Source organism: Lolium perenne, chromosome 4 (assembly GCF_019359855.2).
Source record: "Lolium perenne isolate Kyuss_39 chromosome 4, Kyuss_2.0, whole genome shotgun sequence".
NCBI lineage: Eukaryota > Viridiplantae > Streptophyta > Magnoliopsida > Poales > Poaceae > Lolium > Lolium perenne.
In genome coordinates this window covers 80,215,726-80,287,814 of record NC_067247.2, presented here as the reverse complement: position 1 = coordinate 80,287,814, position 72,089 = coordinate 80,215,726, and the positions used below count along the sequence as shown (strand labels likewise).

Genomic DNA, 72,089 nt, shown 5'->3' with positions numbered 1-72,089 from the left:
GCCTATACTGGTATGCTTGTAACTCCTCAGGTGTCGCCATTACAGTCATTGGCTCTGTACCATTAATGGCTCTAGCGACTCGATCCCACACTTCTTGTGGAAATCACACCATCTCTCGTGTCCCTGGTCCAATATATTTTGATCCTAGACCTCTCGTGAGATCTGCGGGATCGACATACGGATTTCCTGCCTCGTCGAAGTTCTCTGACGTCTCCTCTTGTGGGCGACTCGAATCTCCGATTGCATAGATCTGATGATATTTTGGATACTGAACCATGTTGGGTTTGGTGACACCATCATAGAGATTGGTGAAGACCTTGCCAATGGTAGTGGATTGGTCGATGAAGTTAAAGCTGTCGAAGCTATTCGAGTCATCGCTTATATCTGAGTCCGCGGACGACTCGAAGGACATGTCGCTGAAGATCTTGGCGAGCTTTTCGCTTGCCCTGGTGCTGATGAAGCATGGCGATGAAGTCTCCTCTTCGCCTGACTCGATTGACGATGTTGAGTTTGAAGAATCGGAATCGACCGCCGACAATCCCGACGAGATCGGAATTTCGAGATGATACGCTCCCTCCTTCTCGACGCGAAAGTGGAACCTTCCGAACGTCATCTCCATAGGCTCCTCCAGATACGCATATGCATCTAAACGGGAGGGCGGGTGAGGAACAAAATCGACAGGTCCAGTTGCGATCTGTTTACCTCGATCCATCGCATTGCTTGCTGTTGATGAAGTCGACGATCTTGAACGTGCCATCGAGATCAGATCCTTGACGCCTCTAATTCCCACAGATGGCGCCAATTGACAAGGTATTAACTTGTCAATGCCTACGGGTTGTAGACTAGGGTTTAGTTAGAAGTAGAGGGCAAGTAGATCTTGAAGGTTTCAGCCGAAAAGTACTCGACGATATGAAAACTAAGGTTTGTGAGACAATGAATCCATACTTTCTTTGTCCCTCGACTCCCCCTTATATAGGAGGTGGAGCCGAGGGATTCTTGATGTACAAGTTACAGAGTTCGGGAAGGTTTCCAACTCCTCCCGTAATATTTACAAGTGTTCTCTCCTAATACAACTCTAGCTTTCCTTAATACTAGTTTGGGCTTCCGATTCTTCATATTCATCGAGTTGTGGGCCTTCAGTAAACCCCGGGTACCATCTTCGGTAGGCCCATTGGGGATGCCTATGTCAGCGGGGGCGATTGGATCATGGATACCGGCGCCTCCTCCCACATGGCCTCTTACACGGGTAACTATCTTGTTCCTATCCGACTTCCACCACTTCCCGCATCATCGTCGGTAATGGCGCCAGTCTCCCCATTACTCACATTGGTTCCACTAATTTTCCCTCCACGTCTAAACCTCTTTCTCTTAACAATGTCATTGTCTCTCCTGAACTTCATCATAATCTAGTTTATGTCAAAACTCTTTCTCGTGATAATTTTGTAACTGTGGAATTTGACGCTTTTGGTTTCACTGTTAAGGATGCCCGCACCCGTATGGTAATCCACCGATGTGAGAGCCCTGGAGATCTCTACCCGGTCCATTCATCTTCATCACGCTCTGGACCTAGTGCTCTCTCCGCCGGCGTCGACCTTTGGCACGCTCGTCTTGGTCATCCTAGCTCCACCGCACTTCGTCAAATACTGCAGGGTTTTTCCTTTTCATGTAATAAAACGGCTGCTCATACTTGTGAAGCATGTCGTCTGGGCAAACATGTTCGTCTACCATTTAGTTCGTCTTCCACAGTTGCGTCTTTCCCATTTCAGTTAATTCATAGTGATGTATGGACCTCCCCGATTTCTAGTAATTCTGGTTTTCTTTATTATCTCGTTATTCTCGATGACTATTCTCACTTTGTTTGGACTTTTCCTCTTCGCCACAAGTCCGACGTTGCCACCACCCTTTCCGCCTTTTACACATATGTGTCCACCCAGTTTGGTCGTCCTATATATGCCCTCCAGACAGATAATGGTAAAGAGTTCGATAACACCCTCATTCGCCACCTTCTCTCTTCTCACGTCACCATCTTCCGTCTTACATGTCCCTACACCTCGTAGCAGAATGGTCGTGCCGAGCGCGTTCTCCACACCCTTAATGACTGCGTCCGCACCCTTCTTTTTCATGCCCATGTCCCTCCCACTTTTTGGCTCGACGCCTTAGCCACCGCCACCCTCCTCATTAACCTTTGTCCATGTCGTACCCGATGGAACTATGCGCCTCACCATCTCCTTTATGGTTCCCCTCCATCCTACGATGGTCTTCGGATTTTCGGATGCCGTTGTTACCCCAGCACCATCGCCACCGCACCTCATAAACTCGCTCCGCGCTCCATTCCATGCATTTTCCTCGGTTACCCGGCTAACACTAAAGGCTGTCGGTGCTATGATCCCGTGTCCCAACGGGTACTCACATCCCGGCACGTTTACTTTGATGAGCATTGTTTTGCCTTTTCCCAGGAACATGTGGTGCCTCCGTCCTCGTCTCCGAGCGACCCCACGTGGCGGCCTCCGCCCTCCGCCATGCTTGGCCCAGCCACCGCGGTGCCCTTGAGCTCTAGCTCGGTCACCGCCTTGACGCCCTCGAGCTCTACCTCAGGCGTCCCCTCCACGCCGGCCCGGCCGAGTCCCATCTCGGGTGCTGCTGCTACGCCGCCCTTGAGCCCCGCCTCGTCGTCCTCGAGCGCTGCCTCGGACGTCCGACCAGACTGGGCTGCTCTCCCGCCCGGTGTCCCGGCCGGCTCGACCGGCCTCCTGCCCGGCCAGTCCCCCGCCGGAGTGACCGGCCTCCTGTCCGGCCAGACCGGCGCCCCCGCCGGCCAGATCGGCCTCCCGCCTGGCCAGACCGACGCCCCCGCTAGCATGCCCGGACCCCTGCTCGGCTAGGCTGGTGCCACGGCTGGCCCCGTGACGCGTGCCCGCGCCGGCATTTGTCGCCCGGCGACGCGGTACCCTGCAGATGAGTATGCCTGCGCCGCCTCGACGTCGACCTCTGGGCAGCCGGCTCCACTGCCCGTCTCCGCCCGGGCGGCTCTTTGCGATCCCCTGTGGCTCGCCGCCATGCAGGAAGAGTTCGACGCGTTGCAGCGCAACAAGACGTGGCAGCTTGGTCCCCGCCCACCTCAGGCCAATGTCATCACTGGGAAGTGGGTCTTCAAGCACAAGTTTCATCTGGATGGTACACTCGATCGTCACAAGGCTCGTTGGGTGGTCCGTGGTTTCCGGCAGCGCGAAGGAGTCGACTTCCATGTCACCTTTGCACCCGTTGTTAAACCCAGCACCATCCGCACAGTTCTTCAGCTCGCGGTCTCTCGCGGGTGGTTGGTGCACCAGATGGACATCTCTAATGCTTTCCTTCATGGTCATCTTGAGCAGCAGGTGTTCTGTCAGCAGCCTATTGGGTTCGTCGACTCCGATCATCCAGATCACGTTTGCCTGCTCTCTCGGTCCTTGTATGGGCTAAGGGTCTGTTTGTTTGGGCTGCAGCTTTTGAGAAGCAGCTGTAGCTGGTGAGCTATGAAAAAGCAGCTGTTGGAAGCAGAGATTTGATGTTTGGCAGGAGCGTTTTCTATAGCTGCTGCTGTTGATTTTAGAAATGAAATGTCTGGAATACCCCTAGGTACTGAAGATGTTGTATAAATGCTTATTTGAAAGAAATTAACCATTTCCAACAGTTTTATTACATAATTACCATTACTAACCAAATTTCCTTAATTAACTTTTTTGCTAGAATAATTTTAAATACGATTTTATTGAAATAATTTTTCAGTGTTTGATTAGAATTTAGTTTAGCTTTTGGCATTTGGGTTACTAATGTTTAGAATTTTATTCCCATTGAATACACTATCATACACCCAGATCTATACACGCATATCTCAAAATTTGGAATCATCCTTGTACAGAAAATCAAAAAAATCAAAAAAGGGGAGATAGTGGGACTTGGCTAGCAGCGAGGACTCGCGTCAGACGTGAATCTGGAGCAAATCGTCGGCGAGGTCAACGCGTCCTTGCGGAGCGGAGAGGACAGCGGCCGAAGGAGACAAGATCCACTCATCATCGACGCGGCCGGGAACAGAGATTGGGGAAGAGGACGGTGGCGGGTCACGGGAGGAGGAGGGCGGCGGGTCGGGGGAGGAGGACGGTGGCGGGTCGCGGGAGGAGGAGGGTGGCGGCGGGTCGCGGAAGGAGGCGGGAGGAGGAGGACGGCGGCGGGTCGCGGGAGGAGGAGGGCTGCGGGTCGGGGGAGAGGGATGGCGGCTGGTCGAGAACGAGAAGAGGAAACAGGGGAGGTCGGGAGTGGTAGTTTCTTTGCAAATATTTTGAAGTATCAAGGGTAGTTCCGTCCGTTGCAAATCGGGAAGCAGCAGAAGCGGGGGAAAGCACCCCTGGGCTAGCTTTTCGTTCGGCTCGCTCGTTCAGTTCATTTGGCGCGAGCGCTTCTTCACAGCGCTTTTCCATTTTCCGCTATTTGTTTGAGCTTCCACTTTTAGGCCTCTAAAAGCACCAAAAGCAGAAGCAGAAGCCCAAACAAACAGGGCCTAAAGCAGGCGTCTCGCGCTTGGTACCAGCGCATCGCAGCGTTTCTTCATCAGCTCGGCTTCCGCTCCACTCGCTCCGATGCTTCGCTGTTTGTATACCGTCAGGGCGATGCCACAGCTTATTTGCTCCTTTATGTCAATGATATTATCTTGACAGCCAGCTCGCTCTCCTCAGCTGATATGCCAGTTTAATGATCGTCTTCGAGCTGAGTTTGCTCTCAAGGACTTGGGCCCTCTCCACTACTTCCTTGGCATTGAGGTGGTTCGGTGTCTGGATGGTTTCTTTCTTCATCGGCGGAAGTATGCTCATGAGCTTCTAGATTGCGCTGGGATGCTTAATTGCCACCCCGTGACTACGCCTATCGACACGAAGGCCAAGCTCTCCGCCACAGATGCTTCGTTCTATCGGTCTATTGTTAGAGCTCTGCGGTATCTCACTCTCACCTAGTCGGAGTTGCAGTATGTTGTTCAGCAGGTGTGCCTACATATGCATGCTCCTCGAGATTCTCACTGGACCGCGGTGAAGCGGATTCTACGCTACATCCGCGGCACCCTCGACCTTGGCTTGACTCTTCATGCCTCGTCTACTACGAACATCATCGCCTACTCTGATGTTGATTGGGCTGGCTGCGCTGACACCCGCCGCTCGACCTCTGGGTATTGTGTTTACCTTGGGCCGTCCCTCATCTCTTGGTCATCCAAGAGGCAGCCCACCGTCTCTCGCTCCAGTAGGGAGGCTGAGTATCGGGCTGTGGCGAATGCTCTCGCGGAATGCACATGGCTACGTCAGTTGCTTCTTGAGCTCTCCTGTCTTGTGGATAAGGCCACTGTTGTCTTTTGTGATAACGTTTCAGCTGTGTATCTCTCCGCCAACCCCGTACATCATCGCTGGACCAATCACATCGAGCTCGACATTCACTTTGTGCCAACCAGTTGACGCCGACGGACAACGACGCTGCAATTGCGCGCAGGTCACTGTGCAACACCTAGAGGGCGAGAGCGAGCCCCGGCCTGTCGGCGGTGCCTTCGGGTGTCCTCCTGCCATCACTCCTCACCTTGGCCGGCCTTCTTCGTCGGGAGCCCCATCTCCTTCTTCGGACGGTAGAAACTGACCGTGCTTGTGGCTGCAACGACTGTCATGCCGGTTCGCGTAGGATAATGCCACGGTCGCATGGAGGCACATGTTTCCTTGGTAAGGAGAGCGGATCCTCCTTCACCTCATGCTTCGGGACATGAAAAGATGGTTGCATGGCGTAGACAATGAGGAGCGTGCTGCTGAGGATGACAAGAGCAATGTCGTCCTCCTCGGAGCCTAGAATCTCGTCATCCTCTTCGGAGCCTAGCGTGCCAATGCATGCAAGGTGGCGAGGAGGTATGAATCGCGATGCAATCAAACAGAGTAGAAATAGACTAAACACTAACCGATAGCTTGAGATTTATCAATCGATAGCCATGCACCTTTCCCGAATTGTGTGGCTATGATTTAATGTTGATATATTAGTGAGGAGTATATAGTGGAAAACCATGTTTCTAACTGCAGAATGTAGATTAACTTGAAACTAAAATCTATCCGAGGATGATGCTTATAAAAAAGATTATTTAAGTAGTATTTTTTTATCACAAAACATAGTCTAAACTTAGCAGACCAAAAGCTTACTTGAAAGTATAAATTATAATGATATAACAAATAACACTTCAAATGACAGTTTAGGTCATTGTTATATGGCTAATAATGTTGAATTACTAATAGAAAATTATACCTGCACTAGTGGAAAACGGGGCTATAGGCCCGGTTCATTTGGGCCTTCAGTCCCGGTTTCCAAACCGGGACCAATTAGGCGGGACTAAAGGGTCCCCCCTTTAGTCCCGGTTCAAAGTTGCACCGGGCCTAAAGGCGGCGCCACGTGGTGCGGCCAGGGCGCTCGCGGTGGATGGCCTTTGGTCCCGGTTCGTGGTACGAACCGGGCCTGGAGGTTCTCTGCCGCGGCAGAGAATTGCTATTTCTCTGTCGCGGCACAGGTTTAGGCTGGAGCTCTGCCGCGGCAGAGAAACAGGGCGTTTCTCTGCCGCAGCAGAGTTTCAGCAATGCATATATATCATTCAAGAAACCACAAAATATCGTCGTGAATATATATAGACATCGTCAACAGTACACGTAATGCATGCATATTTACAATATAAAGTCGGATCTCTTTACTAAATCTATTAGCTTCTACGAAGTTGCTCAACATATAGCTACGACCTTCGCATAGTGCTCTCCACCTGGGGCAATGACCTCGGTAAGAAAGAATCCCGCGATTTCCTTTTGAATTGCTCGTATTTGATCCTCCGTTATGAGAGTGTCCCGCAGGCGTATCATCTATATTTAAAAAAGGAGATCAATATATATATATATATATATATATATATATATATATATATATATATATGAATGGAACTCAATACAATTGATGGTACTAAGATTAATTGTGAAAATTTGTTATCGTACACGAGTGTGATGTATACGGGCATCCCCACCCTTGGGACAGGACATGTCACGAATGAAGGTGCAGACGTAGTATCCACATAAGTTATTCCCGGGTTCCTGCCTCATACACTTTACGAAAAAATAGTTCAATCAAACTAATAATCAAGCATCGTATTGAAAATAAATATCATATATAGAGTTTCATGGACATAGCTATATATATAGTACTATTTACAGGGTAATCTTGAAATGTAAGCTCCGGTTTCCATTTACCCGGAACAGTATTGATGAACCGTTTCCAAGCCCTGCCCGGCAAAAAATAATGAGTAAATGAGTTATTGATTAGTTGATGATATCGTCGAATTAGAACAGATGAAGATGCCAATACGAAATTGATTGAAATTACCTCTGGAGGATGGCAGCCATGTCCGCCCATTCCGCATGTTCTTTATGTTTCGAGTCCATGACATTTACGACTCCTTTGTGAAGATCAATGATTAGGAGAATAAAGTGGAATCTGCACAAGCATAGCTCAATGATTACGAGAATAAAGTGGAAGCTCACAAGCATAATGTATGTTATATATAACACTCACTTGGAGTTGTAGGGAAAGAATATATCCTCTTTGTTTGCTTGCTTCACTAAAAACATTACCATGTTGTCCTCTGTGTCCTTGGGGTACTGTTGAATCGTAACTTCATAAACTGTGTCTGGGTCAATGAACCCAGCTCGAGGAGCTTGCCTCTTTTGCATTCGAGCTTCTTCATTCTGCATAATTAAATGTATAGCGTACACAAAGAATATAGTGAGGATAATTGTTAGTGCAAATGAATGAGCTGAGCTACAGACTTAATTACATAAATAAATCTCTTACATGCAGTAGCAATTGATGACAGCTTTGTCGAGGGCGTCTTGATTGAATAACTGAAACAGTTCTTCTAACTCAAGGTTTATCTCCTCGTCCCCCCGGAAGTAATGCTCATCTCTAAGATACACCGTGAGGTAGCGATCACCTCTTCGACAGGCTTTCAGGTACCATTCATGCAACCTTCGCATCTGAGTCCCTAGACGCGCGAGCTCGCCAGGTTTGACGAGATCAGATCCGTATCTATACTTGTTTATGACTTGAGCCGTTGGATAGTAATCTTCGTACTCAACTGAGGCTCCCTGAGCTCTAGCCTCCCGTTCGATCATCGTTGCCGTCTCTGGATCATCATAGGGCTGCACGACGAAGTGGGGTATGGCCTGAATGTCCTGCTGTCCAAGCTGGGCGAATTTTTTTGCTTTGCTCGCTCTAGAGGACTATCCAAGAGAGCGGTCATAATCAGCTCTCAGCTTAGGTCTCTTCATTCTCGTCTCGGCAAAGTGCTTCACTGTATGCGGTGGAATAAACATCTTCTTCGGCGCAAGAAACGCCTTTTGCTCTTCAGTCTGCTCATGTGGTAACAACTCTGGAGTTTGTGCCCTCATCGGAGTTGATGATCTCTTCGGAGCTGTAGGAGCTGCCGCGGTTAGCTTCCTCTTTTGCTTAGGTGGAGGCGGCGGAGTCTCCTGACGAGGAGGAGGAGGAGGCGTCGGAGTATTTTCACGCGGAGGAGACTGCTCATGCACAGGGGAATCATCATCGCGCAGAGGAGAATCATCACACGGAGGAGACTGTGCAGGTGGCGGAGGAGGCGGACGAGGTGGCCTGCTTGGTGCCTTCTCACCTGGAAACACAATGTTCTCCTTCCGCCATTACACGGTGGTTCTACGGGCTTCTCCCAGTTCTTTGATTTCCCCATCTTCACCTGCAGGGTGCTCAAGCACCAACCCCTCATAATCTCTCAACACTTCATCCACCATCACAACAGCAAAGTCGTCTTGGACCGGACGGCAATGGTAAGACCTTGTAGGTAAGAGGATGCCGACCGCCGCCTTGAAGGATAGGTTGAAAACTTTAACATGCAGCTCACAAGGACGGCTCTCAGTGAGATCATCCACGGGGGGGTAGCGAGGAGGCTCGACCACCTGGTCATCATCATCATTATCCACCTGCTGAGTGGAAGCCACGCTGCTTTTCCGGTGTTGTTGAGATTGCAGCGGGACGATAGCATTGAGCAATGCAGGATCTACAGCCTGCCCCTGAGCCATCTGGGATGTAAGTACTTGGGTTACCTTGGTTAATTGTGCTTTCATGGTGCTAAAACCCTCCTCTAAGGACGCTATGCGGTCTGTTTCCCTTGCCTTTCTCCTCTCATGGCTTTTATCAGGAAATCTCTTCCTTTCCGCAGGAAAGCCATACTTCCACGAAACGGAGCCTTCTGTGCCTCGTTTTCGTCCGCCGTGTTCTTTGTTCCCAAGGGCGCGTGTCAGCTCATCATTCCCTCTTTCGGGCTGGAACCTCCCCTCCTCCACGTTCTTATGTGCTTGTTCCAGGGCTTCGATGGGAAACTTCATATGAGCTTTCTTATAGATGCACTTCCCCGTTTCTGGATGCAACGTTCCCCCAATCCCGTAGAACCACTCCTTCGACCATTCGATCCAACCGTATGTCCCTAATCTGATCCCTTTCCTGGTCAGTTCCGCCTCAGCTGTCTGCCACTTAGGACGGTTAGCCCTGTATCCACCTGGACCCAGAATTTGGTGATATAGCTTCAACGCAGCATTTTCCTTATTTGTTTCCGACCTTTTCTTGAATTCTTCTGACACTGTGCTGTACTTCATGAATTCGTCCCAGTGATTTTTTACCTTCTCACTGTCCGGAGTCTTGTCTTTCTTGATAAAGCCGCGCAATCTTTTCTTGTGGTTCTTGAATAGTCCGGCCATCTTCTTCTTGGCAAAGTCGCGGAGGGCCTGCTCCATCTTTGCCTTTTCAGCGGCATCCCCCTCTGGAGGTATTATGTTGAAATGTGCCATGAGCTTGGTCAGAATGCTGTCTTTGGCTACATCATCGATATAAAGACCTTGAGCTTCTTCCTCTGCAGACAGCACTAGTCCCTTCGGCTTGTTCCATTCTCGAACGGTGATCGGGACGTGGTCCCTAACAAGCACTCCGCATTGAGCTATAAATGACTTTGCACTTTTCTCTGGAGCAATCGGTTTACCATCTTTAGCGATATGGGTGATCTCGTGCCTAACACCGTCGTCCAACTTTTTGGCCGGGCCTCGCTTCTTCGACTTTACAGAAGAAGTGCTCGATCCGGAGGGCTAAAAAAGAAATAATTCATAGTCAGTACAATTTAATTAGTTAATGCATCTAGTCGATCAACAGCGGCTTAATTAATTTATATACCTGGGTGATAACTACGGTTCTGGAGCCATTATGATGATCTTCTTCCTCACCGGAGCCATTAGGATCTTCTTCCTCAATATTCTCCGCTCCCTCACCGGAGTCATTCAAAAAAGTTGTGGTGACATCTGGAATAACGTCGTCGTCGTCGTCGCGATTATCCAGAGTATCGTTGGCTATGAGGTCAGCCATGAAATTTTCTTGAGTTTCATCTCTCTGTCCCACCATGCTTTCTACAATGAGTTGCAAGCTATATATAGGAACCATAATATGATCAAATTAAGGATGATGCAGAAAACTGAAAATGGAGTTACATATGTAGTTCTTAACTAAGGATCGATAATATAGTGCTGAAAGCAGATAGTGCAGTTACATGCATACATAGATCGGGTTCATCTTTATTTAACCCTAATACATCAATCACTACTACAACCTCTCAACCGCGCCGACCGGGTCCTATAACGCGCCGACCGGGTCCTGAGCCGCGCCGGGTGAATCCCCAAAGCCACGGAACAGTCACGGGAGCATAGCTAACATGAGATCCCTGCATAACGCTCCATCCGGTCCTATACATGTTGTCTAACGCATACATGTAACGGTGAACGTGCTCATCCTCCGCCGCCACCGCCGTGCGACATGTAGATGCCGCTTCCACGTGCCATGCCCCGCCGCTTCCCCGCGCCACCTGTCGCCGCCGCTTCCACGTGCCTCGCCCCGCCACCGGCGTGCGACATGTAGATGCCGCTTCCACGTGTCACGCCCCGCCGCTTCCCCGCGCCACCTGTCGCCAAACTTGCCGCGTCGCTGTGCTATAAAGCGCCGCGTGCGCGCGGAACCACACGTCGCCGTCGCCTCCGTTCATTCGTCGCCGGGATGCCGCCGGGCCGTCGCGGCTCGTCCGGCTTCCGTGGCGTCCGAGCGCGTCCGAACGGTAGGTTCTACGCCGAGATGCACGCCGGTGGCTTCCGGCTCACCCTCGGCACGTACAACACCTCGGAGCTGGCGGCGCGCGCTTACGACGCGGCCGCATGGCGATTTCGGCGGCCACGGCGCGACATGAACTTCCCAGACGTCGAATCGCTAGAGGAGGCGGAGTTCCTCGCGCCGACGCCGTGCCTTGTCGATGACGAGGACCGTCGCCGCCACCGCCAGGTGCAGCGCCGGATCGCCATCGCCGAGCACGACGAGGAGTTGATGCGCCAGTGGAGGGCGCAGTTCCCCAACGACGTTGACAACACCGACGCGTTCTTCGCTGACCTCCGGGCACATCGCAGGTCCAACAGGCGCCACCGTCGGGCCGTCGCCGTGTTCGAGCTCGACAACCCGAATACAACTTGGGCCGACAACGACCCTCGGTGGGACGACATTTGGACCGAGACAACCTCCGACGACGAGTAGATCGACTAGACTAGTTGTTTATCTATTTTAATTGTATTTTCAATAAAATTGTTGTGGCAGACGTTGATGATGAGAAAAGTTTCCCACCAGATACATGGAATTAAAGTACAGAGCTCAACTGAAAATTAATTACGATACATGGCCAGATTCGACTGTTCGAGTCATTCAGTCATACTCGTGCCTAGCCCTATAGTACTCGCCACTGTAGTCGTCGTATTCGCCGTCATCATCGTCGCTGGCATCGGGGTCGCGGTAGTCGAACCTCGGCGGGAGAGCACGCGTGGGCTGGGACTGAGGGTAGCGCAGGCGGGGGCCACGGTAGGCCATGATGCCCTGGAGAGTCCGGCCGCGCCACCACAGCCGACGGCCGGCCTCGTTGAAGTTCGAAGGAGGCGGGCCTCCCTCCTCGTGCCTGGCAAGCGCCATCTCACGCCGATTGATGAAGAAGCTTTCCCAAGTTGGGCTGTAGTCGGAATGCCACTGGGGATTCCTCCGCTGCTCTGGCGTGAGCTCGAAGTAGTAGTGGTTCGTGATGGCTATCTCGCGCGCCACACCTAGAGGGACAGGAGGGACCGGTACGCCTCCGACGCTCAGCAACCAGCCGGTCGGGACGCGGTAGCCCGGAGGGCAGGGGTAGTTCGACGCGCAAAGCGCCTCCGCCTCCCGGAGGGTTAGAGATACGATGGAAGCCATGGGACAGAGTGATGAGGTTTGCAGATATGAGTCTAGATGTGATATGTAAATGGAGGCCAAGCCTACATATATATAGTGAAAAAATGGCGGGAGGACGGAGGCAGGAAGCAGTGGAAAGCGCGGGAAGAAAAATAGGCGGGAACGCAGTGGCGCCGAAAACATTAGTCCCGGCTGGTGGGTACAACCGGGACTAATGATCATTTTTTGTGTCATCTAACAAAACTGTCGGTGGGATAAGGACGTGTGGGTAACCTTTAGTCCCGGTTGGTGGGTACAACCGGGACGAAAGATCCTTTTTTTGTCATCTAACAAAACTGTCGGTGGGATAAGGACGTGTGGGTAACCTTTAATCCCGGCTGGTGGGTACAACCAGGACCAAAGATGTCGGCAGGATAAGAACGCATGGGTGGATGCACTGCTCGATGAGATAAAGCATGTAGCGCACGACGCCCTGTCGAAGGAACAAGACAAAGTAGAAGAGGTGCCGTGCCTATAAAAGGAGAATCGATACGCCTTGCCAAGCAGATCAACAAGCCAAGCAGAGTTTCATTCACATGGATGAAGGAAAGGGTTGGGAAATCTCCCGTGGCGCAGCTTCTCGAAGATGTCGTTGGTGCACACGCCCTACGGCATCTTCGGAAGCTGCTCGTCGGAATTTTTCCCTGCAAGCCCCTGAACGACTACATCTCCTCTAACAGTGTTGGAGAAAGGGTTGGTAAATCTCCCGTGGCGCAGTTTCTCGAAGATGTCGTTGGTGCACATGCCCTACGGCATCTTCAGAAACTGCGCCTTGGAATTTTTTCCTGCAAGCCCCTGAACGACTACATCTCCTCTAACAGTGTTGGGGAAAGGGTTGGGGAATCTCCACTTTTAATATCTTACATACAGTTAAATGATTACACAAAAATAAATGGGAAATTGATTGCCATGTTGAGATACTCATTTGTGCCATGAACATTCTTCAATTAACTTGATGATGGAGCATCTTCATCATTTAATCTTCTTCGGCCGTAACCATGGAGCATCTTCATCATTTAACTTGATGCTTGGATAAATGTTCACTCTGAAGGGTGGAATTTCATCAAACTTATTATAATCTTCTGACATGTCTGTCTTGTCCTCCACTCCCACGATGTTTCTTTTTCCAGAAAGAACTATGTGGCGCTTTGGCTCATCGTTTGATGTATTTGTTTCCTTATGTTTCCTTTTTCTTGGTTTGGTAGACATATCCTTCACATAGAAAACCTGGGCCACATCCTTGGCTAGGACGAATGGTTCGTCTCTATACCCAAGATTGTTGAGATACACTGTTGTCATTCCATACAACTTGTCTACCTGAACCCCGCCTCCTGTTTTGTTGACCCATTTGCACCTAAACAAAGGGACCTTAAAAGAAGGTCCATAGTCAAGTTCTCATATATCCTCTATGTAACCATAATATGTGTCATTTGGGCCTTCATTCATTATTGCATCAAATTGGACACCACTGTTTTGGTTGGTGCTCTTTTTATCTTGGGCGATCGTGTAAAATGTATTCCCATTTATCTTGTACCCTTGGAAAGTCACTACAGTTGAAGATGGTGTCTGGGCCAGCAAGTACAGCTGATCTTCAATATCTTTGTTATTCAGGAGATGTTTTTGCAACCAACCGCCAAAAGTCGACATGTGTTCACGTCTAATCCAATCGTTTGACTGCCCCGGGTTCTGGGAGCGTAGAAAGTTTTTGTGGTCACCGATATACGGAGCCACCAAGGTGGAACTTTGTAGAACTGTGTAGTGTGCTTGAGTCAAAGAAATCCCGTCCCTACATATCATTGATTTCCTTCCTAGCGTGCCTTTTCCACTTAGTCTCCCTTCATGCCGCGATTCAGGAACACCAATCGGCTTAAGGTCAGGAATAAAGTCAACATAGAATTCAATGACCTCCTCTGTTCCATAGCCCTTGGAGATGCTTCCTTCTGGCCTAGCACGGTTATGAACATATTTTTTTAAGACTCCCATGAACCTCTCGAAGGGGAACATATTGTGTAGAAACACAGGACCGAGAATGGAAATCTCATCGACCAGGTGAACAAGGAGATGTGTCATAATATTGAAGAAGGATGGTGGGAACACCAGCTCAAAACTAACGAGACATTGTACCACATCATTCTGCAACCTCGGTAGAATTTCTGGATTTATTACCTTCTGAGAAATTGCATTGAGGAATGCACATAGCTTCACAATGGGCAGTCGAACATTTTCCCAGAGAAGCCCCTCAATGCAATCGGAAGCAACTGTGTCATTATCACGTGACAGTCATGAGACTTCAGGTTCTGGAATGTTTTCTTCTCCATATTTATTATTCCCTTTATATTGGAGGAGAAGCCAGACGGGACCTTGATACTTCTCAGACATTCAACAAAATATTTCCTTCTCTGCTCTTGTAAGAGCGTAGCTGGAGTAATGACGTCCTTTATCTCTCTCATGCGGTTTTTTGGGGTCTTTCCTACGTTGCTGGTCCTCCCGTGCTTCTGGTGTATCTTTTGTCTTCCCGTACACGCCCAGAAAGCCTAGCAGGTTCACGCAAAGATTCTTCGTCACGTGCATCACATCGATTGAAGAGCGGACCTCTAAGACTTCCCAATAGGGTAGATCCCGAAATATAGATTTCTTCTTCCACATGGGCGTGTGTCCGGCATCGTCATTCGGAACAGACCGTCCGCCAGGACCCTTTCCAAATATTACATCTAGATCCTTGACCATACCAAATATATCAACACCATCACGATGGGGAGGCTTTCTCCGGTGATCAGCCTCACCGTTGTAATGCTTGCCTTTCTTTCTTACGGGATGGGTAGTCCTAAGAAATCGACGATGCCCCAGGTACACGACCTTCTTACATTTTTTCAAATAATCACCTTCGAGCTCGTGTAAATAGTGCGTGCATGCATTATATCCCTTGTTTGACTGTCCTGAAATGTTACCAAGAGCAGGCCAGTCATTGATGGTTACGAAAAGCAGCGCTCGTAGGTCAAATTCCTCCTGCTTGTGCTCGTCCCACACAGGTACACCTGCTATGGACCACAGCTGTAGAAGTTCTTCGACTAATGGCTTCAGGTACACATCAATGTCGTTCCCGGGTTGCTTCGGGCCTTGTATGAGCACTGGCATCATAATGAACTTCCGCTTCATGCACAACCAAGGAGGAAGGTTATATATACAAAGAGTCACAGGCCAGGTGCTATGGCTGCAGCTCTGCTCTCCAAAAGGATTCATGCCATCTGTACTTAGACCAAACCTTAAGTTCCTTGCATCCTGTGCAAAGTTTGGGAACTCTCTATTGATTTTTCTCCATTGGGATCCATCAGCAGGGTGCCTCAACATCACGTCTTTCTTACGGTATTCTTTGTGCCATCGCAACAACCTAGCATGCTCTTTATTTCTGAACAAGCGTTTCAGCCGTGGTATTATAGGAGCATACCACATAACCTTGGCAGGAACCCTCTTCCTGGGGCGCTCGCCCTCAACATCACCAGGGTCATCTCGTCTGATCTTATACCGCAATGCAGTGCACACCGGACATGCATCCAAATTCTCGTACTCACCGCGGTAGAGGATGCAGTCATTAATGCATGCATGTATCTTTTGCACATCTAATCCTAGAGGGTAGACAATCTTCTTCGCTTCGTACGAACTGGCGGGCAATTCTTTAAGCTTCCTCTTAATTATTGTCAGCAACTTTCCAAATCCTGAGTCAGTGACACCGTTCTCTGCCTTCCATTGCAACAATTCCAGTGTGCTGCCTAGCTTTTTATGGCCATCTTCGCAAGTTGGGTATAACAATTTGTTGTGATCTTCTATCATCTTGTCGAAGGCCAACCTTTCTTTTTCAGTTTCACATTCTCTCCTTGCATCAGCAATGGCCCGACCAAGATCATCATCAGCAGGCTCATCTGGTGCCTCTTGATCTTCTACTTCATTGTCTTCATTGCCTTCTGCAGTATCATCGTATTCAGGGAAATTGGGATAACCGTCATCATCCTCTTCCTCTTCTTCATTGTCTTCCATCATAACCCCACTTTCTCCGTGCTTGGTCCAACAATAGTAACTGGGCATGAAACCGAATCGCAGAAGGTGACCGTGAATGGTACCCGAGTGAGCGTAATTTACGGTATTCTTGCAGTCAACACATGGACAATACATGAAGCCACCATGTTTGTTTGCCTCCGCCACGGCCATAAAATTACTCAGGCCCGAAGTGAACTCGTCAAAGCGTCGGTCAATGTACATCCATTGCCGATTCATCTGCATGATATAATTAAGCTGATCAAAACCATTACAGAACATCACGATGTATATATACACATGCATTTTATCAATTACAGATGAAAAAGATAAAGTTGTTAACCTCGATGGAGAAGAAAAAAAAGCAAGTTAAGTGTGGCTTGATTTGTGCAAACTCAAGTGGCAAATCCTCTTAAGCATTTCATCGAACACCTCTTGTGCATGGGAAGAAGAGAGGAAAGCAATACACCCCTCTTGTGAAGAAAGTGAAAAAATGGCTAAGTGTGGCTCACACTTGGGCAGGGGAAGGTTATATAGCCAGATTGGGGACTTTGTCCCGGTTTGTAATACAAACCGGGTCCAGAGGGGGGGCCTTTGGACCCGGCTTGTATTACAAACCGGGACTAAAGGTTTACCACGCCTGACACGGCCTGCGGCGCCCCGCCGCCGACCCTTTAGTCCCGGTTTTTAGTACAAACCGGGACCAAAGGCCACTACCGGACAGGCTCCAGCTAGTGGGGTCGCTCTGGGCCAAACGAACCGGGACCAATGCCCCCCATTGGTCCCGGTTTGGTTCTGCACTGGGACATTTGCTTGGGACCAAAGGCCTCTTCTCCACTAGTGCTGGTAATAATGTAGCGTGGAATGTATTAATTTCTAGTAAGTGTAAAAGTTCATTACAAATTATTATTATGTTAGTTCCTCTCGAGGTCAAATTGTAATAATTAGTTCTGAGCCCTTAGACAGTCGAGCACTCAGATGTCGCAGTCAGCGCTTATATCGAGCTTCTGGAGAGTGCAGATGCTCGGTCTCACCGCCACGGGCAACGCTGACACTAAGGTTAAGAGCGCTCAACGATGACAACGTCTTTTTGGTTATACATGCATAAAATAGTGATATTTAAATACCTTATTATTCAACAGTATGGCAATTGAGTTATAAGCATTAATTTAAATCTTATTTATTTGAAAGTTCAAGAGTCTAAACTCTTATTTTTGTATGTATTTTTAAAATGTGAGATTCTATATTCCTTTCTAATACTATATCATATAATCACATGTCATGCTAATTAAAGTAATGTACTGTATGTGCTAAAATACTCTGTGATGTATGCTAAATCATGGTTAATGTTTGACTCGAAAGACAAGGAAGATTTATACACCGAAATGAAAGGAGTAACTGAATTGTTCATGCTTATACAACTCTCTGAAGAAGAAATAGATAGATACATAAATGAGTAGAGCTATTGTTTAGATAAAAAAGTTTGAGTGCATAGTGTCTCACTTGTATTTTTCCACCACCATGTATTAGTTTTTTTTACCAAGACCATGTATTTGTTTTTCATACCCAAATAAGTGATTTCACGAAAAAAAATAGAATCTGAATTTTATATGCTCAGTTGACTACTATGTAGTTACCCTTTCCAGAAGCTCTAGGGTAGTACTTCATAAAAGGGCAGGTGGGACAAAAGAGGAGGAGGAGATGGGGAGCCGGTCGGCCAGCCGTAGGGCTGCTGCCGCGAGCATCGTCCCCCCCCCCCCCCCCCCCAATCAGCCCAAGTGGGCCAGCCCAAGTGGGCCAGCCCATGTTGCCCGGACGGCCACCTCCTTATCCTCACCATGGGCCCCTAGCATACGGACGGCCATACTGTCAAACATTTTTAAATAAATTATTATTATGTTAGTTCCTCTCGAGGTCAAATTGTAATAATTAGTTCTGAGCCCTTAGACAGTCGAGCACTCAGATGTCGCAGTCAGCGCTTATATCGAGCTTCTGGAGAGTGCAGATGCTCGGTCTCACCGCCACGGGCAACGCTGACACTAAGGTTAAGAGCGCTCAACGATGATAACGTCTTTTTGGTTATACATGCATAAAATAGTGATATTTAAATACCTTATTATTCAACAGTATGGCAATTGAGTTATACGCACTAATTTAAATCTTATTTATTTGAAAGTTCAAGAGTCTAAACTCTTATTTTTGTATGTATTTTTAAACTGTGAGATTCTATATTCCTTTCTAATAATATATCATATAATCACATGTCATGCTAATTAAAGTAATGTACTGTATGTGCTAAAATACTCTGTGATGTATGCTAAATCATGGTTAATGTTTGACTCGAAAGACAAGGAAGATTTATACACCGAAATGAAAGGAGTAACTGAATTGTTCATGCTTATACAACTCTCTGAAGAAGAAAAAGATAGCTACATAAATGAGTAGAGCTATTGTTTAGATAAAAAAAAATTGAGTGCATAGTGTCTCACTTGTATTTTTCCACCACCATGTATTAGTTTTTTTACCAAGACCATGTATTTGTTTTTCATACCCAAATAAGTGATTTCACGAAAAAAAATAGTATCTGAATTTTATATGCTCAGTTGACTACTATGTAGTTACCCTTTCCAGAAGCTCTAGGGTAGTACTTCATAAAAGGGCAGGTGGGACAAAAGAGGAGGAGGAGATGGGGAGCCGGTCGGCCAGCCGTAGGGCTGCCGCCGCGAGCGTCGTCCCCCCCCCCAATCAGCCCAAGTGGCCCGGACGGCCACCTCCTTATCCTCACCATGGGCCCCTAGCATATGGGGCCCATTTAGGGCGGGATGCATTTTTAAATAAAAAACATGTTTTTGTGCAATATTTTCGCTGAAGCTGACCTGAGTTGGATTGTGATTGTCCTCGAGGCTGCCCCGTCATTGAAAAATGCTCAAAATTTTCTCTTCTAAGCCTTGTAAAAATGTCATTCAGCAATTCTCTGAAAGGTTTTTTGGGGGAGGGGGCGGTGGGTCACTCACTTGTGCATAGCTCTACCTATGGTCAAACTCAATATCAGACATCATCAACAAGCCGAGTAAAGATCCAAAATTTGAACACAACGTTCTCTAGTGAACATCATGGCACCTAGAGGGGTGGCTGACCGGATGACGCGGACCATTGTCAGCGCTGACGTGCCTGCGATGCACGTGAAAAATGTGTCAAGCTTTTGCAAAGCAAATATTGTGAGGGGGGACAGAAAATATCCATGTCTGGTGGCAAATGCTAAAAAGTTTGCTTCCAAGCCTTGTAAAAAAAATCATTCAGTAATTCTATAAGCTTGCCCAACACTACAAAACTCTTGTAGCTACAACAACTATATTGTATTATTTAAATACATTCGGCGAAGAATCTAATGAAACTATGGCCTTCATCGACCTCAATAAAGTTTTAATTGGGATAAATTTGGAACTTTAATTAATTTATAGTTAATTAAATGCCTGCGCTCCAAAATACCACCATATATAATTAAATTTATTGATCAAAACTTTGAAAGATTACCTAGATTCTCTCTTTTTTTTCTATGCTGATGGACAATCGAGGTTCTCTCATATTCCTATTCCTAAGGATAATTACGAGAAAAAATTAATTGTCCCGTTGGTACTTTTTCTTATCAAAGAATGTTTTAGTTTATGCATTGCACCTTCTACATTTCGAAGATGTATGAATGTTGTAATCTAATATTTACGAAAATATATGGAGGTTGTTTGTTGATCAGTTTTCCATATATGGAACTTCATTCGATAATTGACTATACAATATTAACAAAGTATTGCTAAGACTTGAAGAACATCATGTTGTCATGAATTTAGAGAAGTGTCACTTCATGGTAAATGAAGGTATTTTTCTTGAACATTATATATATATATATATATATATATATATATATATATATATATATATATATATATATATATATATATATATATATATATATATATATATATATATATATATATATATATATATCGACGCGGATTTTCTACCTAGGGTGATAGCTGTGCATAGCCTACCAACCGTTGGATAGTGTGGCTCCAATTCTTCCCAGGTGCAGATGAAAAGTATTCAGCCATCATATCATGTAACGGTCGTTATAGTGTTTCATGGGTGTTTGAATTTTTTTCCCAAGGTAAACAATAGCCGTGTGGTGCCTTACCGATGTTTGCTTGTCGTTTTGGGATTGAAACGACATTTTTTCACCTTGACGGTAGGTGTGTGTAGCTGTCCTTCCAGAATTTTTTCTTACCGACGTTTAGTTGTCGTTTTGGAAATGAAACAACATATTTTCGTTGGACGGTGCAGATGGGTGTACGTTTCAATATGAAATTTAGTTTCCTTTTATTTTCTACCAAAACGATAGCCTACATTCGTTATGGCTGCACCAAGCAACCTAAAAACCCTTAATTTTAGGAAACAAATGCATGCGGTATAGAAGTAATCAACTAATGTTTTTTGCTAGTGTAAACATTAGCTGTATAAAAAACAGTCATGCAGGGGTGTAAAGTGCTGGTATTTACTGCCTATCTCAGATTCAAGCATAATACTTACAACATTTGTTCTTTATACTTCGACAAATTATGTTATTTGATTTCCTTTAACCAAAAAAATGAAGAGTATATTTGATTGTCGGGTGCAGATGAAAAGGAATCGGCCGTCATATCATGTAACGGCTGTCCATAGTGTTCCATGCCTGTTTTATAATTTTTTCCAGCGTAAAACATACCGTTGAATCTAAAACTAGCCAAAAAAAATAGCCTAGTGGTGCCTAACCGATGTTTGATTGTCGTTTTGGGATTGAAACGACGTTTTCTCACCTTGACGGTAGGCATTTGTAGATGTACTTTCAGAATCTTTCTTTCCAATGTTTGGTTGTCATTTTTGTACCAAAAAGACAATCTACATGCAGTATGGCCGCCCCCACTAAGTAAACTTTTTCCTGTTTTCCCCAAACATTGCATATGGTATGGAAATTTTTACTACATTAAAATACGTCTGATCATATGGCGCGTGATGCCAAATTTGTTTTTGTCCGCCTTGGAAAAAAAGCCATCAGCTACGGAATTGACAATTATTCATGAGAGAGGCACCGTGCCGTCACTAGTTGTTTTGGTAGAAAACGACAATTTTTTGTCTTCACGGTCATCCATACCGAGAGTTGTTTGTTGTTTTGGTTGTGTTTTGACAAGTATTCGCTGGTACGGCTAGCTTTTCAAACGTGGTGAGCAGTCAAATGTGCTGGACCGGTGCCGGGTGTTAATATCTGAATAAATCCATAAGACCAGCGAGATGGAAAGAAGTGTCTTGTTTTGTCATCAATGCTATGAACATTAATGAACTGAAAAATGAGAAATGGAATCTCCTAACAAAACATTGCTGTGTGTGTTGGGTACCTAGATGGGAGAAACTAAGTTATTTTCAAAACTTATATGAGATAGCGCGGGTGATTCTTGCTAATAGGAAGGACTGTATATTTTTTAAGGCATAACTGTCGTGAGAGAGAATACTTTTGGAATTGTAACCAGGCAGGTAGCATAATGTTTTTAATCCGAACATAACCGCTCAATATCTTAAGGGGTGCAGAACTTGGGAAAAAATAACAAGTAGAAATAACAACCACATTTCACACGGACACATTATAGATATTGGGCCAGGAAAAAAAGGAATGAAATAAAAATCATGGTGCCGGGCCGTTAAGGTTCTTCTATTCGTCGATGAATTGGATGAATTGAGCTGGTAAATTGTCGGAGTTGTTTTTTAGATGCAACAAGTCAAAAAGCAGCTCCGCTGGTGTGGCACGATCCTCCTGCGGGCTGTTTAAAAAAACAAGGTTATCAGTTAGATTGTGCACCCCAAACAAAGCTCTACTTCATATTTGAAATTGACATAGGAAGAAATGAAAATTATTAGGTGGACTCGAATTGTGATTCCTTGCAGTAGGTCGGAGATAATACCGATGTACCTGTAGAAACCTCTAGAAACCTCTTGCACCTGTAGTATGTAGTGTATGGTTAGACAAAAATATGTGCTCATTGGTGGGGAGGAGATGAAGAAACTATCATTGACTTACACCATGGTAGCGGAAAGAAAACCTGCCGGAGAGCTCGCGGAAGCTGCTACGGCCCCAAAAACAGAAGATACAATATCATCCGGCATGTTGTCGAAGCTAGCGTTTGCATCCGCGCAGATGCTCATTGAGCTCATGCTATAAAATGAAAAGAGAAGCAAAAATGGGTATACCGACTTTGCTTGTTCACCAGTGAGTAAATAGACAACCGTACCGTGTCAAGATTGTTGTTTTGGTTCGGACCGTGACCGTGACTAGTTTGTCGTTTTAGCACGGACCGTGACCGTGGCTAAGTTGTCGTTTTGTTTCGGACCGTGACCGTGCCTAGGTTGTTGTTTTAGCACGGACCGTGACCGTAAGCAGTTGCCATTTTGGTTCATAATTTTCATGGGGTTATTCTCAAATAAAAAATGAAAAATGGATTGATACCCGTTGAGTTATTGTCTCTGAGCTATTATCGTATATGACCGTTGTCCAGCTTGTAAATAACAACCAAAACAAACAATTGGTCACGATTATGGGTCTCCTTCCACAGGCTGTTTTGATTCAAAAATTGAAAAGATTATATGTTAGTTGGCTGCCTTTACGAACGTTGACCAGTAGTACAACCCGTGACCATGTATAGTTGTTGTTTTGGTATCAAAATGCTGAAGGAAATGGCGCCGGTTGAGCATGCAAGTGGTGCCTAACGGAAGTGCATGTCATGGATGGAAAAATGGGCTAACACCGTGTGCTCCCTTTGTGCTCCCTATAGACGATCTATATATATATATATATATATATATATATATATATATATATATATATATATATATATATATATATATATATATATATATATATATATATATATATATATATATATATATATCGACGTGGATTTTCTACCTAGGGTGATAGCTGTGCATAGCCTACCAACCGTTGGATAGTGTGGCTCCAATTCTTCCCAGGTGCAGATGAAAAGTATTCAGCCGTCATATCATGTAACGGCCGTTATAGTGTTTCATGGGTGTTTGAATTTTTTTCCCAACGTAAAAAATAGCCGTGTGGTGCCTTACCGATGTTTGCTTGTCGTTTTGGGATTGAAACGACATTTTTTCACCTTGACGGTAGGTGTGTGTAGCTGTCCTTCCAGAATTTTTTCTTACCGACGTTTGGTTGTCGTTTTTCTACCAAAACGACAACCTACATAACGTATGGATGTCGCACTAGGTAAAGTTTGCATTTTTTGTGTTTTTCCCAAACATTGCATACGGTATGGACACTTTTTTTTGCATCTCGTGTGAAATAATGTCAAATTTGTTTCGGTCCACCTTGGGAAAAAAAAGTCCTCCACTACAAAATTAACAATTCTTCACGAGAGATGCACCGTGCAGTCATTAAGTTGCTGTTTTGGTAGGCATTTGACAAGTTTTTGTCTTTACAGTCATCCATACCGAGAGTTGGTTGTTGTTTTGGTAGGCATTTGACAAGTTTTAGTCTTTACGGTCATCCATACCGAGAGTTGGTTGTTGTTTTGGTTGGATTTTGCAAGGTTATAAAACGGCCACGGCTGCTCCTCCGATGTTTGCTTGTCGTTTTGGCACGGCAACGACATTTTTTGTTTGCACGGAACCTATAGGTAGCTCCTTTTGTGAACAACGCAAGTGTTGATAGTTTTTTTTTTCCAAATTGACAAATCTCTACGGCATGGAGGCCATGCTGAAGTGGTGTTTTTATGACAGAATGACGTGGGTATGGTACACAAGATCTGCCAGTATTTCCCCGTGCAAAAAAATTGCAGCTAGGCCCAACTTCCAACGGGCAGAATCCAAACCGATGCTCACTTGTCGTTTTAGAACGGTATTGATATTTTATTTGTATGCAGGGTACATGTAGCTAGGTTCCTTTGAACCCGCGTAACTGGTGTTATTTTTTTCAAATGGATGAAGAACACGAAAATTATGATCAACCATCAGATGTTGTTCAAATGGATGAAGAACATAAAAATATAAACACACTAGGTGTATAAACACACTAGGTGTTTATATGGTCACAAAAAGAAGGGGATCAATTATAGACTACAGTCTATACAATTTGATTTTTGTTTCTCTTGTTTGTAGTTGTTATAGCACATTAGCAAAATTATGCATGCTACGCAGAAATCTGTGATTAATGTATTTGTGAAAACATGAAAATTGCCTTGTCCTTTAGGGTTTGTTCTCCGCCAGTGAATAGCGTGATGCCATTAACGAATGTGGTTTGTGAGTTTGAACTTTTTTCGACAAAACAAATCAGTGAATCACAAAAAATGCATGCGGTATTACCACATATTGTTCCTTACTAGCATACTATCACATGTGTAAAAATATTTCATGCTAGGGTGGAAAGTGCTGGTATTTTTCCCCCTTTTTTGAATCATTTTGGAGCGTGTATTATCGAGCTAAGTGGAAGCACGACCACATCGACCCGTGAAAAAATTCATAGCTTGTGGAGTGCTAGGTTGGGAGATAAAACGGATGGCAAATATTGTGTTCTGCTAGTGTAGGTAATCGACTAGGCAGAATCAATAGAAAAACACAAACAATCGGAAACAATCAAAGATCCCAAGAGAACAATAGGAAATAGAACAAGGGATGCGAAAATACAGTCAACTAAAAATGATGAACGAGATCAAAACGGACGGGCGCATGCTCGCAGCGGAGCCAGAGCCGCTTGCTGGAGCGCGTCTGGTGATCGCGGCCGCTCCAGACGGTCGCCCCGTGTGGTGCGTGAACAAAGAGCAATGTGAAGATTGCTGAACTCTGCGAAGGTGGACGGCAGGATGCGGCGAGCGACCGTGCCGCATGGTGGTTGGACGGGCCGAAGTAGACGAGCCACGCGCCACCCCATCCAACTGCCGGCGCTGAACTATCTCGGCAGCCGCATCAATCCCACAACGGAACCGAGGGCGGTGGTCGGACTTGTAGTTGAGGATGACGTTGGAGGATTTGAGGTCCCGGAACATGACATCACGGGAGTGTAGGAAAGCGAGCCCACGCACCACGTCGGCGGCGACGGCCACTCGCATGGCCCACGATAGTGGCGGCTGGTTGTTGTGCCCCGGCGGAAGAGGTGGTTCTCGAGGCTGCCGCCGAGACCAGCAGTTTGTTGATGTCGGGGTTGTTGGAGTAGTAGCCGAAGAGCTTGACGAGGTTGTCGTGGTGCCTTGGAATCTCTCCTTCTCAGCTTATTGATGTCAATCATCTTAACGTTGCCGGCGCCGAGCTTGGCCTGGAGAAGATTTGATGAGCGAACTACAACTACCTGGAGAGGATTTGAGTCCGCTCAGCCCTGCAAGAATCAGTTAGCCAAAACTGATCAACCTCTTGCACGGACGGTGAAGCACGGCTATGAAGCCTTCTTGAGAACAAAACTCTTCTGTCCTACCTTCCAAAATTTCTTGCACCTGCAGTAGCATAAAAAAAGAGACGATAATCTATTGTTCTTGCGTTCTTAAAAGAAAGAGTCTTGTACGAGGATCTTACCGCATGGTAGCCCCTGCTAGGTCGGCCAGCGACCTGACGGATGCAGCCACATCAACAATTATGGAGACCACCATATCATCCAACAGATCGTCCAAACTGAGATGTTGCTCCTCCTTCTCGTCAGCCGGCGGCATGAAAAATTCATAAGGCGCCGCCCGTGTCGAGCCGCAGCAGCTGCTCTACGATACGGGCGTAGGCCGTCTCGTGGCGCTTCTCGTCGGTGCTAATAACGCACGCCGGGACATCATCGCCGTGATATTTTGGAAAGGTTGGTCCACTACCATGACTAGGTTGTCGTTTTAGCACGGACCGTGACCGTACCTAGGTTGTCGTTTTAGCACGGACCGTGACTGTGAGAAGTTGTCGTTTTGGTTCATAATTGGAGTGGAGAATTTTCATGGGTTAGACCGTTGCGGACCGTGAACATAAAAAAACCAAAACGACAATTGCTCTCGGCTATGGTTGTTTCCATCCAGCACATAATTTAGAAAATGGGTAAATGGCTATTGAATTGCACAAATCATGTGTGTGTTTTGGGGGCCGACTCCTTTTTTCTTCTTACCATTCAAAACCTCGGCCTAATGGGCAACCATGGATTTTCTCACTTTGCTAGCTTGACGCTGAATAATAAAAACCGACCATACCATGGCAAGCTTGTTGTTTTGTAACGGACCGTACCGTTCCTCCGTTGTCAAATTGGTTGGGAATGTGTGTCTCATTTTGGTTGTCATTTTGGTACAAAATGTGGTAGAAACATTCCATGGTCAGGTGCGTACGTGTTTTCCTTCCAGCGCATATGGCTTGTTGTTTTGGTATCAAAATGTGGTAGAAACGTTCCATGGATGTACTTGTTTTATTAGGTTTCTTTACAAATGGCTTGTTGTTTTGGTATCAAAAGGGAAGTGAAATTGCCGTTGGTAGCCTATGCCAGCTATGGGATGGTCTCAATAAAAAATAATATTGCAATCATTAATCAAATGGATGGAAGTGATTTGAATATAACGGAGGAGCATGCCATGCGTGTGTAATGGACTAACACCGTGTGCTCTCTTTGTGCTCCCTATAGATGATCTAACGGTTGGATTGGTGTGCATAGCTATGCACCATGGTAGCCCACTATTTCCCATATATATATATATATATATATATATATATATATATATATAAATATATATATATATATATATATATAAATATAAGTAATTCTGCACCCGGGTCAATTCGACCGAACCGGCCACGTCTGACGCCCCGTTGCACCCGGTGCGGCCAGCATAATTTACCCCCCACCTCTATCCATGTATTTTTATTAGGGAGTACATCGACGGTTTCTTCGCGTACCAGCTAGCCCACTTTCTAATCGAGAGAATCAATTGCGCCGGCGGTTCTGGCAACGACTGCACTGGCGATTCTGGCGGGCGGCCAGCGACTGCAGCGGGGGGTTGCTGCTTGCCGCTGCAGCTAGGATCGTGGCGGGCGGCGGGTGGCGAGCGGCTGCAGCCGGGGATTGCGGCGTGCGGCGAGCGGCTGCAGCCGGGGACTGCGGCGAGCGGTAGGAGACAACGCGTGCGTACGGCCTCCGCTCCTCCATGGCCATCGGAGGAATGACCTCAAAGCCCGCTGCTGTCTGGGGCGGATCCAGCGCGCCTCGCCACCAGTACTGCACCTGGAGGAACGACCTGCTCCTCAAGGACGGCATCTACGATCTGGGAGAGATCGGAGACCAGCAGCTCAGGTACGTTAGCAAATAAATTCATCGTCCTCCTGCTGCTAACGTACTGCAGCTGTCTACTTGCTTAATTGCTTACTATTTTTATCCCAATTTCTTGTTGCGCCCAGCAATGACTTCGATCTGTTTAAGATTCCAGTCTGTGCGAGCGGCTCTTGGTGATTATTATGCTCTTGCTGATTATTATGCTCGTCGATGCCTTAGATCTTTGAATTGACCTGCTCTTTGGAATTGGGCGCGGCATCGGCGATGGGGTGAGCGGCCGGCGGCCGGCGGCGAGCGGATAAGCTGCGGGTGTGCTAAACACTCTGGCTGTCCTCTGCTCTGTCGTGGTCGGCCGGCGGAATCGGTGGCGCCGTGGTCAGCCGGCTGAATCGGCGAAGTGGTGCTCCAGCGAGATCTATTTGCTGTTATGCTCGGAGCTGCCATTTCCGTCGTCCTCTGATCCGGTTGTCTCCTGGTTTGATTCGCTCTCAAATAACCTCATATGTTCTGTTGATTTGGGTCTATTGCCGTGCGTGTTTACCTCGTCCATAAAAATTGGTGCAGCACCTGGATTTTCACCTGTTTTGGATAGATGCGTTAGAGGTGGTTCAGTTATGGCATGAAATTTGATGGGCGGTTGACTCGCTGAGGGAAAACTAGTTATCCATCGCATTCATAGATTTATTATTGCAGGTTCTGGGCTTACCTTGCTCAGCATGTATGTCAAGGCGTCTCTCCTAGCACGAAAATTATTAGTTCATGTAGAGTGAGCAGAAGAGAAGACACACCTAATAATCTATGTTCAACACCAGGGCGTAGGAACTCTCCTCTGTCCATAGATCCAGGCTGTGTAGACACCATAGCTCACCAATCTCGACATTTTGTAGCTCACATGAGTACGACCACGAGAGATCTAAAACCATCGGCGCTGAGAACAACACATTGAAATGGCCATACATGTCAGCTCGCAACGTGATCTGCTTAAGCATGGGGCCACGATATCAAGGTCACCAAGACACCGGTAGACACTCAAGATAAGCTACTCAATCGTCGGTGAGTGGACTTTGACTGCACGCGCAAGTGAGGGCACCACCTAATCAGCTTAACCAAGTTGCTGAAGCTGCAGCGAGAGACATACAGCTTCTCCAGCATAGGGAACTCAACGCCCCCCTGCCGGTAGTATTATATAGAGTTGGCTGCGCTTAGCTTGGTAGCCCGATGTTAGTTTTAGTCATCTACTTTTCCAGCGACTCCTGTGTTTTTGCTCAAAAATTTCATTGCCGGAGCTCATTGATTCTTCAGGCCTTCGTGGGAGGTGGTTCACATATATCAGTGGTGACGTATTTTCTTATCAACTACATGTTTGGTTGCTCCTACTTCATCAAATCTATGTTTTTGGCTGCTGAGGCAATGGATCCATCAATCTTCTTTTATTGATACCAACTAATTTATGACTAGCTATGCAGTCTTTAATAATGTAAAATGTTAAAGAAAAGATTGGCTCACTTTTCTGCATGTCACCAATGCGTAATTTCTGATCCATCATGGAACTTGTGATAGATTGATCAGTTTTTCCCATATCGTAGCTTGGCTTATGTGTAGAGCCTGTAAATTTACATCAGTGTATCTACAATCAGGTTACTGTTGTAGCCATAGCCATTGTCTAGGAGATTTTTTGAGCATATGCTCTTTTGTCGCCGCCGATGGTTGACCGTAGATTTACGTCAAGCGACATGCTTTCTCAATTTCCACTAATTAGTTCCAGATTGATATTTCAAGTTTCAGTTCATCTTTTGCTTATTGGTTTTGTAAACGATTTGACTCTGTGGTGACATGTATTGAATTGCTAGGCTAACAGCGGGAAGCATGGAGGCAACGCCATCGGTTCACCGTACAACATGTCCTAGTCAGAGGACCAGCAGGCTAATGAGCTCTTTAGAAAGAAGCTAGAGATGTTTTGCAGTGGTCCATACCGGAGCTCTCGTTCCCATTGATGGCTCCTCCGCTCGCAGAGGTGTCAGTGCCCTTATTACGGTGACTCCGACAGCAGAGCTTTCGTTCTGGACAGCAGCTCCCCGGACAATTCTCCCCGGTACTGCTTCCGAACAGACCAACTGGTTATCACAAAGCGTGGTATGTCACAATGCACGTTGGTTTGCTGGTTCGACCATAATATTCCAATCAAGTTACGTTGGTGCGGAGGCTCAAAAAAAAAAAAGTTACGTTGGTGCTACTTTCTAAGTCGCATGCAACTTCATCACGTCACATTGTGCGGTTGCAGGCTGCTCAGACATCGATCGAGTATTTTTATGTCGCCTGCCCCGTTATTTTACATCGCCTCGCGCGCGGTTGGTGGAGCGCACCGTGCAGGCCGGATGGCGCGCCTAGCGAACAGGTCGGGTGGGGTGCAGAATAATATTCTGCACCCAGGGAGTCAAATAGCGCGTCTCTATATATATATATATATATATATATATATATATATATTCATAGTTCTAAATATAAAAAACTTCATTCGTTCCTAGATATAAGCCATATAGTTTTTGGCATGAAAATTAAAAACGCACGTTGAGGGATAATTACACAAAGTTTAGGCGGGATTAACTCTTGGAAATTGATGTGAGGTAATAGAGGACTTTCCATAAGATATGGAGAGGTAATAAAATCCCTAAAAATATTATCCATACAAGTGGTGCAATGCAATACACCTTATATTGTAGATTTTTTCTCAAAAAACTATATGGCTTATATCTAGGAACGGAGGGAGTATATACAAAGTATATGGTAGAGGAATTGAAATTTTCCTTAGTCAGGGTGTTTTTTGTAGGACATTGTTTACAGACATATCTAAAATTTCTAGACCCCTAATAGACCTTTTCTAGAAAGATATTCTTTTATGATACGATAAATATATTTTTAGAACCATTATAAATTTTAAACAAACATCTCATTTTTATCTTATTATTAAAATTATGTATAATGCTAAAACATTATGATGCGGGAACAATTGCTAGTGAGAGAGTTGCCAATATATTATTCAATTTTAGCATGCCATGAAGAGGGCTCGGGTACTAGAGTTAAATAAATTTTAGTTGTCAAGCAAGTTGAGAATAATTACCAAGCTTTCAAAGAGGACTAGTTAAATAAGTTTTAGGAAAATAATTTTTATTACAAAATATAGTTTTTAACTTAGAAGAAATTAATTTTAACAAAATCACTGCAACTTATAGTTATTGGTACTATATTTCGTTAAATATGAAAAATAAGTAATAAAAATATTCTCTTTCACATTGTAGCATGGAAAAACTAATTTCTACAAAATATAAAAGATCAGTACAAAATTATATACATATACACAATATAGTTTATGCAATTGTCAAAAGAAAAAAAAAGTTGTAACAAAACACAGTTATTACTTTGAAAAAATGCGGGAGCGCCTAGTAGGACATCTCCATGTCAAAAGTATCGGGCTCGTCCCCTGAGATCAACAGTGGATGTATCGTGGTGAAACGGTTAAGAATAAACCAAGGCGAGGTGGAGGTGGTGGGGGTGTCTGGGGCTAGCTTGCTCCTTTTTTCCCTACGAATCTTGATTTTGTTTTCGAAATTTCTTCACCTGCATGTGGGGTTGCACGGTACTACAATGAACAACGATGCTCATCTCTCACCGTGTGTCAATGACAATGCCAAACGAGACCTAGGAATATGTGCATAGTTTGGACTGGACTGGTCATTGGAACGTGACCAAGCCAAGACAGTGATGATCTCTACCGTCCGATCATTGTTCAGCGACCAGGAAGAAACGTGATAATCTTTCTATCCAAGAAAGAAAATGAGTGCTTGTCTTGCTTGTTGTATGTGTCGTGCGCTACTTAGTTGCGTCATGGCCACGTGCACGCTCCTCATTGTACCTAATGGCTCGTTCAATGATTTGCTCGTCATGGTGTGGCCATTTACCTATTTACCTTTCGTAATCAGAATAAAATAAAGGGGAATAGAGTAAATTACACTGTTGGGTGGTAGATCGTAACAAAACCCGGACTACAGAGGATTTGTAACACAAACACCAGCTAATTAGCCATTGTAACAAATAACACTTAGACAATTGACACTAGTGATTATGACACGTTGGAGATGTTGATTTTTTTTGTGTCACAAAAACCCAATAGTCGGGTTTGTTTGTTTGTTAAGGTGGCCATAATATGTGTGTTCTTGTGCAATTTACTCATTAAACAAAAAAAATCAGCACTTACTCACGCAAGCTTTGGCGTTCACTGTGCCCAATGCAAATGGGTTTTTTTGGCTCTAGTTCCTACAAGCCGCCACCCTGTTGTGACTGCCAGGGCCGCAAGAACGATAACATGTTGTTTCAACATTCTCCTCCATGGTAGGAGCATGACTCTGTGTGGCAATGACGGTGAAGAGGACTGCATCGTGCAGGGGACTAGCGGCGGCTCGACGATATTTCTTACGTTGATGGACTCCCACTAGCCACTGTATTGTAGGTGCTCATCGTGAGTGTCAAATCTGTGGGCACAAGATCTATGGGATGCCATCAAGGACCGTGTCACGAGGACAAAGGTTGCACTCATGGCAGCACAGTTGCCGCTTATAAGTTGGCCAACGAATCGTGGGAGGCGATCAATGTCATGTAGACTGGGCGGTTGGTCGCACAAGGCGATTAGCACCTGCACACCGTACCGAATTCGAGACAATTGTTCTACTACTTATCTTTTCAGCGAGAAGTTTTACTTGTTAAGTACACCGAGTACTTATAATATTGTTGTTGTTGTTGTTGTTGTTGTAATAAAGAAAATTATCACGATTTTATTGATTTTTTTTGCTAGAAAAGAAATCCTCTCGTGAAAGCAACTCTGAGACGAAGGCGGGCTCTATCAGAATTCAGAAAGCCAACTCTGAGGCGTCAGAAGTCAGAACTCAGAAGAGGGGATGACCGGGGGGCCGAAGCCGTTGGCGGCGAGGAACGCGTCGTAGGGCGAGGCCTCGCAGTGGGGCATGTAGAAGAACCAGCCGGTTCGTCATCCCTGGTCGTCCCCATGCGCTGCCTCTGCATCGCGTCGGTGGAAAGTCGGTAACACGCCGCGCTGTGCGTCATGGCGTACAAGGCGGAGTACAAGAACGAGGCCTTCATCGGCGACGTGGTCACCCGCACCCGCCCGCTGTCAGATGGAGCTACTGGAACGGTAACGAACGTTTTCGTTCAACAGAACATGCCCAGGCGCCCAGCCATCGAGATCGGGCACGGGAGGACACGGACGTAATGTGCCGTTTGTTGTTGCAGAGTTCGAGAACTGGTACACTGGCATTCGTGTTCCGCGACAGGGCAGGGCCGGACGCGGAGCTGGTGGTGGTGGCGTTCCACGGGACGGCGGCGTTCAACACGGCGCGTTGTGCCGACCTGGACCCGTCGTTGTGCCGACCTGGCCTCGGCTCTGGCGCGCGCAACGCAACATTGGGTACGGTGGATCATGTGTCAGGGGCAAGCCTTACAAGGTGAAGGTGTGTAAGCGCCTACTGCGGGATCCGCGTCGCTGTCAGGGGATCCTGGAGGTGAACGAACGGGAAGGCGAGATTGGATGGGAATATGTCAAATAGACAAATATGCATTAACTGTCGAAGTAAATGTTTAAGTTGGGAACTACTACTAGTGGAAATCTTGGCATGATATATATGAGACTAAACTTTTTTTTTGTGTTTGTTTGACATATTCATTCAGCTTTGTCTAGTGAAAGTTTGCCCCTGACTCTGCATTTTTTCTGTGAGAACAGAGAATGATCAAGTGTAGTAATGTATTTGTGTAACTGTGTTATGTCAATTGTTGAGAATCCCCTCACGTGAGTGCACATTTCTCCAATAGCTCTTCTCTGTGAAACATTTCCCATTCTAAATCTGTATGTCATTCCTGAAGATCATGTCAGGCAGGATAACAGTGCAAGAGTCACATTTGCATGTATGCAGTTTATTTGGTAATGTGCAGCAGATAAATGGTAGAAAATCTATATGTTTTGTCATATGAAACTCAAATTTTGAAGCTTTCTCCTGATTTGTTGGAGCAGAAGATGACGGTGGCGCACTGTCGGAGACTGACAGAAGTCGATTGCAGGGATGCTGGCATCGGCCGCAACCCCATCAGTGCGAGCATTGGATATTGTTTTTTTTTTTTGAAACTGTAAACCACTTATATTAAGCAGAGCAAGCCCGCCTCATTAAAAACCTTCCAGTCCCCTTCGGTACCCTGGAAGGAAAAGAGTGCGTCTGAAAACTTGCCCGCTGAAAACAGTACAACCAGAGGTTACATATTCAGGAGGTTTGCAACAGGATCCAAAACGCAGTTTGGAGTTGCATCAAAGCAGATACCAGAATCCCCAGACCTTCCTAACTGAGCTAGGTTGTGAGCTTCACCATTGCACCTTCTATCTACCTTGTGTACAGAGATTAACGAGAAAATCTTCAGTAGTTCCCTTGCTTCCTCTAAAAGGCACCAAGAGGCCGACCGGTCCATATCAATGCATGCAAGCGTTTGAACAATACGTTGGCAGTCTGTTTCGAGTATAGCAGGCCAGCGACCCAGAGAGATTACTGTTTTAAGCCTGCCAGAACTGCATGAACTTCCGCCTCTTCCGCACTAATACAACCAAAAAGTGGCCTCCATTCTGAGATGACAGCTTGGCCTAGATGATCTCTGATGATTAGACCAAAACCAGCATTCCCAGAGCGCGCATCCCAACTTGCATCAACATTTGCTTTAACGACTCCGGGCCTAGGAGCTACCCAGACAAGAACGCTGTCTGGATCCGCAGGAACATGAGGTCCGTCCAGGGAAATAGGTTTTTTCCCTTTCACATCCACTAACAAGTCCGGGTTTGATGAGAAGGAGTGCAAATAGTTGACAAGATACGGCACTGATGCACTGATAGACGCTTTTCCATCTCCGTGAACCACATTGTTTCGATGGTGCCAGACCCGCCATAAGAGGAAGATAACCTTCGCGCGCATCTCGCTGTCGAGGTTTTGGAGCAGAACAAGGAGCCATTCTTTGCCATCAAAGGAAAACATCGATTCAGAGGGGAGATGCCATGAAGTTCTAAGCTCCTCCCTTAGCGCTCGGGCAAAGGTGCAGCGAATAAGCGCATGGTGACCATCTTCCACTTCCCGGCCACATATCGAGCAGAGCGGGCTAACAGTCTTGATTCGGTGATTGACATTCGCCATAACTGCAAGTGTATCCGTAGCAGCCTTCCAAGCGAAAACTTTCAGCTTTGGGGGTACCTTTGCTTTCCAAATGACATTCCAAATACCTCGATCACCCGACGGTTCTGAGCTTGACTGTCCACCGCTAAGGTTTGTATAGGTAGAACTCATACCCAGGGCATACGCTGATCGTACCGAAAAAACCCCATTGCTCTCCGGCAACCAGGCAACAAAGTCATCACACTGACGTGCAGGGAGTTTAATCGAAAGAATAGTGTCGGCGTCAGATTTTGGGCAGCACTCACGAATCAGCCCCTCATTCCATGATCGCGTGGCCGGGTCAATCAGTTCAGAGACCCATCGCCGCCGGCTATTACCCAGCCTCCTCGAGATCTTCGGTGCATCAATTCTAGGAAGCCAATTATCTCTAAAATTTTTAACCTGAGAGCCCGAGCCAATCCGCCATATCACACCTTTTTTTAGCAATTCCAAGCCATGTATCACTCCCTGCCAGGATTGAGAAGTATTCTGAATAAAAGCCGTGTCAAGAAGATTTCCCGAAGGATAATATTTTGCCTTGAGAACCCGGGCACAAAGACTATCTGGGAAATGAATCAGCCGCCAAGCTTGTCGGGCCAGAAGCGCTTGATTAAAGACACGGAGATCACGGAAGCCCATACCACCCTGGCTCTTCGGCCGCGTCATTTTTTCCCATGACATCCAGTGCATACGTCTGCGATTATCTTGATCACCCCACCAGAAGTCGCGTACTATTTTTGAGAGATCCTCAATAAGGCCCACAGGAAATTTAAACACACCCATCGCGTACGTCGGAAGGGACTGCAAAACCGCCTTAATGAGAATTTCCTTCGCTGCGCCAGACATATACTTCTCCACCCAGTCATTTGCTTTTTTCGAAAATCTATCTTTTGTAGACTGAAGCTTTCCTCTCTTTAGTCTGCCCTCTGGAACCGGCAGCCCAAGGTACTTATCCTCAAAACAAAGAGTATCATATTTCAAAAGCGCCTTGATATCATCTTGAGAGGCTACAGGAACCCGATCACCATACAGGATTGAGCATTTGCCCAAGCTAACCATTTGGCCTGTGGCTTTCTCATATTTGTCCAGAACTGATTTTACTATAGATGCTTGGTTCAGAGATCCCTCAAAGAAAAGGAGGCAATCATCGGCAAAAAGGAGCATATTTGTCATATTTGTCCAGAGCATTGGATATTGTTTTCCATTAGAAATCTTAATAATGTAAATTATCCTATTAGTGTGAGCATGAGCACTGTTAAAAACGTGTGATCAGCATATTCTAGTACAGTCATTACCATATTAATGGTGGTGTATTTTTATTTGAATGGTACTCAGAATAATCAATGTTCAAGTTTGCTGGTACTCAGTCCGGCAAGCTAGCTGTGCAAATCTAGTCATTTGCTAGCAGTCAACTTGGCAAGCTAGCGTCAAATATCAAACTTCAGTTTGCTAAAATTTCTATGTGTGGATTGGATTTGCATGTTACCTTCAAAATTTAAACCTGAAATGCCTGGCTTCAATCAAGTATATGTTTGAGTATCTGGGTCTGCTTATATGTTTTGTTGTGTTCTGCTGCACCTAGCTATCTAGCGCTTTCCTTCTTTCTGAGTAGTAGTAAAGGAGGAGGGTTCTGATAGGCTTGACAAGCCAACGTATAAACTAGCCATTTCTATAGATATGAAACCTAATAAAAAATTATTGGGGTGTAACCCTCTCAATGGCGCGCCATACCGTAACCCAGGTGTGGTATTAATGAGCAAGGGCTTGACCGGCACTGCCTTAGTGGCGCGCTACATATTCTTCCGGATGTAGTGTTAAGCGAGGAAGGGTATTTGCATCTCTCTCGACAGATGCGAAGGGCAAGAAATCTAGCCGAAGCAAATAGGTTGCGGGTGTGTAATTGGAATGTAGGATCATTGACTAGGAACTTACCAGAGTTATTGGATGTTGCGATCAGGAGGTGTGTAAGATCCGTTGTGTCCACGAGACCAGATGGGTGGGTCAGAAGGCGAGGGAAGTCGAGAATACTGGCTTCAAGTTTTGGTATTTAGGTTTAGCCGGCACTACCTCATAGATAAGAGCCGTAAGGATGGAGTAGTGGATGTTCGGAGAAATGGGGATATGATCATTCTAGTCAAGCTAGTTGTTGAGAATCTTTTCCTTAATAACTATTAGTTCTTATGCCCCACAAGTTGGGCTCGACATGAGCACTAAGAGTTCATTTTGGGAGGACTTGGAGGATATCGTCAGAAGTGTACCGATAAACGAGAAGCCCTTCATTGAAGGAGATCTTAATAGTCATGTCGGCACAATTAACAAAGGGTTTGAGCGGGTGCATGAAGGCTTCGGGTATGGGGACAAACCAGGAGGTTAAAGACATCCTGGACTTTGCGATAGCCTATGACTTGTCAATCGCTAACACCTTTTTTAGCAAGAGTCAATCTCACTTTGCTTATTTGGATTGCAAGGTCATCCCTGAGGACTGTGCTTGGCACAACATAAGGTGACTTCCGTTTTCATGCTCGTGTGATGAGGGATAAAGACGTCAAACTCACAAGAACGAACTGGTGAAAGCTCAAAGGGGAAGCATCTATAACAGTTCTTTGGTGCTAGAAGTTCTAAATGCATGTTTGGTGCTAGAGTATTGAGCGAGTCTAATCCCCACGTACCTCACTTTTCCCAAATCTTAGTGTATTTTTCTCAAACCCCAATACTTTACTCCTACCTAGTGGATTGTGGATGGGGTTATGTGGGGACTAGATGACGCTAGAGGTTTACCCAATACTTTATAGTATTATTATCCCCACTAATCTCCATAAATACTCTAGTACTAAACAAGACCTAAGAAATGAAGAAAACATCACCCAACACAACACGTGGCTAACTATGATAAATCTGAAGGTGTGTGCGTGGTGGGAGGAGGGAGAATAGTACCAAAATAAAGACCAAAAATGGTAGAGAAAGAGAGGAGAAATATCACCTCCGTTTCAAAATGTATGCCTTAAAAAAAATTAGTTGTCTGAAATGGTTTACATTTTCAAACGTAGACACCCTAACGCAAGGAAAAGTATAAGCCTTGTTTTTAAGGAGTATAATGATATGTTCTTTGCCAGTACATACAAATACAAAAAAAATAATGCCATTTGCGCTAGGAAGGGATCGAACCTTCGACTTTTTGTTTAGGAAACAAATGCTCTATCCACTGAGCTACAAGCGCTTTACATTATAGTATTCCTGCTAGCACAATTGGGCTGGGCCGGAATACCACAAACGGACATTTCCAGTTTTGGCCTTTTCCGGAAGGTAGCTATCTCAGCTTGGCCTTTTCTCAAGGCTTGATACTGGGCTCGGATGGCGTTTTCTCTCCAGTCAAATTGACAACGCACAAGCTTAATTTGAACCGACACCCCGTCAAAACTTACACAGAAGAAATATTTGCAAGACCATGAATGGAACGAACATCTTTTGCTATAATCAAAATGAAGCAATCAATTACAGCAGGAAGGAGAAAAAGAATCAGCTCGACATTTTTTCCTTTAATCATGAGAAGGGATAAAAAAGAAAAGATGGTGGGGAGAAACCAGAGTCACTCCACCATCGTCCGCACCAGGCAAGGTACACCAACCTCCATACCATCACCACACACTCCAACCCAAAAAATGTTGCCTTGGCGACAGTATGCTGCTTGTGAAGCCATTGGCAGCAGGCGAATTCGCCCTATGGCTTTTCAGCTGTAAGAATTTAGTCACGCGCTGGCAGCAGAGCTTCAACAGAGCCACCTCTGTTAACTCAAAGGATCACAAATAGAAGCAACGGAAGATCCTTAATCCTCGGTGTCACGAGAGCCAGATGGCTCGGGGAAGATCTCCTTAGATTGCCTCCTGCGAGAAGAAGAATGTTCACCATTGCTCCCTCCAGATGATTTGATTGTCTCTGAGCGTTTGAACATGTGGTCATCCCTTGAAGGACCTATCTCGGATGAGCTATGCCGCCAACTACCGAAGAATGCAGCATTCCACGAACCCCTTGAAGATGTTGCTCTCAACCTGGCCGAGCTAGAGCCATTGTCTTCTCTGACCACTTTCAAAGGATTCTCTAGTGCCTTTAGGATATATTTCATTGGTGGGCGTTTTGAAGACCGGGGATTCAAGCAAGACTTCGCGACAATTGCCATTGCCCATACTTCCTCCAAATGATCCTCGTCGATAATCAGGGATGGATCAATGATTTTGCTCATGAGCTCTTTCTCATAAATGTTGATGTACCTCAGAGTGTTATCAAGCCAATCACTTGTTTTACTGTCACTTGATGCACTGATACCAAGTCTCCCTGTCACCAGCTCCAGCAAAACTTTTCCGAAGCAGTAGACATCATATGAACATGTTGCAGATGGAGAACCTGTTTACAGTAGACAATGGTGTCATGTTAAAAGATATTAAGATGCATTAGGGCCTAGTTTCAAGAGATATTGTCAAGGCTGAAAATGCTTCAAATCAATGCAGCTGTATGTGGATGCACTCACCAGAAGAACCTTGATCCGCCGTCCTGCATCCAAAAGAACAATACAACATTAGAAAACTTGAGGGGATTTAATTTTATACAAAAAATAAATTACTTCAAAAGACCAGAAATAAGGCGACTGTTAGATATACTAAGATCCCACAGGCACACAAAAAGAAAGTGAGACCAAATTGTTTGCATCCACTAGTTTAGATCATTTTTATTTCTGATAGTTTAAAATGATTACAACCTCAATGAATAACAAGAGTATAACAAGCTTTTTCCCAAACAATATCATCTAGTCATTGGTACTTCAATGCTCAAGTTGAACATATGCTTCCAGAAAGTACTTGGTTCAAAAAAAAAGTTGAGTTGACAGGTACATGTTTTAATAGCTCGCTAGAGCTCTTAGCGAATAAACATCTGCAATCAAATCCACAGCACAGATGCAGTGACAAATGATACAGAAATTTGAGTCTAGACACATGAAAGACTGAGGCAATGGTCAGCAAATGAGATAGACATGATCAACTGACGAAGATGGATGTAATAACAGGATCTCGTCTTTGTGTGACACAAGAAAGATGGCACGGATTTTTAAAAGCATTAGTTTTGTGATCATACTAGCTGGGATGGAGAAGATACATGAGCTAAGAATGCAGTGATAGAAACAGAAACTTACGATGAGAATCTTAATAGCTTTGTGATGACATTTTGGTGACTTTCCCCTTCTTGAGGACACACCTCACTCAAACTTCCAAGGCGAACTTCAAATTTATCATCAAGGAGAATACTGCTGGCCTGCACATCCCTGTAGCAGAGAGTTCATGATGTTAGCTCAACAGCTAGTATTTGTCTCATGATTTTATAGCATCTGCCATGTTGATACCAAAACATAATGTTCCTAGTAAAATGAGAACACCACAGAATTGCCTACCCTTTTGTATGATGACAGTGGTGGGATGATTTTTCAACAGTTTAATGGAAGAGACTTTTCAATAGCAATCAATGGGACAAAGTATGATCTCACAAATAAGAGAGCCACCGGGAAAAAAATTAGACTACCAACCAACTGATGTGGTGAATGGGTCTTGTGGAAATTCGTAGTTGGTAAGAAGATCCAAAAATTAAACTGGAACTGATCATCGGATGAAATGATGATCGATAAGCATGGACTTTTTATGGAAGGAACTCTGCAAGGAAGGGTCCTACAACTGACATGGACCTAAAGACATAAATGTATCAAAACGGAAATATCCTAAAATAATGAGATGGCGCTACACGTCAGAGAAAATATCTCCAACAAATTAGATAAATAATCAAGCAAATACTAGCATTGTTTCCATCCGATTTTTGATATTCAAGTAAGGTAAAGAGTGTATAATATATAGAACCAAAACTGATTCAGTAATAACCAGTCCATTAAGTACGTGGCCACTGGCCAGTGCATTCCTAGCTGTCACCAATTCTGTTGGGACATATGGTGGTGCCCATTGCTTAACCACCCCAGTACCAACAGAAAGAAATGTGAATTGTCATAACAGCCACAATGAAATGCAGAAGGTGGAGAATGTTGGGCCAGCACTCAATGTCACTCTATGATCATCACAATGTGAAAAAAAAAAACTAAGATCCTATCCAAGATAAAGGTTCATATTTGCTCAAATCTGTAAACTGCATTTTGCAGCATACTTGAAGAAACATCAAAGTGCATCTATGAAACAGAAGTTTATACCTGTGAACCATGGGTGGAGTACACTCATGATGAAGGTAGCACAGCGCCTCAGCTACCCCTGTTGCAATCTTCAACCTCTTTATCCAATCCAACGATTGCATTCCCTCCTCTTCCTCCCCTTGCTTTCTATGCAGCGAACTTGACAGGTCACCATTCCGAACAAACCTATACACAAGAACCTTCTCGTCCTCCTTATCCAGGCAATGCCCCACGAACGGCACCAGCCTCTGATGCAGACCTTTCCCGAATAAATCCAGCTCCGTCATATACGCATCTTTCCTGGTCACGCGGGAGGTGATCCTCTTCACGACCACGGTAGTGCCGTCTTGGAGCTGACCATAGTACAGATCGCCCGAGTGACCGTGCTTGATGATCCTCTCGTCCGCAAACCCTGAGGTGGCATCGGCGAGCTGGTCATAAGCAAATGAATCGCCAACCTTCGCTGTGTTTGTCGGCGAAGCGGCAGTCTGGGAGCCACCAGCAGCAGCTGCTGCGGAAGCCCTGGCAGTCCTTTGCACCCCAGGCGGCGGCGCGCTTGGAGACCCGCTTTCCCTCTGGTCGCTCCTCCGCCTCCCGGAACACACAACGCAGAACACGATGGCCGCAACCACGGCGAGCAGCAGGACCCCGCCGCCGATGGCCCCGATCAAAATGTACTTGAGATTCTTGGGCTTCTTGCTCTTGGTTCCAGCTGGCGGCGCTGGCTGCGGCGCGGGGACCGACCCGGCGTACGGCAACCCACGCGTGTCGTAGAACTGCTGGCAGTCCTCCGTGGTACGCTGCCCGGCGAGGCCGACGAAGCAGTTCATGGCAGACGACACGTTTCCAGCAGCGGTTAGGTTGCCGTCAAAGTAGTTCCCGGAGATGTTGGCCGTGTCCAGCCGGTTGAAGAGCTGGCTGAAGGCGTCCGGCACTGCGCCGTAGAAGAGGTTCCCGGACAGATCTACCGCCTGCAGGGCTGGTGACGGCACGAGCGGCGATGGCAATGCGCCGGTGAGGTTGGTGCGGGAGACGTCGAGAATGCGGAGCTGCGGGAGCGACCAGACGGCGTCGGGGAGCGCGCCGGAGAAGGCATTGCCGGAGAGGTTGAGGGTCGTCAGCCGCGCGAGCCCCGCCAGCGCGGCGGCGGGGAGCGGGCCCGAGAGGAGGTTCCCCGCGAGGCTGAGGCTGGTGAGGTTGGCGAGGCCCGCGAGGGCCTCGGCCGCGATCTCGCCCGTGACGGCGCAGGCGGAGAGGTCGAGGGTCTGGAAGGTGGGCGCGAGCCCCGCGCCGAGCCAGCGCGGGATGGGGCCGGGGAGCGGGAACCCGGCGGCGGCGAAGGCCTCGAGCCGCGAGAGGTTGCGCAGGCCCTCGACGTCGAAGCGCGGGGCGAGGCGGCCCAGCCGAGTGCGGCGCAGGCCGGCGAGGGTGAGAGCGACGACGCGGCCGCCGCGGCAGGTCACGCCGGACCAGGTGGTGCACGGGTCGGCGCGGCGCGGCCAGTCGCGCGCTCGTAGGCCGAGCGAGCCCCGCAGCGCGTAGAGGCCCGCGAGATCCGCCCGCGACGTGAGGCGGCCCTGCTGCGCGAGCGCCGCCGCCGCCAGGTGCAGCAGGAGGAGCAGCAGCGCCGCCCAGAGCCCGCGCGCGCGCCGCATCATCTGCCGCCGAGGCCGCCGCCGATGTCCATGGCTGCGGTCGGTTCGCGAGGCGGCGCTGGTGGAGTAGAGCTGCCGCTGTGGGCGTGCGGCGTTGAAACAGTGGGTGGAATTGGAATTGGGGAGGAGGAAGAGGGCAGGGTGGAATTGGGAGGGAAATAAAAGGCAATAAAGGAGGAGAGCTACTACTACTACAACAGAGGTACAGGAAGCAGTGGTGCTACTCCTACTACTACCCGCCGGGGCTCCTCCGCCATTAATGCCCCCGAATTACACACCCCCAACTGCCTCCCTCCCAGTTATTGCTCCTCCGCCGCGCCGATTCGAACCAAAAACCGCCACAGCTCGCCACGTCCACGGCGGTGGTCGGACGAGAGGCGGTGATGATGGCGGCCGGAGCCGGGGAAGATGGGAAATAGTAGGAGAGATGGGGCGGGGAGATGGGAGAGGGAGGCGAATTCCGGTAATATCGTGGGGAGGGGTTTTGGCAAGTACTAGTACTGGAGTACTAGTTTTAAGGAAAGTGTTTAAATGGTTTTGAATTATTCCGGGGCAGAAATGGAAGGCGCTTGCTACGCTGGTCGGGTCAAGTGGCGCCGGGTTCCGACTCGGCTCGGGTTGGTGAGGTTCTGGGACGGGGTAGGTCAACGAGGTGATCCCGGTCAAGCAAGCAAGCAAGCCGCTGCGGCCGGCGGGGCGCTGGTGGACGGCGGCCCATGGGCGGCGGATGGAAGACTCTCATGCTTCGTTTCTCCTGCGGATTCCTCTCTGCGCGACGTGTCTGTGGCGCAGCGTGACAGTTCAGGTGTGGCGCCCCCGTGGCTACGTGTACTTTGTAAACATGGTGTGGGCAGTGTTGGTTGGTTGGTGCGGTGTAATGTGGAAAGTTGCAGGGTGGCGTCCTACGCGTGTCTACTTGTCCCTCCCATATTGGAAGCATTAATCTTGTATTTTTTGTTCAAATGCTAGAAGAATATTATTAAGGCGTAATTAATTTAGCTTAGGTCAACGGCCTCCAATTAAAACAAGAATCAAAACACTAACAAAAACGGCGCCGTTATATGTTTCTCCGCGTTGTTTGTCTTCCTCTCACACCGGCACTCAAAGAAATTATCCGATTTATTACGAAAACCTAACAAAAACGGCGCATCGGATAAAGCGACGGAACCCAAGATAAGTCCTACCAAACACACCAACAACCGATGACAAAGAGTGCCCCCACGGCATCATTTTCATCCCATACACTCCATCGAGCAAACCAAATCAGCCATGGATTTTTCGGAGAGGATCATGAGAACGTCGCGAAGCACTACAAAGGAGCACAAGGTACACCTCGATGCAAAAACAAAACAAAAACATTGCATCCACACACTACAGCTAAGGAGCACGGAAGTGACGAAACACAGGATAAGTGTGCAGCCAAACGAGCCCAACACTCAAATGAATGACACCAATGAACCTCCCGCCGCATTGTTTTCATCTCTTACACTTCGTCGAGAAACAAACAAATTTCACATGGGCTATTCATGGAAGAATATTATCCATGCATAATTAATTTAGCGTAGGGCTACAACCTTCAGTTTTCAAAAATACAAGTATATTATTCTGTAGACCAGTAGGACTACACTGATTGTCACATTAATCTGCCATTAATTCTACACTTATGTGTTGGTTTTGACACTCCAAGATTTTATGACAATTTTCTTTCGAGAAATAGAGGGGGCACATGAAAGAATTTCTTGATTTATCATGAAAGCCTAACAAAAATAGCGCATCGTCCCATGTGACAGAACCAGGATAAATGCAAGGCCTACCGCACCCAACACTCCAATGAATGATGCCGAAGAACGACCCTGTCGTGTTGTTTTCATCTCTTACACTACATTGAGAAAGCCAAATCTGGCGTGGATTATGCAGAGAGGAGCATGAGAACCTCGAAATGACACATGAAGGAACACCTAAGACACCTCGGTGGGTAACCCACAACCCAACTAAGAAGCACGGAAGTGATGGAACCTAAGATAAGAGCAATATTCCAAACGCACCCAACACTCAAACGAATGATGTCAGAGAGTGTCCCCATGTTATCGTTTTCATCCCATGCACTCCCATCAAGCAAAGCATAATCTGGCATGGATATTTCAGAGGGGCATGAAAACCTTGGCATGCCCCGGGAAGGAACACGAAAGAAACCTCAGAGGAAACACCACATCCCTACACTAGAAATGAAGGAGCACAAAACTGATGGAACAACCTAAGATAAGAGCGCTGGCAAGCGTGCCAAACACATCAACAACTGATGCCAAAGATGGTCCCCATGGCATCATTTTCATCACATAAACTCCATCGAGAAAACCCCACAAAGGAGCTAAAATGAAAGACAACCTCGAAGGGAAACACCGCATTCCCACATCAAAGACACCGGAAAACCTAAATGGGAGAGATATCAAGCTTCTAAGGGATGAGTGGAGTTGGGTTTCCTCGACAAAGAAGAACATATAAGCACACCTCCGGTAATATGCATGTGTTATCCACGACACCTGATATGTGCATGATAGACGCAACCTAGGTTCACCGCCTTGGAATTTGGGAAAACTATACACCTTACATGCCCCCCCCCCCAACAAGCATTCAAATAATGAAGTTTATTTCATTGGTGTCGCACGTTTATTGAGACATCCAAATGTCACAATAATATTTAAAAAATCATATGTGGTAGAAGAATGTTATAACATCGCATGACTTGTGAAACTGTTTTTGTTTTTCAGCATTCAATAGCATTGAGATAAGTCGCGGTGGCAACATGGGATCCACCACCCCAAGACCTGAGACTGGGAGGAAGACGCCCCTTCTGGCGTTGTGTCACTACTCACTTGGCACAACTACTTACTCTATTCCATAAAATTCTTGTTGGAACTTTATATTAAAGTTAAACTAACAACCATGACAAGAAATATGGACCGAGAGTATCTCCGAAACAATCAAGGTCCCCGACTCGCACCAAAGCTCAATGTATAAAGAGTAAAATATATCACAACTCCTAAAACTATTTGAGGGGTGCCAAGTTAGTCCTACTACTACGAAAACACATATCCAAGGTATTAAAGTTTGTCAAGTGTGCCACTGGTGGTCCTATCATTGCCACATCAATTTTAACTTGCACGTGTGGCAGGTTGGCCACTGCCATGTGGGAACTCTGTGCAGAACCCCCATACAAAATTATATCTTCGAATTTCTTTTCATTAAACCTTCTGATGCATGATGTTCCCTACCTTCCTGGCCACCTCCGCCTTAGGCGGTTGCAGTTTCGCGGTCAATATAATCAAAACCCATCAAAGAAGTTGAAGAAGTTGTTCTACGAGAAAAGGGAACTTCGCATGTGAATTAGAGAGGAGGTCCAGGACGTAGCCCGAAGACCAAGTCAACTTGTTTCCACCTAGTCGGGACTTAAAGTGCAGAGTGTTGTAGGGAAGGTGAGTTTCCCCACAAGAGTGACTCAAGGGGTTATATTGAACTCTCGGGAAAAAAATTAGTTCTTCCTTCTATCTTGTTTAAGCAACCTCTAAAGTTTAAAAAAATAGTTTTGTGTCCCCAAATTCATCAAAGTGTTTATTAGGAGCAAAGGTGTTTAGAGAAGTAAAACTCAATAATATAAATTAGGCAAAGTATGTAAAATATTTTCATATTTCAGAAATTAATAAGTACTAAAAATAAAAGTACAAGTAAAGCAAGTTCAAAGGTTGTTCTTATTGTTTAAAATGGACTGGAGTTCATGGACTCACTTGATATCACTCTCATAAAAATGGTGGCATAGATGAAGCACTTTATAACAAGCGACAAGCGATAGCAAGAAATGTAATGTTCTTGATAAACATTCATATGTGCATCACACCATAGCATAGATATTTTGCAACACATCTCACTTTTACTTACTCCTTTGATAAGAAAACTTGTCAACCCAAGATTAAGAATTTAAACAGAGTATTGCCTTAAAAAAATTGGCATGAAGTCGATTACATATTACCATATTGAACAAACAAGTTGACCTGAATTGTCACTAGATAAACAATAGCATACATAGTATTTTCATTCTTATTCGGGTAACTAGAGGAAAGGTAAAACCATATAATTACACATGAATTTGTGTAAGCCACTTCCACATGCATATTACCAAGTTACTCCACATAACACACACATCCTCCACATGGGTTCTTGCATACAAGTTTGATCAGAACATAGCATACATTAACAGGATATATCATATGCATCTATCAATACATCAATCGCAAAATACTCATTACATCTCATTACTCATGTCATAAGAAAAGATACACCATCAAAACATTACATATATGATCACAATCATTTAGGCAGCTCATGTGACACAAATTAGTGAAGAACATAGGGGACATTGATAGAAGCTACTTTGACAAACCCATAGTCTAGCGGTGGTGATGGTGTTGATGGAGACGGAGGAGCAACGGAGGGCGACTCTGGCGGCGCTTCTCCTCTCAATCTTCATAAGAACTCTCTGTGTTGTGTATTTGTCTATTAATTGATGGTTGCTTCCTCATGACTTCATGATGGAGTCCATATATATAGTCATTTTTAGGAAAACACTCATCAAATGAAGTTGAACCCGAGGCAAAAGGGTGCACGAGGGCCGATGTAAGGCCCATGGATCGAGTGGCTAGGGTGGGACATGCCATGGTTCCTATCTCATGGCCCACTTGCCCCCTGGTCCATGTCTTTCACTCATATTTTGATAATTCCCGAAAAAAAGTTAGCAAAAAGCCTAGATCCATTTAATGATCGTAAGGTCCCTGAAACTCAAAAACAAGCAAACTAGGATTTTCATATACCGCGACATTAAAAACCAATGAAAGAGGAATTTGTTTCAAATCTCCATAAATGAATGTAAAACAACTAGGGAACCTCACATATCATGTAAATATCATATCATAATCACCAAAGTTTATGGATAAATTTTCAATACATCACATGGCACGACCATACAAGGGCCTTACCGACAGTGGGAGATAGAGCATGCTTGCACAGTTGGTAGGGGAGGGGCAGAGAGCATGGATCGGGGTGGTGGCGGGGTATCATGGCTGGCGGGGAGTTATGGTCGAGGATGACAAGGAAGGGCATTGGGTCATGAGATCATGGCAGGGTCACACGGGATGGGGTGCACGCGGGTGGTTCTTTCATTTTTCAGGATCGGGAGGTAGCAGGGCAACTAGGTGGTCATCCTCGGGCAGTGACATAGACTCAGTCACCCACGACATGACGGACGGTAGCTCGAGACCGCCATCTCCCATATGTCTCTTCTCCATGATGTGTCATCTTCGATAAGGGATACCAAATTAGAAGAAAAAGACTCTCTTGGGGTTATTTTGCAAAACAAACAAACAATGGTCAACTTGCACCATGAGTGGAAGTCAAAGATGATGCGTGGCTACCATCTGTGGCACGCTTATCACACTTTTAGGACTTGAATCTGCATTTTTAAAATATTATGTTTAACTTGGCATCCACAAATCGTTTTAGGACTTACGGTGCATTTTACTTATATATAAGGATATGTAGAAGAAACCGTGCTAGGAATGGGCCAACGGCAGGTGACACATACTGAAATTGTATTAGATCGTCAGATAACGCAACATAACTAGTTTCCCATAATAAACGTGTTCAGTTACTCCCACAAAACAAAACAAAAAAAGTGCTTAGCTACAACTTAAAATGTGTGTATTTTTGTTACAAAAGGTAGAGACAAAAAATAGATGGTCTGGGTTTCTCTTCTTTTTTCTACTAGTAAAATATATGAACACACCTTCATTGTTTCTCAAAAGGGATATCAACCAGCATAGTTATTGTTATATGCTAATCCAAATTCATGTAAAGGACAACTTTTGACGAGCGGAGCGAGGCCAATCACTAGGAGGCTTGGGCCACGTGGAGTTACATTAAAAATGTTTGATGGCGCGTGATGCACACGTCCGTTGGGAACCCCAAGAGGAAGGTGTGATGCGCACAACAACAAGTTTTCCCTCAGAAAGAAACCAAGGTTATCAAACCAGTAGGAGATAAAGGCCACGTGAAGGTTGTTGGTGAAGGAGTGTAGTGCAGCGCAACACCAGGGATTCCGGCGCCAACGTGGAACATGCACAACACAATCAAAATACTTTGCCCCAACTTAACAGTGAGGTTGTCAATTGATACGTCTCCGACGTATCGATAATTTCTTATGTTCCATGCCACATTATTGATGATATCTACATGTTTTATGCACACTTTATGTCATATTCGTGCATTTTCTGGAACTAACCTATTAACAAGATGCCGAAGTGCCGATTCTTTGTTTTCTGCTATTTTTGGTTTCAGAAATCCTAGTAAAGAAATATTCTCGGAATTGGACGAAATCAACGCCCAGGGTCCTATTTTGCCACGAAGCTTCCAGAAGACCGAAGAGGAGACGAAGTGGGGCCACGAGGTGGCCAGACTATAGGGCGGCGCGGCCCAGGTCTTGGCCGCGCCGACCTATAGTGTGGGCCCCTCGTGTGGCCCCCTGACCTGCCCTTCCGCCTACAAATAGCCTTCGTCGCGAAACCCCCGCACGAGAGCCACGATACGGAAAACCTTCCAGAGACGCCGCCACCGCCAATCCCATCTCGGGGGATTCAGGAGATCGCCTCCGGCACCCTGCCGGAGAGGGGAATCATCTCCCGGAGGACTCTACGCCGCCATGGTCGCCTCCGGAGTGATGTGTGAGTAGTCTACCCCTGGACTATGGGTCCATAGCAGTAGCTAGATGGTTGTCTTCTCCCCATTGTGCTTAATTGTCGGGTCTTATGAGCTGCCGAACATGATCAAGATCATCTATCTGTAATTCTATATGTTGCGTTTGTTGGGATCCGATGAATAGAGAATACTATGTTATGTTGATTATCAATTTATATCTATGTGTTGTTTATGATCTTGCATGCTCTCCGTTACTAGTAGATGCTCTGGCCAAGTAGATGCTTGTAACTCCAAGAGGGAGTATTTATGCTCGATAGTGGGTTCATGTCTCCGTGAATCTGGGGAAGTGACAGAAATCTCTAAGATTATGGATGTGCTGTTGCCACTGGGGATAAAACATTGGTGCTATGTTCGAGGATATAGTTACTGATTACATTACGCGCAATACTTAATGCAATTGTCTGTTGTTAGCAACTTAATACTGGAGGGGGTTCGGATGATAACCTGAAGGTGGACTTTTTAGGCATAGATGCATGCTGGATAGCGGTCTATGTACCTTGTCGTAATACCCAATTAAATCTCACTATACTCATCATAATATGTATGTGCATGGTCATGCCCTCTTTATTTGTCAATTGCCCAACTGTAATTTGTTCACCCAACATGTTGTTTATCTTATGGGAGAGACACCTCTAGTGAACTGTGGACCCCGGTCCAATTCTCTATACTGAAATACAATCTACTGCAATACTGTTCTACTGTTTTCTGCAAACAATCATCATCCACACTATACATCTAATCCTTTGTTACAGCAAGCCGGTGAGATTGACAACCTCGCTGTTTCGTTGGGGCAAAGTACTTGGTTTTTGTTGTGCAGGTCCCACGTTGGCGCCGGAATCCCTGGTGTTGCACCGCACTACATCTCGCCGCCATCAACCTTCAACGTGCTTCTTGGCTCCTACTGGTTCGATAAACCTTGGTTTCATACTGAGGGAAAACTTGCCGCTATACGCATCACACCTTCCTCTTGGGGTTCCCAACGGACGCGTGCTGTACGCGTATCAAGCACTTTTTCTGGCGCCGTTGCCGGGGAGATCAAGACACGCTGCAAGGGGAGTCTCCACATCGCAATCCCTTTACTTTGTTTTTGTCTTGCTTAGTTTTATTTACTACTTTGTTTGCTGCACTAAATCAAAATACAAAAAAATTAGTTGCTAGTTTTACTTTATTTGCTATCTTGTTTGCTATATCAAAAACACAAAAAAATTAGTTACTTGCATTTACTTTATCTAGTTTGCTTTATTTACTACTGCTAAAATGGGTACTCCTGAAAATACTAAGTTGTGTGACTTCACAACCACAAATAATAATGATTTCTTATGCACACCTATTGCTCCACCTGCTACTACAGCAGAATTCTTTGAAATTAAACCTGCTTTACTAAATCTTGTTATGCGAGAGCAATTTTCTGGTGTTAGTTCTGATGATGCTGCTGCCCATCTCAGTAATTTTGTTGAACTGTGTGAAATGCAAAAATATAAAGATGTAGATGGTGACATTATAAAATTAAAATTGTTCCCTTTCTCATTAAGAGGAAGAGCTAAAGATTGGTTGCTATCTCTGCCTAAGAATAGTATTGATTCATGGACTAAATGCAAGGATGCTTTTATTGGTAGATATTATCCCCCTGCTAAAATTATATCTTTGAGGAGTAGCATAATGAATTTTAAACAATTAGATACTGAGCATGTTGCACAAGCATGGGAAAGAATGAAATCTTTGGTTAAAAATTGCCCAACCCATGGACTGACTACTTGGATGATCATCCAAACCTTTTATGCAGGACTGAATTTTTCTTCACGGAACCTATTGGATTCAGCTGCTGGAGGTACCTTTATGTCCATCACTCTTGGTGAAGCAACAAAGCTTCTTGATAATATGATGATCAACTACTCTGAATGGCACACGGAAAGAGCTCCACAAGGTAAGAAAGTAAATTCTGTCGAAGAAACCTCTTCCTTGAGTGATAAGATTGATGCTATTATGTCTATGCTTGTGAATGATAGGACAAATGTTGATCCTAATAATGTTCCGTTAGCTTCATTGGTTGCACAAGAAGAACATGTTGATGTAAACTTCATTAAAAATAATAATTTCAACAACAATGCTTACCGGAACAATTCTAGTAACAACTATAGGCCATATCCTTATAATAATGGCAACGACTATGGTAATTCTTATGGAAATTCTTACAACAATAATAAGAATTCACCCCCTGGACTTGAAGCCATGCTTAAAGAATTTATTAGTACACAAACTGCTTTTAACAAATCTGTTGAAGAAAAGCTTGGGAAAATTGATATACTTGCTTCTAAAGTCGATAGTCTTGCTGCTGATGTTGATCTTTTGAAATCGAAAGTTATGCCCAATGAAAATCATCATAATAAAATTGTTACTACAGCAAATGCCATCCAAGTTAGAATTAATGAGAATATAAGATTGATGGCCGAATTGCGTGCTAGGTGGGAAAGAGAAGAAAATGAAAAAGAAGATAATATAGCTAAAGTTTGGACTATTACCACCACTAGTAATGCTATTGCTACACATGTTGCTGCACCTCCTACTAATAATAATAAAAGAATTGGTGTTAGCAATGTTTCCACTTCTAATGCAAAGCGCGAGAAACTGCTTGAAACTGCTAAAACTGCTGAAATTGCCTGTGATAAAACTGCTGAAATTTTTTCCAACATTGGGGATGATGATCCCATTGCTTTAGATTATAATGGTTTTAATTTTGATGATTGCCACATCTCTGAAGTTATAAAGTTCTTGCAAAAACTCGCTAAAAGTCCTAATGCTAGTGCTATAAATTTGGCTTTCACAAAACATATTACAAATGCTCTCATAAAATCTAGAGAAGAGAAACTAGAGCGCGAAGCCTCTATTCCTAGAAAGCTAGAGGATGGTTGGGAGCCCATCATTAAGATGAAGGTTAAATATTTTGATTGTAATGCTTTATGTGATCTTGGTGCAAGTATTTCCGTTATGCCTAAGAAAATCTATAATATGCTTGACTTGCCACCGCTGAAAAATTGTTATTTGGATGTTAATCTTGCTGATCATTCTACAAAGAAACCTTTGGGGAAAGTTGATAATGTTCGCACTACCGTTAACAATAACCTTCTCCCCGTTGATTTTGTTGTCTTGGATATTGAATGCAATGCATCTTGTCCCATTATATTGGGAAGATCTTTTCTTCGAACTGTTGGTGCTATCATTGATATGAAGGAAGGTAATATAAAATATCAATTTCCTCTCAAGAAAGGTATGGAACACTTCCCTAGAAAGAGAATGAAGTTACCTTTTGATTCTATTATTAGAACAAATTATGATGTTGATACTTCGTCTCTTGATAATACTTGATACACACTTTCTGCGCCTAGCTGAAAGGCGTTAAACAAAAGCGCTTATGGGAGACAACCCATGTTTTTTACTACAGTACTTTGTTTTTATTTTGTGTCTTGAAGTTGTTTACTACTGTAGCAACCTCTCCTTATCTTAGTTTTGTGTTTTGTTGTGCCAAGTAAAGTCGTTGATAGAAAAGTTCATACTAGATTTGGATTACTGCGCAGAAACAGATTTCTTTGCTGTCACGAATCTGGGCTGTTTTCTCTGTAGGTAACTCAGAAAATTATGCCAATTTACGTGAGTGATCCTCAGATATGTACGCAAATTTCATTCAATTTTAGCATTTTCATTTGAGTAAGTCTGGTGCCTCGATAAAATTCGTCAATACAAACTCTTATGTTTTTGACAGATTCTGCCTTTTATTTCGCATTGCCTGTTTTGTTATGTTCGATGGATATTTTGATTCCATTGACTTTCAGTAGCTTTGTGCAATGTCCAGAAGTGTTAAGAATGATTATGTCACCTCTGAACATGTATATTTAGATTGTGCACTAACCCTCTAATGAGTTGTTCTAAGTTTGGTGTGGAGGAAGTTTTCAAGGATCAAGAGAGGGAGATGATACAACATGATCAAGGAGAGTGAAAGCTCTAAGCTTGGGGATGCCCCGGTGGTTCACCCCTGCATATATTAAGAAGACTCAAGCGTCTAAGCTTGGGGATGCCCAAGGCATCCCCTTCTTCATCGACAACATTATCAGGTTCCTCCCCTGAAACTATATTTTTATTCCATCACATCTTATGTGCTTTTCTTGGAGCGTCGGTTTGTTTTTGTTTTTGTTTTGTTTGAATAAAATGGATCCTAGCATTCACTTTGTGGGAGAGAGACACGCTCCGCTGTAGCATATGGACAAGTATGTCCTTAGGCTCTACTCATAATATTCATGGCGAAGTTTCTTCTTCGTTAAATTGTTATATGGTTGGAATTGGAAAATGATACATGTAGTAATTGCTAAAATGTCTTGGATAATGTGATACTTGGCAATTGTTGTGCTCATGTTTAAGCTCTTGCATCATATGCTTTGCACCCATTAATGAAGAAATACATAGAGCATGCTAAAATTTGGTTTGCATATTTGGTCTCTCTAAGGTCTAGATAATTTCTAGTATTGAGTTTGAACAACAAGGAAGACGGTGTAGAGTCTTATAATGTTTTCAATATGTCTTTTGTGTGAGTTTTGCTGCACCGGTTCATCCTTGTGTTTGTTTCAAATAAGCCTTGCTAGCCTAAAACCTTGTATCGAGAGGGAATACTTCTCATGCATCCAAAATACTTGAGCCAACCACTATGCCATTTGTGTCCACCATACCTACCTACTACATGGTATTTCTCCGCTATTCCAAAGTAAATTGCTTGAGTGCTACCTTTAAAATTTCCATTCTTCACCTTTACAATATATAGCTCATGGGACAAATAGCTTAAAAACTATTGTGGTATTGAATATGTACTTATGCACTTTATCTCTTATTAAGTTGCTCGTTGTGCGATAACCATGTTCACTGGGGACGCCATCAACTACTCTTTGTTGAATATCATGTGAGTTGCTATGCATGTTCGTCTTGTCTGAAGTAAGAGCGATCTACCACCTTATGGTTAGAGCATGCATATTGTTAGAGAAGAACATTGGGCCGCTAACTAAAGCCATGATCCATGGTGAAAGTTTCAGTTTTGGACATATATCCTCAATCTCAAATGAGAAAATTAATTGTTGCTACATGCTTATGCATAAAAGAGGAGTCCATTATCTGTTGTCTATGTTGTCCCGGTATGGATTTCTAAGTTGAGAATAATCAATAGCGAGAAATCCGATGCGAGCTTTCTCCTTAGATCTTTGTACAGGCGGCATAGAGGTACCCCTTTGTGACACTTGGTTAAAACATGTGCATTGCGATGATCCCGGTAGTCCAAGCTAATTAGGACAAGGTGCGGGCACTATTAGTATACTATGCATGAGGCTTGCAACTTGTAAGATATAATTTACATGATACATATGTTTTATTACTACCGTTGACAAAATTGTTTCTTGTTTTCAAAATCAAAGCTCTAGCACAAATATAGCAATCGATGCTTTCCTCTTTGAAGGATCATTCTTTTACTTTTATTGTTGAGTCAGTTCACCTATTCCTCTCCACCTCAAGAAGCAAACACTTGTGTGAACTGTGCATTTATTCCTACATATTTGCATATTGCACTTATTATATTACTCTATGTTGACAATATCCATGAGATATACATGTTATAAGTTGAAAGCAACCGCTGAAACTTCATCTTCCTATGTGTTGCTTCAATGCCTTTACTATGAATTATTGCTTTATGAGTTAACTCTTATGCAAGACTTATTGATGCTTGTCTTGAAGTACTATTCATGAAAAGTCTTTGCTACATGATTCACTTGTTTACTCATGTCATATACATTGTTTTGATCGCTGCATTCACTACATATGCTTACAAATAGTATGATCAAGGTTATGATGGCATGTCACTCCAGAAATTATCTTTGTTTATCGTTTACCTGCTCGGGACGAGCAGGAACTAAGCTTGGGGATGCTGATACGTCTCCGACGTATCGATAATTTCTTATGTTCCATGCCACATTATTGATGATATCTACATGTTTTATGCACACTTTATGTCATATTCGTGCATTTTCTGGAACTAACCTATTAACAAGATGCCGAAGTGCCGATTCTGTTTTCTGCTGTTTTTGGTTTCAGAAATCCTAGTAAAGAAATATTCTCGGAATTGGACGAAATCAACGCCCAGGGTCCTATTTTGCCACGAAGCTTCCAGAAGACCGAAGAGGAGACGAAGTGGGGCCACGAGGTGGCCAGACTGGCCGCGCCGCCCTATAGTGTGGGCCCCTCGTGTGGCCCCCTGACCTGCCCTTCCGCCTACAAATAGCCTTCGTCGCGAAACCCCCAGTACCGAGAGCCACGATACGGAAAACCTTCCAGAGACGCCGCCGCCGCCAATCCCATCTCGGGGGATTCAGAGATCGCCTCGGCACCTGCCGGAGAGGGGAATCATCACCGGAGGACTCTACGCCGCCATGGTCGCCTCCGGAGTGATGTGTGAGTAGTCTACCCCTGGACTATGGGTCCATAGCAGTAGCTAGATGGTTGTCTTCTCCCCATTGTGCTTAATTGTCGGGTCTTGTGAGCTGCCGAACATGATCAAGATCATCTATCTGTAATTCTATATGTTGCGTTTGTTGGGATCCGATGAATAGAGAATACTATGTTATGTTGATTATCAATTTATATCTATGTGTTGTTTATGATCTTGCATGCTCTCCGTTACTAGTAGATGCTCTGGCCAAGTAGATGCTTGTAACTCCAAGAGGGAGTATTTATGCTCGATAGTGGGTTCATGTCTCCGTGAACTGCGGGAAGTGACAGAAATCTCTAAGATTATGGATGTCTTGTTGCCACTAGGGATAAAACATTGGTGCTATGTTCGAGGATGTAGTTACCGATTACATTACGCGCAATACTTAATGCAATTGTCTCATTGTTAGCAACTTAATACTGGAGGGGGTTCGGATGATAACCTGAAGGTGGACTTTTTAGGCATAGATGCATGCTGGATAGCGGTCTATGTACCTTGTCGTAATGCCCAATTAAATCTCACTATACTCATCATAATATGTATGTGCATGGTCATGCCCTCTTTATTTGTCAATTGCCCAACTGTAATTTGTTCACCCAACATGCTGTTTATCTTATGGGAGAGACACCTCTAGTGAACTGTGGACCCCGGTCCAATTCTCTATACTGAAATACAATCTACTGCAATACTGTTCTACTGTTTTCTGCAAACAATCATCATCCACACTATACATCTAATCCTTTGTTACAGCAAGCCGGTGAGATTGACAACCTCATTTGTTTCGTTGGGGCAAAGTACTTGGTTTGTGTTGTGCAGGTTCCACGTTGGCGCCGGAATCTCTGGTGTTGCGCCGCACTACATCTCGCCGCCATCAACCTTCAACGTGCTTCTTGGCTCCTACTGGTTCGATAAACCTTGGTTTCATACTGAGGGAAAACTTGCCGCTGTACGCATCACACCTTCCTCTTGGGGTTCCCAACGGACGCGTGCTGTACGCGTATCATCAATCTCACCGGCTTGCTGTAAACAAAGGATTAAACGTATGGTGTGGAGAATGATGTTTACTTGCAAAGAACAGCAGAGAACAATGATTGCAGCAGATTGTATTTCATATGTAAAAGAATGGACCGGGGTCCACAGTTCACTAGTGGTGTCTCTCCAATAAGATAAATAGCATGTTAGGTGAACAAATTACAGTTGGGCAATTGAAAAATAGAGAGAGCATAGCAATGCACATACATATCATGATGACTAATATGAGATTTACTTAGGGCATTACGACAAAGAACATAGACCGCTATCCAGCATGCATCTATGCCTAAAAAGTCCACCTTCGGGTTAACATCCGCACCCCTTCCAGTATTAAGTTGCAAACAATAGACAATTGCATTAAGTACTGTGCGTAATGTAAACAATACAAATATCCTTAGACAAAGCATCGTTGTTTTATCCCTAGTGGCAACAGCACATCCATAACCTTAGAACTTTCATTCACTGTCCCAGATTCAATGGAGGCATGAACCCACTATCGAGTATAAATACTCCCTCTTGGAGTTAAAAGTATCAACTTGGCCAGAGCCTCTACTAGCAACGGAGAGCATGCAAGATCATAAACAACACATATATGATAGATCAATAATCAACTTGACATAGTATTCCATATTCATCGGATCCCAACAAACACAACATGTAGCATTACAAATAGATGATCTTGATCATGATAGGCAGCTCACAAGATCTAAACATGATAGCACAAGAGGAGAAGACAACCATCTAGCTACTGCTATGGACCCATAGTCCAAGGATGAACTACTCACGCATCAGTCCGGAGGCGGGCATGGTGATGTAGAGTCCTCCGGGTGATGATTCCCCTCTCCGGCAGGGTGTCGGAGGCGATCTCCTGAATCCCCCGAGATGGGATTGGCGGCGGCGGCGTATCTGGAACTTTTCTAGTATTGTGGCTCTCGATAATAGGGTTTTCGCGACGGAGAGAATATATAGGCGAAGGGGCAGAGTCGGGGGACGCTCGAGGGGCCCACCCCATAGGGCGGCGCGGCCAGGGGTGTGGCCGCCTCGACGCCCCTCTTTGTCTCCTCTTCGGACTTCTGGAAGGCTCCGTGGAAAATAAGACCGTGGGCTTTTGTTTCGTCCAATTCCGAGAATATTTCCTGTGTAGGATTTCTGAAATCAAAAACAGCAGAAAACAGGAACTGACGCTTCGGCATCTTGTTAATAGGTTAGTGCCGGAAAATGCATAAAAATGATATAAAGTGTATATAAAACATGTGAGTATTGTCATAAAACTAGCATGGAACATAAGAAATTATAGATACGTCTGAGACGTATCAAGCATCCCCAAGCTTAGTTCCTACTCGCCCTCGAGTAGGTAAACGATAACAAGGATAATTTCTGAAGTGACATGCTACTATCATAATCTTGATCAATACTATTGTAAAGCATATGAGATGAATGAAGTGATTCAAAGCAATGGTAACGATAATGACTAAACAACTGAATCATATAGCAAAGACTTTTCATGAATAGTACTTTCAAGACAAGCATCAATAAGTCTTGCATAAGAGTTAACTCATAAAGCAATAAGTTCTTAATAGAAGGTTTTGAAGCAACATAAAGGAAGATATAAGTTTCAGCAGTTGCTTTCAACTTCAACATGTATATCTCATGGATAATTGTCAACACAAAGTAATATGATGAGTGCAAATAAGCAAGTATGTAGGAATCAATGCACACAGTTGACACAAGTGTTTGCTTCTAAGATAGACAGAAGTAGGTAAACTGACTCAACATAAAGTAAAAGAAAGGCCCTTCGCAGAGGGAAACATGGATTACTCATGTGCTAGAGCTTTTATTTTGAAAACATCGAAACAATTTTGTCAACGGTAGTAATAATTCATATGTGTTATGCATAAAACATCCTATAAGTTGCAAGCCTCATGCATCGAATACCAATAGTGCTCGCACCTTGTCCTAATTAGCTTGGATTTCCATGGATTATCATTGCATTACATATGTTTCAACCAAGTGTCACAAAGGGGTACCTCTATGCCACCTGTACAAAGGTCCAAGGAGATAGATCGCATTTGATTTCTCGTTTTTGATAAATCTCAACTTGAGGACATCCATACCGGGATAACATAGAAAACAGATAATGGACTCCTCTTTAATGCTTAAGCATTCAACAACTGATAATATTCTCATAAGAGATTGAGGATTAATGTCCAAGCTGAAACTTCCACCATGATACATGGCTTTGGTTGGCGGCCCAATGTTCTTCTCTAACAATATGCATACTCAAACCATTTAATCATGACAAATCACCCTTACTTCAGACAAGACGAACATGCATAGCAACTCACATGATATTCAACAAAAGTGTAACAGTTGATGGCGTTCCCAGAAATATGGTTACCGCTCAACAAGCAACTTATAAGAAATAAGATACATAAGCGACATATTCTTTACCACAATAGTTTTTAAGCTACTTTCCCATGAGCTATATATTGCAAAGACAAGGAATGAAATTTTAAAGGTAGCACGCAAGCAATTTACTTTGGAATGGCAGAGAAATACCACATAGTAGGTAGTTATGGTGGACACAAATGGCATAAGTTTTGGCTCAAGGTTTTGGATACACGAGAAGCATTCCCTCTCAGTACAAGGATTTGGCTAGCAAGGTTGTTTGAAGCAAACACAAGTATGAACCGGTACAGCAAAACTTACATAAGAACATATTGCAAGCATTATAAGACTCTACATTGTCTTCCTTGTTGTTCAAACACTTTTACCAGAAAATATCAAGACTTTAGAGAGACCAATCATGCAAACCAAATTTCAACAAGATCTACAGTAATTCTCCACTAATAGGTTCAAACTACATGATGCAAGAGCTTAAACATGATCTATTTGAGAGCTCAAAACAATTGCCAAGTATCAAATTATTCATGATAATATACCCATTACCACATGAAGCATTTTCTGTTTCCAACCAAATAGCAATGAACGAAGCGGTTTTCAACCTTCGCCATGAACATTAAAAGTAAAGCTAAGAACACCAGTGTTCATATGAACAAGCGGAGCGTGTCTTTCTCCCACACAAGGATTGCTAGGATCCAAATTTATTCAAACACAAACAAAAATAAAAACATACAGACGCTCCAAGTAAAGCACATAATATGTGATGGAATAAAAATATAGTTTCACTAGAGATGACCTGATAAGTTGTTGATGAAGAAGGGGATGCCTTGGGCATCCCCAAGCTTAGATGCTTGACTCTTCTTGAAATATGCAGGGATGATCCACGGGGGTATCCCCAAGCTTATACTTTTCATTCTTCTTGATCATATTATATCATCCTCCTCTCTTGACCCTTGAAAACTTCCTCCACACCAAACTCAAAACAATCTCATTAGAGGGTTAGTGCATAATCAAAAATTCACATGTTTAGAGCGGACACAATCATTCCTAACACTTCTGGACATTACCCAAAGCTACTGAAAGTTAATGGAGCAAAGAAATCCATTCAAACACAGTAAAGGAGGCAATGCGAAATAAAAGGCAGAATCTGTCAAAACAGAATAGTCCGTAAAGACGAATTTTTTCGAGGCACTTAACATGCTCAGATGAAGAAGCTCAAAATGAATGAAAGTTGCGTACATATCTGAGGATTACTCATGATTTTTCGCATATTTTTCTGAGTTTCCTACAGAGATACCTAAATTCGTGACAGCTAGAAATCTGTTTCTGCGCAGAAATCCAAATCTAGTATCAACCTTACTATCAAAGACTTTACTTGGCACAACAATGCAATAAAATAAATATAAGGAGAGGTTGCTACAGTAGTAATAACTTCCAAAACACAAATATAAAACAAAAATTGTAGAAGTAAAATAATGGGTTGTCTCCCATAAGCGCTTTTTCTTTAACGCCTTTCAGCTAGGCGCAGAAAGTGTAAATCAAGTATTATCAAGATATGAAGCATCAACATCATAATTTGTTCTAATAATAGAATCAAAAGGTAACTTCATTATCTTTCTAGGAAAGTGTTCCATACCTTTCTTAAGAGGGAATTGATACTTAATATTCCCTTCCTTCATATCAATAATAGCATCAACAGTTCGAAGAAAGGGTCTTCCCAAAATAATAGGACAAGATGCATTGCATTCAATATCCAAGAAAACAAAATCAACGGGGACAAGGTTAGTGTTAACCGTAATGTGAACATTATCAATCCTCCCCAAAGGTTTCTTTATAGAATTATCAACAAGATTAACATCCAAATAACACTATTTCAATGGTGGCAAGTCAAGCGTATCATAGAGTTTTTTAGGCATAACAGAAATACTTGCACCAAGATCACATGAAGCATTACAATCAAAATCATTAACCTTCATTTTAATGATGGGCTCCCAACCATCTTCCAACTTCCTAGGAATAGAAGTTTCAAGTTTTAATTTCTCTTCTCTAGCTTTAATGAGAGCATTTGTAATATGTTTTGTAAAGGCCAAGTTTATAGTACTAGCATTAGGACTTCTAGCAAGTTTTTGCAAGAACTTAATAACTTCAGAGATATGAAAATTATCAAAATCAAAACCATTATGATTTAAAGCAATGGGATCATTGTCCCCAATATTCTGAAAAATTTCAGCACTCTTATCACAAACAGTTTCAGCAGTTTCAGGCAATTTTGCACGCTTTATATTAGGAGTAGAAACATTGCCAACACCAATTATTTTACCATTGATAGTAGGAGGTTTAGAAACATGTGAAGCATCAACATTACTAGTGGTGGTAATAGTCCAAACTTTAACTACATTATTCTCTTTAGCAAGTTTTTCTTCTCTTTCCCACCTAGCATGCAGTTCAGCCATCATTCTAATATTGTCATTAATTCGAACTTGGATAGCGTTTGCTGTAGCAAATGACTTAATATCTTTCTCTTCATTAGGCATAACTTTCAATTTTAAAAGATCAACATCAGCAGCAAGACTATGAACCTTAGAAGTAAGAACATCAATTTTACCAAGCTTTTCTTCAACAGATTTGTTAAAAGCAGTTTGTGTACTAATAAATTCTTTAAGCATGACTACAAGACCAGAGGGTACACTCCTACTATTGTTGTAAGAATTACCATAAGAATTACCATAACCATTACTATTATTAGAAGGATATGGCCTATAGTTGTTACCAAAATTATTCCTATAAGCATTGTTGTTGAAATTATTATTTTTAATGAAGTTCACATCAACATGCTCTTCTTGAGCAACCAATTAAGCTAAAGTAACATTATTAGGATCAACATTAGATCTACCATTAACAAGCATAGACATAATAACATCGATCTTATCACTCAAGGAGGTGGTTTCTTCAGCAGAATTTACCTTCTTACCTTGTGGAGTCCTTTCAGTGTGCCATTCAGAGTAGTTGATCATCATATTATCAAGAAGTTTTGTTGCAGCACCCAAAGTGATGGACATAAAAGTACCTCCAGCAGCTGAATCCAATAGGTTCCTCGAAGAAAAATTTAATCCTGCATAAAAGGTTTGGATGATCATCCAAGTAGTTAGTCCATGGGTAGGGAAATTCTTTACCAAAGATTTCATTCTTTCCCATGCTTGGGAAACATGTTCGTTATCCAATTGCTTAAAATTCATTATGCTACTTCTCAAAGATATAATTTTAGCAGGAGGGTAATATATACCAATGAAAGCATCTTTACATTTAGTCCATGAATCAATACTATTCTTAGGCAAAGATAGCAACCAATCTTTAGCTCTTCCTCTTAAGGAGAAAGGAAACAATTTCAGTTTTATAATGTCCCCATCTACATCCTTATATTTTTGCATTTCACAAAGTTCAACAAAATTATTAAGATGGGCAACAACATCATCAGTACTAACACCAGCAAATTGCTCTCTCATAACAAGATTTAGTAAAGCAGGTTTAATTTCATAAAATTCTGCTGTAGTAGCAGGTGGAGCAATAGGTGTGCATAAGAAATCATTATTATTTGTGCTAGTGAAGTCACAAAACTTAGTGTTCTCAGGAGTACTCATTTTAAGAATAATAAAAATAAGTAAAGCAAAACCGAATTAAATAAAGTAAAACAAGTAACTAAATTTTTTGTGTTTTTGATATTAAGAAAGCAAACAAAACAGAAAATAAAATAAAGTAAAGCAAGACAATAAACAAATTAAAGAGATTGGATGTGAGAGACTCCCCTTGCAGCGTGTCTTGATCTCCCCGGCAACGGCGCCAGAAAACAGTCTTGATGGCGCGTGATGCACACGTCCGTTGGGAACCCCAAGAGGAAGGTGTGATGCGCACAACAGCAAGTTTTCCCTCAGAAAGAAACCAAGGTTATCGAACCAGTAGGAGATGAAGGCCACGTGAAGGTTGTTGGTGAAGGAGTGTAGTGCGGCGCAACACCAGGGATTCCGGCGCCAACGTGGAACCTGCACAACACAATCAAAATACTTTGCCCCAACTTAACAGTGAGGTTGTCAATCTCACCAGCTTGCTATAAACAATGGATTAAACGTATGGTGTGGAGAATCATGTTTGCTTGCAAAGAACAGCAGAGAACAATGATTGCAGTAGATTGTATTTCAGATGTAAAAGAATGGACCGGGGTCCACAGTTCACTAGTGGTGTCTCTCCAATAAGATAAATAGCATGTTGGGTGAATAAATTACAGTTGGGCAATTGACAAATAGAGAGAGCATAACAATGCACATACATATCATGATGACTAATATGAGATTTACTTAGGGCATTACGACAAAGAACATAGACCGCTATCCAGCATGCATCTATGCCTAAAAAGTCCACCTTCGGGTTAGCATCCGCACCCCTTCCAAAGATTAAGTTGCGAGACAATAGACAATTGCATTAAGTGCATGCGTAATGTAAACAATACAAATATCCTTAGACAAAGTATCGTTGTTTTATCCCTAGTGGCAACAACACATCCATAACCTTAGAACTTTCTCACATCCGTCCTGCAGTTGAATGGAGGCATGAACCCACTATCGAGCATAAATACTCCCTCTTGGAGTTACAAGTATCAACTTGACCAGAGCCTCTACTAGCAACGGAGAGCATGCAAGATCATAAACAACACATATATGATAGATCAATAATCAACTTGACATAGTATTCCATATTCATCGGATCCCAACAAACACAACATATAGCATTACAAATAGATGATCTTGATCGTGATAGGCAGCTCACAAGATCTAAACATGATAGCACAAGAGGAGAAGACAACCATCTAGCTACTGCTATGGACCCATAGTCCAAGGATTAACTACTCACGCATCAGTCCGGAGGCGGGCATGGTGATGTAGAGTCCTCCGGGTGATGATTCCCCTCTCCGGCAGGGTGCCGGAGGCGATCTCCTGAATCCCCCGAGATGGGATTGGCGGCGATGGCGTCTCTGGAACTTCTCTCGTATCGTGGCTCTCGGTAATAGGGTTTTCACGACGGAGAGAATATATAGACGAAGGGGCAAAGTCGGGGGACGCTCGAGGGGCCCACCCTATAGGGCGGCGCGGCCAGGGGTGGGGCCACGCCCCCTAGGGTGTGGCCGCCTCGACGCACCTCTTCGTCTGCTCTTCGGACTTCTGGAAGGCTCCGTGGAAAATAAGACAGTGGGCTTTTGTTTCGTCCAATTCCGAGAATATTTCTTGTGTAGGATTTCTGAAACAAAAAACAGTAGAAAACAGGAACCGGCGCTTCGGCATCTTGTTAATAGGTTAGTGCCGGAAAATGCATAAAAATGATATAAAGTGTATATAAAACATGTGAGTATTGTCATAAAACTAGCATGGAACATAAGAAATTATAGATACGTTTGAGACGTATCAATGTTCTTCATCGATTAAACATCCATGATGCAAAGTCTATTAGTACTTCTATTGCTTCTCACTTCAAATTGTGAGCATTGCAAGGTCCTAGTTCTGATGAAGGTTTTGAGTACATGTCAAGAGTTCTATATTCTAGTGTTGTTGGTTCTTTGATCTATGACATGGTTTGTTCTTGTCTTGATTTGTCATATGCTATGAGTTCAATCATTTGGTAACATGGCTAATCATGGTAAAAGAACAGTGAAAGACTATTTTGTGGATTTTTTTGTTTCGAGGGTATGTCTAAGCGTACCAAATTTTTATAGAAGGCAGGAACAAATATACAAGATACCAAAGCCCGAATGCAAACAAATGGGATGGCCACACCACCAACTCCGTGTCTTCACTTCCTATGCTTGTTTAATATTTGGCAAGACCGATGAAGGATTCGTTTGCTACGTAGATTTAGCTTTTGCTGCAGATTTGGATAAGAGGAGGTGCCTCATAGGTTATGTGTTCACTATTAATGGATGTACTGTGCGTTGGAAAGTAACATCGCAACTAGTTTTTGCTCAATCTACTATTAAAAAAAAAATACATGACTACTTTTGAAGCCTGTAAAGAATATGTTTAATTGAAAGGTTTGTATGGAGCTTTGTGAAGATAATTCTTGCATCAATTGTTCTATTACAATCTAAATGTCATATACCTTGCGAAGGATCAAATGTTTAATGGGAGAACAATAAATATTGATGTGAAGTATCATTATGTTCGAGACATATATTATTACTCAAGGTAAACTGAGAGTATGCAAGATAAGTACTCATGGTAATCAGGTTGATATAATGATAACATCAGTTCTTGTTGCTTTGCTCAAACTTAGTTGCTATAACTATTTCTCAGAAAAAAGATCAATACTAAAGCTACACCCCTTTCTGTTTTCTTTTGAAAACCCCATACGTAAGAACCACTACTACTGTGCTCATCAGCAACTACATTCGATTCCCCCGGTGTGCAACTGGTATCAATCTCCATCGAGGAGGCAATATGCATGGACCCATGGTACTCCACTAGCTCGTCTCGTACGTGTTAGCTAAAAGCTTTTCCCTCATTCCCTGTATGTACATGTGCATATGTGCTCAAGGTGGATGCAACAATATTCTACGCCCAAAACGGCCTCTGCTAGAATGATTTGGATCGAGCCGGTAGTGTGTGCTATCCCAGTTGCAAAGTAATTAATAGGCCCGAATTTTAGGTGCTTCGTCGATCTGATTAGTGAGGTGAGCTCCACATAGTATCTCTCTACCTGTACTCTACCAACTACGTAGTTCACTGGCATAGTATAGTGTAACCCAGGTCCCAACTGATTGTGAGATGCATGCACTAGTCATGCATGATAACTGCATGATTACCATGTTGTTAACCTAATCTAACATAAACAAACAGCAATTAGCTGCTTCCGCTGCTGCAACAACAACCAGAAGTAGCAGTACTGGTACAGAATGCAAGCTTGTTGACAGAGTATTTTAGTGAGTCAAACGGAGGTTGACTTGTTTATATAGTTCTAGTAGGCATTGCAGTAGTGAAGGTAAGTGTGTGCTTATCAACGGCAGTAACAGCATACTCCGTAGTAACGGATAGGCGGCGCGGATTCTCTACCTTGCTAGAAGCAAGTCAGAGGCAGCCCAGCCACGTCTGGATGTCGTTCATTTTTCATCTAAGGGATCCCTGCTTCCCTCACCTCTCTCAACAGATGTTAGCCCACAGCTCATGTAAGAGCCCAGTTCGGGATAGATTTGCTGAAATTACGTGCAAAACGCCACTAAATGATGGATTTCGATGTTGATTCGCTACCTGCAGTGGTGAATTTTGTTGGACATTGTTTTGGTTATTTGGACCATTATTTGGCGGTGTGAAATGCCTAAATTTAAAATAAAATGGACTATATATTATTTTTTTTGGGAAAAACCAGACACGACATATGTGGTCCAGCCTAGATAGTTTATCCGAGTCTACCTTCTCCCGCCGCGGCGTTGCCTCCCCGTCGTCGACCTCGTGCGTGCCACCCCATCGATGTCCATGTCCCTGCCGAGGCAAAAGGCTCCGGTGAGTATCCCAGAGCCAAATTTTGGCACGCTAGCCGTCGCCGGATCAGCCGGATACCGCTGTTGATTTAAGGTTGATTCTTTCGGGAAAAGGACCATCGAAGCATGGGGAGGTGTAGATCGACCGCTACGGACCAAAAACAGCTTTACGTCGAAGCATGGGCCAGTAGTTATATTTCTATATTTAGTTCTCTAAATTTTGCGTTGTAGGTTTGATACCCAATAATTCGGCTCCGGGATGCTCAATGGAGCTTTTTGCCGCGACGGGGACGTAGACGACGATACAGCGACGGCCTCACTCGTCATTGTTGCTGACGAGGTCGCAGTAGACCTTCCATCAGGTGTCTGTCCTCGGCCTTCTCCGCTTCGCGGTGGCTTGTCTCCGACACGAGCCCGAGGTCGGTGGGGAGATGATTGTCGTCGACTAAGTCATCGGGCGTGAAGCCAGCCGCGTCGTCGAGCATCGGAAGGATCCGAGCGAGCTCCTCGTCTTCGATGTAGTCATCGGGCGCGAAGGCATCGTCGACCTCCATCTTCACCGACACCGGCTACGCTGGCATGCGCGGGGTCGGCGACGAGGAGGTAACGCCACAGCGAGAGAGGCTAGACTCGGATAAACTATCGAGGCCGGACCACATATGATAGTGTCTGATTTGGCCCAAAAAACTTGTACAAATAGTCTATTTTTATTTTGAATTCAGGCATTTCACATCACCAAATAATGATCCAAATAACCAAAATACCGTCTAACAAATCCACCACTACATGTACCGAATCAACATCAAAACCCATTATTTAGCAGCGTTTTGCACATATTTTCAACAAATCTGTTTCAAACTGGGCTCTTACATGAGCTGGGCCTGGCTAAAATACGTTGAGAGAGGAGAGGGAAGCAGGATCCCTTCGATGAAAAACGAACGGCATCCAGACGAGGCTGGGCTGCCTCTGACTTGCTTCAAGCAAGGTAGAGAATCCACGCCGACGGATAGGTGGGATCATTTGAGTACTCGCATAGGCCATAGAGTAGCAAGACGTTGTGCACGTAGTACCCCGTAGGAAATTAAGTTGTGCTACTAGCTAAACTGTGATAGTGGTAGGAGCTAGCATTACCATTCTGTGTGCTAATGATTCTCTGCATACTGTTCGGATTAAGACTTTTTTAGTAACATTCATTTGAAAAAATAGCAAGATGTTTGGCTTTAAGGGAAATAAACCCAAGACACTACGATATCAGGTGCGAGGGCAGAGACTCGAACCTGGACGAGCGCGGATGCATCAATCCATCCCAGCCACCAGGCTAAGAAAAAAAAAATGCCATGAGAGGAATCGAGCCGACGCGACTACTACTAGTTAGCAAGGCTATGCATACATGATTTATGCAATGATCTGTGAATAATCTAGCAACTCCAATTTAGTAGTATATTCCAAGTTCTTTAAAAAAAAGGAGGTCGGCATCACCCAACAATTTGGCATGTGCTTTCAAGATTTTCGAATTTAAATTGTTCATTGTAATCCAGTGTAACTACAACATCAAGGCATATGCAGTCTAAGGTAAAACCGTGATTTAGTTGTTTCTCATAGGTAAATTAATCGACGGACAGCCTTTGTAATTGTCGTGGGTGTCCTGCAAGGTCAGACACGCTGAATCGGTTCTAATAAAGGAGCGGAGAAAAGTACACGGCAGAAAATAGCGTTATAGTTGTTCTTCTTTAAAAAAAAAACTAACAGAAAAACATGCAGAGTCAAAATGGCTGTGAAGTCTTCTCGTATTTTAACACACGAGCCCAACAGATTTTCTTTTCCAACATGGCATTGACGATTTGCTATTGAACACCAATGGAGTTCTCTCTTCTTCTTTTTTCCTTAGAGAATTTTCTTTTGAAAGATACTTTTACTAATACGATGTGAAATCACAAGCAGAAAATTAAGGTGTTCGTTGGCTCTGGCTCCGCAGGGCCACCCCACCATGGATTATTTCGATGAAATCCCATGCTACCCCAGCTAATATATCCAACACGGATATACTCCAGTTAATGTATGCATTCAGTTCTTGAACAAGACAAAACTATTTTTTATTGGTAATTTCGCTCTTTCCAGTAGAAATATGAAATCTGGTGAGTAGTCTGTATTTGTTGAGCCTGACGATTTCTTAAGCTAAATTTAAGAGTGATAGTTTACTTTTTGCAGGTGTCCTTTTATCCCGCTATCACCGATCAACGGTCATTATCTAAAAACATCGACCTACTGAACGATGAGATGAGTTGAGGTGGTCAACATTCATTAAAGTCAGCACAGCTCAAACTATCTTTCTTAATACTAACAAACGAGAGAAAACTTCAAGTCCCTAGGCAGTCATGAAAAGAACAAGTATATTCAGTGTTTTAGAAATGGTCAAATATACTAGTACCTATTCCCTCCATTCAAAATACAGGCTTGACATTCTAGACATGTACACATCCCCAATATTCAATTTGATAAATAATCCCAATATATTGGTTAGAAAACTTTTGACCCAAGCCATTTTAAATCTTTAATATAATTTCTAAATTATCCTCCCAAAGGTTATAGACAAATGTGTATAATGACTTCCGTACTTGTAACTTCTTAATTGGATTGATTACCTTAAAATATTTTATTTGTATGCATGGTAATTTTATGTTTTCTTGCAAAATTTTCTTTACCTGATATTTCCTTAGTAAAACAGTTTCATGGCTACAAATCTAAACATATGCCTCCTATCTAAAAACTGCATAACACTATTTAAAATTTAATATGAAATTTGACGATTACCGATATATGGATTTATAAATAATAGATAAAAATATATGTATTTTCCACATCAGCAATTTTTTGCTGGAAAATAATATTGAATTGAAGGTAAGAAACATGTAAAATCAAGAAGATAGTGCACTTGTAAAGTTCATAAAAATAGTAATGGTGTTTTTCGTGGATTATAGTTTTCTGCGGTTGAGGACTTATGCTAAAATTCTCGTATGAACATCATTTTAAATTTGAACAAACCTATTAAAAAATTGAGCAGTACAATATATATCTTACATATATTTCTAAAGTTTGTCTTCTTGTCATTTTCCTTGAAACTGGGTACTCCCTCCTCCAAAAGTTTTACCAGATGTTTGACCAGGTGCATTGAAAAATACCAATAGCTTCAATATCAAGTCAATATAAGATCTATCATGAAATATTTTTTGTAATGAATATATTTGTTTATTAGTACTAAGAATTTAACTTAGAGCAATTGTATATTTTGGAGACAATAAGTACATTTCCCCTTTTTATTTTCAAGTAAACAGATATATTCTTAGAAGAGAAGTATGGAGCATACAGACTTGGTGAAAGTGCATGGAGTAGGGCCCACTGTACTGATGTATCACATGATGGAGATCAATGATACGACAAACTAGCCTCCCGAACGTGATGAGAGGTTGCCCAGCCGTCTAAACAAACCTCGATCACGTGATGCTGGGCCAGGTTAATTCGCCGTCATTTGGATAAGCCATATCTCATCTTTTTCTTTGCGGGATAAGAGCATCTCCAGCCGCGACCCCCAAAGCGTTCCCCAAACCGTGCCGGATTGAGCGTTTGGGGGACGTGTTTTGTTCGTGTCGCCTTTGTGGGACGTCGCTCCCCAGCCGCGTCCCCCAAACGCCGCCCCCAAACATTTAAATTACTTTTTTTAACACATAAACCATTTATCAAATGTAGCATATGAATAAAAATATTTGCGAGGATTGTTTTCAAATTAAATTACAACAAATAATAAAACAAGTAATCAAATATAATAAATAGGGCTAGATGCTACATCAAGGTGCCACAGTATTTCCTTTGATCCTCCACAAATGCTCAACGAGATCAGCTTGAAGTTGCTCATGCACATTGCTGTCACGGATCTCTGCGTGCATGGCGAGAAAATCAGCAAAATCTGCAGGCAACTCATGATCAACCTCCGTAAGAGGGCCTTGACACTCATAGGGACCAACATGTGACCTAACATGATTCTTGCGGTCATCCTCGATGATCATGTTGTGCATGATCACACAAGTCTGCATCACCTCCCACATTTGGTCGTGAGACCAGCTTAGAGCAGTGTACCGGACAATGGCAAATTGTGCTTGAAGCACACCAAATGCCCGCTCGACATCCTTCCTGCAAGCCTCCTATCGTGTAGCAAAGTGGGAATTCTTCAGACCTGATGGATTCGAGATTGTTTTGACAAAAGTGGCCAATTTTGGATATATACCATCGGCTAGATAATAGCCTTTGGTATATTGGTGGCCATTGATCTCATAGTTGCATGGTTGAGCATGCCCTTCCACTAGTCTGTTGAACACCGGAGACCGCTGCAACACGTTGATGTCATTGTGTGATCCCGCCATGCCAAAGAAAGAATGCCAAATCCACAGGTCATAATCTGCCATGCCTTCAAGCACCACACCGCAATATCCATGACGGCCTTTGTATATACCTTGCCAAGCAAACGGGCAGTTCTTCCATGCTCAGTGCATGCAATCGATGCTTCCAAGCATTTCAGGAAATCCTCTGGCAGCATTTTGTGCCATGATCCTTGCAGTCTCTTCCGCAGTTGGCCCTCTCAAGTAGTATTTGCAAAACTTTCCCACCACAGCTCGGCAAAACTTGTACATGCACTCAATAGCAGTAGACTCACTCATGCAAAGGTAGTCGTCCTGTGTATCGGCAGGTGCTCCGTATGCAAGCATCCTCATGGCGGCGGTGCACTTCTGAATCGACGAGAACCCGAGGACGCCTACAGCGTCGAGCTTGAGCTTGAAGTAGGGGTCGAACTCTCGAACGCCGTGGAGGATATTCATGAATAGCCCCTTGCTCATCCTGTACCGGCGCTGAAAATTGTCGGCATGTGTTGCCTCGTCGGCGAAGTAGTCGTTGTGCAGCATGGCATGCCCCTCCATCCTCTGCCGGGGC

The 72,089-nt window shown here is 44.1% G+C and overlaps 2 protein-coding genes and 1 non-coding gene across 3 annotated transcripts; 1 reads left to right on the top strand and 2 right to left on the bottom strand.

The window, feature by feature from the left end:
• The first annotated feature begins 27,284 nt into the window (after window positions 1–27,284).
• LOC127293089 (uncharacterized) lies at window positions 27,285–33,560 on the top strand. The gene is made up of 3 exons (XM_071818680.1): window positions 27,285–27,745; window positions 27,944–32,927; window positions 33,026–33,560. The coding sequence occupies exons 2-3, from the start codon at window positions 32,838–32,840 to the stop codon at window positions 33,239–33,241; spliced, it is 306 nt and encodes a 101-aa protein (XP_071674781.1). The 5' UTR covers window positions 27,285–27,745; window positions 27,944–32,837; the 3' UTR covers window positions 33,242–33,560.
• A 4,558-nt stretch (window positions 33,561–38,118) lies between these two features.
• TRNAR-CCU (transfer RNA arginine (anticodon CCU)) lies at window positions 38,119–38,191 on the bottom strand. The gene has a single exon. It is a non-coding gene; the product is annotated as a tRNA-Arg (tRNA).
• Window positions 38,192–38,424: 233 nt separating this feature from the next.
• On the bottom strand, window positions 38,425–42,996 carry LOC127293088 (probable LRR receptor-like serine/threonine-protein kinase At2g16250). The gene is made up of 4 exons (XM_051322640.2): window positions 41,210–42,996; window positions 40,157–40,285; window positions 39,497–39,519; window positions 38,425–39,372 (listed from the first exon to the last, which is right to left on the bottom strand). Exons 1-4 carry the CDS (start codon window positions 42,844–42,846, stop codon window positions 38,798–38,800), a joined length of 2,364 nt encoding a protein of 787 aa, XP_051178600.1. The 5' UTR covers window positions 42,847–42,996; the 3' UTR covers window positions 38,425–38,797.
• Between the last annotated feature and the right edge of the window lie 29,093 nt (window positions 42,997–72,089).

What these genes read in the sequence shown, in the direction of transcription:
- LOC127293089 (XM_071818680.1), top strand. Translation starts at nt 32,838, where the DNA reads ATGGCGTACAAGGCGGAGTACAAGAACGAGGCCTTCATCGGCGACGTG. An exon ending in CAGATGGAGCTACTGGAACG is followed by an intron (nt 32,928 to 33,025) that starts GTAACGAACGTT and finishes TTGTTGTTGCAG; the next exon opens with AGTTCGAGAACTGGTACACT.
- LOC127293088 (XM_051322640.2), bottom strand. Translation starts at nt 42,846, where the DNA reads ATGATGCGGCGCGCGCGCGGGCTCTGGGCGGCGCTGCTGCTCCTCCTG. An exon ending in ACTCCACCCATGGTTCACAG is followed by an intron (nt 40,286 to 41,209) that starts GTATAAACTTCT and finishes TCTCTGCTACAG; the next exon opens with GGATGTGCAGGCCAGCAGTA. An exon ending in AAGCTATTAAGATTCTCATC is followed by an intron (nt 39,520 to 40,156) that starts GTAAGTTTCTGT and finishes TTTTGGATGCAG; the next exon opens with GACGGCGGATCAAGGTTCTT.